The 64019-nt window shown below is 44.6% G+C and overlaps 2 protein-coding genes across 8 annotated transcripts; one reads left to right on the top strand and one right to left on the bottom strand.

The window, feature by feature from the left end:
* Positions 1-7222: 7222 nt before the first annotated feature.
* Positions 7223-19740, bottom strand: CHMP7 (charged multivesicular body protein 7). Of its 2 annotated transcripts, none has more exons than XM_019714707.3 (10): positions 19239-19740; positions 16621-16792; positions 12258-12443; positions 11987-12120; positions 11106-11154; positions 10733-10852; positions 10349-10447; positions 10052-10112; positions 8909-9088; positions 7223-8681 (listed from the first exon to the last, which is right to left on the bottom strand). In XM_019714707.3, exons 1-10 carry the CDS (start codon positions 19535-19537, stop codon positions 8629-8631), a joined length of 1353 nt encoding a protein of 450 aa, XP_019570266.1. In that variant the 5' UTR covers positions 19538-19740; the 3' UTR covers positions 7223-8628. The 2 variants fall into 2 exon arrangements, with proteins under 2 accessions (XP_019570266.1, XP_088648596.1); XM_088792470.1 differs by having other exon boundaries at positions 19409-19627.
* A 7841-nt stretch (positions 19741-27581) lies between these two features.
* LOC109436247 (tumor necrosis factor receptor superfamily member 10A-like) lies at positions 27582-58608 on the top strand. Of its 6 annotated transcripts, none has more exons than XM_088792469.1 (12): positions 27584-27751; positions 34716-34843; positions 43087-43569; positions 47408-47513; positions 48804-48917; positions 49613-49724; positions 50700-50773; positions 50858-50959; positions 51545-51576; positions 52038-52220; positions 55100-55174; positions 56681-58608. In XM_088792469.1, exons 3-12 carry the CDS (start codon positions 43387-43389, stop codon positions 56780-56782), a joined length of 1083 nt encoding a protein of 360 aa, XP_088648595.1. In that variant the 5' UTR covers positions 27584-27751; positions 34716-34843; positions 43087-43386; the 3' UTR covers positions 56783-58608. The 6 variants fall into 6 exon arrangements, with proteins under 6 accessions (XP_074194331.2, XP_088648594.1, XP_074194332.2 ...); XM_074338229.2 differs by lacking the exon at positions 56681-58608 and adding an exon at positions 56351-56520 and having other exon boundaries at positions 27588-27751; XM_088792468.1 differs by having other exon boundaries at positions 27583-27751; positions 50700-50959.
* Positions 58609-64019: the final 5411 nt, after the last annotated feature.

The following is a 64019-nucleotide window of genomic DNA, read 5'->3' as shown; positions in this document are numbered from 1 at the left end:
TTCAATCTTAGTTGCAGGGAGCACTGCCCACCATCCCTTGCGGGACTCGAGGAGTTGAACCGACAACCTTATGGTTGAGAGCCCACTGGGCCATGTGGGAATCGAACTGGCAGCCTTTGGAGTTAGGAGCACGGAGCTCTAACCGCCTGAGCCACCATGCCGGCCTCTTGGTTTGTTCTTTAGCTTAACAATAATTCAGTTTTTAAAAAGAATACATTTCAATTTAAAGTTATTCAAATTCAGTAAATTATTGCATGCGTGAATTAAATTTGCACTTACCAAACAAAAATATTATACCACATACTTTATACTCTTTCACTGTTAAAATTTTAAGCACAAGTAAAACTCTAGTGGTCACATCAAATGACTTAATTCCTGTAACTCATGCTCTGTTTCTTCTGTATTTATAATTGCTACATTACCAGCACATGGAGATAATAAAAAGCAGACTGGGTATTATTGTTGTTTTTTCCGTTACTAGCCAACAATGCATCCCTTTGTGCTTGCACCTGGGACAGAGGACTCCCTCTGTGGTTTTCACTGAACCAGGGTGGAAGTCAAGTTTAGAGTGGGACTCTGGGTGAGTTTGAGAGATGTGAAATGGTAGAATCAACAGAACTCGTTGCTGGCTCTACTCTTTCCATTTCTAAGATAGCAGGTCTCTGGCTTCCTGTTTCCTCACTAGCCACTTTCAGCTTTCTTTGGGGCTCCATTGCTCCTACTCAATCTCTAAAGGCTGGCAGGTCTCAGGGCTCCATCCTGGGTCAAGGTTCACGTTTATTCTTCCCCTGGTTTTCACCATCTCAGTGAATGGCAGCAGCGTCCGCGTACTTGTTCAAGGCCACAGCGATCTATCATTCTTTATTCCTCCCCTTGCGACCTTACCCTAAGCTTTTGTGAACCTGTTGGGTCCATCTCCAATGTTGTGGGGACAGAGCCAGGAGTGCAGTTTCCAGGCTCTCGGCCTCACGTGGAAAGGTGCTGGCTTGGGTAGCAAATGGCCATCAAGTGTGATTGGGTGGCCATCAGCTGTAGCTAGTTGGCCGTCAGCTGTAACCAGTGAGCCATTGGCCACTAATATCACTGCCAGGGCTATGCTAGCCGCGGATGGGGGCTGAGCTAACAAGTGCAGATTGCAGTTAGCACGGTGGATTACAGCTAGCAAGTGGGGTTGGTTGGTTGGCAGAGAAGCGGATGGCAGGTTGCAGATCGTATGGAGCCTGTTTCCTGTGTCTCCAGCCCAGTCACCAGCGAGAATATAGTGGTATGACTCCCCCATCTATGGCTCCGTGGGTGTTCCTTTTTGACCTCACCATATCCTGCATTCTTTTGCGGGGAGGGGGACCAGAGACCCTGCATGACACCCTGCATGACAAATGTACATCTGGAAACTGGCCTTCACTGTCACCCCCTTCTATCTCTATACGTAGTCAAACCCTCTGTTATGGGCTACGTAGTATTCCTCCAAACGTTGAAGCCTTCACCCCCAAGACCTCGGAATGTGACAGTATTTAAAGAGAGGGCCTTTAAAACAGGGATTAAGTTAAAATGAAGTCAGTAGAGTGGGCCTTAATCCAATTTGGCTGGTGTCCTTTTAAAAAGAGAAAATTTGGACACAGACACACATTTTATTAGGTTATGAAATTTCCTTGTAATCCTACTTTATTAATTTTATTAAATCATAAATGAGTGTTGAATTTTATCACATGTCTTTTCTGAATCTGTTGAAGACTTTGTAAGATACTATGGTTTAATCTGTTAACGTGGGCAGGGCCGTCAGTAGTCCATATGGCACCTTGGTGTGAAAGAGAAAAGGTGTTCCTTCCTCCAGGTGGACACAGCTCCATGCTAGTAAAGCTTGAACTGAATTTCAGCCCCATTCAACCCTTCAGCAAGATGCCCACCTATTGGTTATCCCCTGTGAGGAGCCTGACTCCCGGCCAAAATCCTATGTGTGATCTTTCAGGCCTGACCATAGGCAATTACAAAGGCTTTGCCTGGCAGCCCTCAGGGGGGAAGCTGCCCTCCACACAGGATGTTTGGTGCACAGCCTGTGCATTGCAGTATCGAGGGAGTTGCCATCAAATACCCCTTGTCCCCCTCCACTGGCCATGTCTTACACATGTTGGCAATGTCTGCATTTCTAGCCTAGGCCCCTCCATTGGGGAGGAGAGAGGTCAGCTAGACCCTGCTCACACGCCTCTGCATGTAGCCCTTCCCTTTCCTACCTCTGGCCCCCAAGTCCAAAAACAGCAGGAGCCTTTTATTCAGGGTTTGGTGGGCAGAGACAATTCCCTTCCCTACTTCACTGATTCACCTGACCCTCACTCAGTGTGGGTCCACGAGGATGGGGGGAAATGGAACACTGGGGAGCCGGCACCCTTTCTTGTGTGGCCTGTTGCTAATCGCAGTAGGTTTGGCTCCTTGTCTTAACTGACCACCTTGACACCGGGCAGCTCAGCCCTGTGACAAACTGCATAGCCATATCTGGTGGCTTGGTGGCAAATGATGTCAGGAAATTTTCTGATATGAAACCACTCCTGGAAAAGGAGGAATACCTAAACCTGATCACGGAGGAATTTTCTAAAAGATGCTTTGCTAGTAGGTTTGCTAAGGTTTTTAATGGCTCATTGATGTTCAATATTTTTCTCTTCTTTTCCTTTTCCAATAACAGCATGTAAAGATATAAATTCCCCCTTAGTATCCCTTTAGCTCCACTGTATGAATTTTAATATGCAGAGAAATCATTGTGGACAAAGACGCCGATGTGGGGGCATTCCTGGGGATGCAGGGTCAACAATGAGCTTATGTGGCTCCGTAGTTTCTCGTTTTCAATATAATTTGTTCTCTGATGCTGAGTTATTTAGAAGTGTTTTTATAATTCCCAAATGTCTGTTTTATTTAAGTTATCCCACTGTAAAACGTTTCTAACTTAGTTGCGTCATGTTCAGAAAATATGAACAATATGGTACCAGTCGTTTTGTATTTGTTGAGACTTGTTTTGTGCCCTACTACATGGCCCACTTTTGTAAATATTCTATGCATAGTTTTCAAAATGAATAGTCTCTAATCCATAGATCTGGAGTTGAAGATATTCCTATTGGGCCAATATTGGGCTATTGTGAATATTACATTTCAAGACACTTTTACTGTTCTCATCACTTAGGAAATTCCAAGGGTTTAGGAGCTCTGTGCCAGCAATGGGGGTGAAGACCAAATATAGATTTATTATAAATCACAATATCACAATCATCCACTGGTAACAATGGACAAATTACTTACCATTTCTAAGCCTCCGTTAACTCATTTGTGAAATAATAGTACTCATCTCATTGGAAAGATAAAACACCTTCAAAGAGCTTAGCACACAGCATGGAAGTCATGGAGATGTACTGCCCAAGCCTCCCTTCAAGGATTTGCTGCCCAGCTTCAGAGAGCCACCCCAGCTGAGGCTACCCCCTTTCCAGGGCTATCTGATGACCGAGGGAGAAGGGTGGCAATGGATAAAGGCCTGGCCTTTTCTGCCTGACGTGGACACTAGTGGACAATACTCACACTGGAATTCTCTGCCAGAGTGGCCAAGAGCTTTGGGGGCCTGCGTCGTAGATTGACTTCCTCTCCCCAGTCCTGTTTCTTCTCCTCTCCCTTCATAGGTGGTGATCCCTGATACCCCAAAATCTGTCTCCAGGTCTGCTTCTGGAGAACCTAACCTGCAACACATAGTAGCCTGCAGACAGTAAGCACCCAATAAGTGTTAGCTATTGTTCATTTCTGTTGTTCTTGCACTAAAATAAGAGCTGGAATCTAAAATTGGGCATTTTGTTCCTAACCCATCAACCCCTGCCCTGCAAATGCTTACTGCTGTACTAGTCTTTCATTGTGCTAATATCTTGGAAATACCCTTTGTTATGATCTGAATGTTTGTATCCCCTCAAAATTCAGACGCTGGAATCCCAACTCCCAATATAGTAGTATTAAGAGGTGGGGCCTTTGGGGGATAATCAGGCCATGAGGGTGTGGCCCTCATGAATGGGATTAGTGCCCTTATAAAAGAGGCTCCAGAGAGTTCCCTTGCTCTCTTTCCACCATGTGAGGATATGAAAAGGGGACCATTTGCAACCCAGAAGAGGGCTAGCCCTCACCAGAACCCAACCAGGCTGGCACTCGGACCTCAGACTTCCAGCCTTCAGAACTGTGAGAAGTACATTTCTGTTGTTTAAAGCAACCCAGTCTATGGCCTTTTGTTGTAGCAGCACCAATCTAAGACCCCTTCCTCTGACTTTAAGTTCCTGGAGGGCCGGGACCCTATCTCAAACTTCCTTCCTTCCTCTCCTGATTTGTTAGCTCACACGTGATAGGCTTGGATTTGTTGATTTTTAATTTCCCTGAGTTGAGAACTCCAGCACGGTATTTTCAATAGCTGAATTCTCTTCCAATGTGTATAATCTAAATATGTTTCTATTATCCTGGGCGAATTCATTGTGCGATACTCCAGTAAGTCAGCCAACATTCATTACACCATGCAGAGGGCTAGACATCCACTAGCTGAGGTATGATCCCCAACACAGTTCAGGAGGGGCTTTGGGGGGTACCATGTCACCTCATCACAGCATTGGATATCTCACGAGGGCCCTAACTCTCCTCTTTCAGGAAGTGCTGTGCAGTCCACATCTGCATGTTTTTCCTCCTTCACAATTGATGTGCTTGCTACAAGTCAAAAAAGTTACCTTCATGGTGCATATCAGCAAAGGAACAGTGTGACGACTATCCTTGGTTCCCCTGAAAACTGGAAACTGACCAGCTAGTAGAGAGGTAATTTTCAATCCATAGTCTGTGTAATTGCTCCCCTCAGGAAGCTATCTGCCAACTCAAAGCAGTGACACCCACCAACCACCCACCGCTCACCCACCAGACCCCAACCACCAACCACTGACCACCAATCACAAGAAGTCCTTTTGGAGTCACGTGGTTTTTGAGAGTCTGTGTGAAGAAGAGCCTGGGGTAACAGAATACGTAACTGGAAACCAACAAACCTAAGTTCTCTGGTGAGTTCTGTGACTTGGGGCAAGTCACTTAGGCTTCGGGGTTCTCACCTGTGACATGGATATTTCTGTTTCAAAACCGCAGTATCTGCCCCTGGTTCATCTGGGCCTGATCACCCGGCACCTGCTGAAGCTCCTTCCAATTCTCATGTTCAAGCGTCTGTGACCGCGTATGGTTTGTGTGCAGAACCACACTTTCCCTCAGGAGTAACTGCAACTTCAGTAAAAATGAGATGAAACAGCGAAACACTTCAAAAGAAGAGTTGCCAAGGTCACCCATGAACCTCAAAGCAAGCGTCACTTGGGTTTCTCATCAGTCAGCAGCACCCTCAGTGGTCTCATCTTTCTGAACAGCTTTGGTGGTTTTCTCTTTCTGGATTACCTTGATTACATTTCCCGCAGATTGAACCAGAATATCTAGACATCTTGGGGAGGCGGGGTGGGGTCTGCTCAACCTTGGACTCTGCCCTCTAGGCAGGCAGTGATGAATGGCTGCAGTTTAACCCTTACACATCCCTCTCCCAGCAGGGTGTCTGACTCAGAGCCCACCCAGGTCCCAGGGCTCTGGCTAAGACCTTTCGGGGAGACCCAGGAGGTTCTGAGGCTGCACCTTCTCCCCTTCCTCCCACCTCCCCAAATGTCCCTTTTCCCCTCTCCCCACACCTGCTCTCCCCACCGCATCACTGTTCCCCAGCCAGCAGTGACTGGGGACTTTCGAGCCACTTTTCTAGGCTTGGCATTGCTGTGGCACTGTCTCGTCACGAGACAGCAGGGATTCAAAGGGAGAAGTGGACCACACAGGGGGACACTAAGACAATCAGAACTTCTGGAGTCATCTTGCAGATGGGAAATGAAGGGCCTGTGTCTTCAAAGCCATATAACCAGCAGAGTGGCTGCGGTGAGACCTGGAATCACACTTCCTGATTCCCAGCCAGGACATTATCTCCCTACTTGATCTCAGCGGAATCACGCATAGATGATGTTTTGATTTGCAGATTGCTTTTCAGGGTTCTGAAGGAAAGAGTCAAGGGACATGAGAGCGTGGATGTCCTCTCTCAATGAAACCATCTCTGAGCCCCCCAACTTGAGGTGTTTATTCTCCGAACTTCCTTACCACAGGATATTTTTTTCTTTTCCTAGTTCATATTGTTAGTTTTTAAAATCTTAATTTATTGGGATGACACTGGTCAGTAAAATTATATAGGTTTCAAGTGTACATTTCTACACTACGTCATCTATATACTGCATTGTGCTCGCACCACAGAATGTTTCAAAAAGGCTGAACCTAGTTCATCCGCACCTGATCTCTCTCCACGTATAAGAAAACTTACCAGCTCCCGTAATAAATCAAGTCTATTCCTTCAAGAGGAGAGTCCTGTTTAAGACTCAGGTTCCCCAAGGGAATCCCATGCTGAAAACACAGCCACCACCAGACAGGCTCATTTTCCACTGATCAGTCCCAGACTCGACATCTTTCCATTTCCTGCTGCACAGCAAAGAACTAGGCCAAGACATGTAAACCAGGCCCTCAGCAGCGCAAGTCCGCGAGGGTAAGAGTAACACGAGGGCAGGTACGAGGCTCAGAAAGTGCAGGTCCCTTGCTTTCAGCGGGGGTTGGGGGGCAGGTGTATGGTGGGGGTATGGCTGATGGAGGTTGGGGGGCGTTTCCTACATCCTGCCTCCCTGAGAACCTGTCCTCACTCTTCTCTGTTCAAACTGTTACTGCTCTGGGCCTTGCTCCCAATGCCTTTTCCTGGTTGGTTCAGCTGCTGTGAACCCCGCACTGTGGCAGACCTTCCAGCCTGTTCGTAGCCCTGCACTCAGCCTCAAAGCCCAGCCCCACTCCCCACCCCGGGGCAGGACAAACACCAAGCATGTAGCAGGGGCTGAGTTAAGTATTGATGCCAGACTAAAGTATGGCATGGTGACATGGGCAGGGGAAATTGGGTCATTTAAACAAACAGGCAAAGGAAAAGGAAATGGTGGCACACTCCTGAAACCAAGGCCACCCAAAGGACGGGGCTCCCCCAGAACAGCGCTGAGTGTGAGAGCCATCAGTGACATTGACCAGCTTTCACTGCAGCTCGGCGCTTGTGAAAGCACCGAGGTGTAAATGTTGGAGGTGGAGGTGGGGAGGCATGAAGGAACAAGAAACTAGACAACTTAAAGAAGAGACCAGGGCAAGTACTCAGGGTTTTTATTTTTAATTATTTACCAGATAAAAAAGAAAAAATAGTGATTGTTTCTCTTCACCCCCAATATTTCGGTTTACCAAGGTCGACTGGGAGAGAGATTTGTTGAAAGGTGATTGATTCGTGCTGCTGGCCTGGAGCAAATTCTTCCCCTCTGCTCCACTGCCACCTCAGCTGGAGGGCCAGGAAAGGGCTCCAGGCAGAAGCACTGGCACTGTGGCAGCAGAGTGGCAGTGTGGCTGCCATCTTCTCTTCTCCTTGCTGCCACAGCATTCAGACCCTCTCCTGTCTGTCCCCCTGCACCACCCTCCCCCATTCATGAAAGGAAGTGGGACGATGGGGCTTGAGGAGGCAGGGACAGGTGAGAGCTGGACCGGGAAGCACGCAGATTGGCAGAAGGCTTCGGGCTTCTGCCTCCGGTGCCCAGCCTGGCTCAGATCCCCCGCCCTGAGCAGTGGGCACAAAGCAAATGCTCTGAAATCCAAAGAACCTGTTGTTGTGTGCCAGGCTCAAGAAGGGGAGGTGTGTTGTTGTGTGGCTTGTTCTGATACAAATCAAGTTACGTTTACATGATTCCATGACGGGGCAAGGCAAAGGTGCTGCCTCTTTAAAAAAAGCACGTGGGGGGGACTGGACACTTGGGGCCCTGCTGTCACCTGGGCTCCCCCCCACCAAGTTCAAAGTCCAATGACAACACTTGCTCCAGTCAGATCTTCTGCATAAGAGAAAAGAGGCAGGAACATTCACCACCCACAGGAGCCCCCTCTCCAAATGTGTGACTCTGAGCCACTGAGGGGTGACCTCTCTTGCTAAACACCTGGAGAACGTGACAAACGACCCTAGAGAAAAAAATCCTTTACACTGTTTGTTTCTCCATAAAGTGGCAGCTGTTTGATTCTCATTCTTCTCGTTACCAATGAAAATAGAATGGGACCGGAACAAGTTTAACTGACCTTACAGACAATACATTCCTCTAAGAAACAGTGGGGGGTGGGGAGGAAAGAGGACTGATTTTGATTTAGCAAAGCCGCAAATCTTTCACCTTCATTGGCTGGAACAAAGCTGGTGGGTGAAGACAAACCTAACTGAGCCAATGGCAAGAACTGCAGGCTATGAGAGACGACAGGTCAAACACAGAACTGTATAAATTGTGGCACTATAAAGATGAGAAGGCAGGTCCATGATACCAGCTGGGAGCAAGCCTTTGGAGCACGCTTCCAGAAACTGTATCTGTCCTGTAGTAAGTGGTAGCATCCAGATAAATCAGTGTGTTTCTCCTTCCTCCTCTTCCCAACCAATTCTGAGAGTTTTTCATTTAAATAACTATGTACACACATACAAGCCTGGTCTCTCTTTTACATGAGGGTCCTTCACGTGCGGGTCCTACAATGGCTTTAGAGAGTCGGTTCCAATTGCCTTTTTGGAGATTTACTGCTTGGGACCAAACCTGCAAAGAGAAAACATGAAGAATACTATACCAGGCAGATCTTTAAGACAGAAATCATCCCCGTATTTAAGGGATTGAGTCTTCATATAAATCAATGATGGCCCACCGCTCCCTCACTGGTTCCCTGGCAAATTGAGGACTTGGGCTGGGACTCCTCAGTCCTCTGTGGCTGCTATCAGACAGAGGGCCACGTGCCCACCAGCAACCCTGGGAATACAGCTCCATACCTCCCTCTGATAAGGACAGTTTCTCAAGCTCGGCTTCAAGTTCAGCATCCGAGATCCTAGGGTTAGGCACACTGTTGGTATAAAACGTCTCCTGGGGGTTGTCAGGCAGATCCAAGGGTTCTTTGGTGGTATCTTGAAGAAGGATGTCCAATTCCTTCTCCAGTTCCTCGCTGTCAAAATCTAGAAAGGAAAGACAATGTCAGGACACATTAAGTCCAGGGAGGAGTTGCATTTATGAGTCAAGGGCTTTGAAGCAAAACTCCGCTCAGCTTTACAAAAGATGTTCAGGCCTCCTTGCAGGTCAAAAAGAATCATGTGATGTGCTGTATACCTGAAACTCATGTAATATTGAATGTCAACTATAACTAAAGTACAGCACAGGGAATATAATCAATGGTATTGTAATAACTATGTACGGTGTCAGAGGGGTAGTAGACTTGGGGGGGTTATCACTTTGTGAGGGGTGTAAATGTCTATTCATTATCTTGTATTGTACACCTGAAACTGGTAAAAATAAATAAATAAAAGAAAAAAAAGATCCTGTGCGTTGGGAGGCAGAGGATATCTTCAAGCAAATACTCTTCTTCCATACACAGAGCTAAGTCATCAAGGAGGTACATTCTGCTAACCCCATGAGACTGACCTTGCTTCCTCTTACCCTTGAAGAAGCATCTTCCAGTCAGAAGCCTAATCAGCAAGGAACACTGGAGCACAAAGGGGGCATTAGTACAGACTGTCAAGGAGGAAATGACAAGTCCTCCAATTATTCCTATGGATAAGCCCCAGGTAGAGGGGAGGGGAGGAGAGCCCTGCCTGCACCAAGAAAGTCAGATCCATGACCAAACCTACCACAGCACATGGAAGTGGAGTCCTCGAAGGAAGGAAGGAAGGAAGGAAGGAAGGAAGGAAGGAAGGAAGGAAGGAAGGAAGGAAGGAGGGAAAGATGGAAGGAAGGAGAGATGGAAGGAAGGAAGGACGGAAGAAAGAAAGGACGGAAGAAAGGAAGGAAGGAAGGAAGGAAGGAAGGAAGGAGGGAAAGATGGAAGGAAGGAGAGATGGAAGGAAGGAAGGACGGAAGAAAGAAAGGACGGAAGAAAGGAAGGAAGGAAGGAAGGAAGAAGGAAGGGTCACCTTGTAACTCACCTAAGCCATTGGTCACCCCGCCAGCCAGAGTCTGAGAAAGTTCATCCTGGGTGTCACACAGCTGTAAGGGGAGAAGTACAAGGCCTTGAACTCTGAGTGGGGTCTCTGAGGACCTCAGTCTTTGGGTCTCAGTGTTCACGGTGACAAAGTAACACTGCCCCATGAGAATCAAAGAATGCTTCCTCAAGTTCACAAGCTAAAGAGTCAAGGTTGGGAAAAGAGGAAATGCAACAAAGTCCCATCTGTTCTCAGTAATGTCCTCTGGAGTGTCCCTTCCTCCCCGGCCCCATCCCGTACCTCTTGGATCTGATCTACGAGGCTCTCTGCCTTCTCCACTGTGACATCCTTCATGGAGAGTTTCAGGGCTCCTACCCCAGCCTGATAGGCATTGAAAACCTAAAGAGAAAGCCGCTGTCAGTGCAAATGAAGAACACCAGGCAAAATACATATAGTATTGTTTCGTCTCCAAAAGATAGCTTTGGGTTTTTGTTTTTCTGTCACCCACACTTGATGCACCCCATATGCACTGAGGCCAAAACTTCCCAACAGAAGAGGCAAACGCAATCCCAACCATATCCTGAAAGAACCCAGGCCTCCTCCAAATAGCAGCGCCACAGTGGAGGGGACGAGGAGCAGATGCAGGAGGCCGGCCAAGCTCTGGAGCACAGGGGCAGTGGCTACCATCTGATCTGTCTGGGAGGCATAGATCCGGTCCAGGATGCCTTGCACGGTGTCCAGCTTGGCATGCAGGGCCTCGATGCGCTTTTCCGTCCGCTGTTTGGCCTTGAGAGACCTCAGTGCCTAGAGGGGCATGGAGACTTGGTCAGGGTCAGACTGGGCAGGCCAAAGGGCTGGAGAAAGGTAGCCTTTCCCAGATGCTCAGACCAGACCATTCCAGGCCTTCTTCCCTCTCATTTATAAAATGAGCCGTGGTGCCTGGGACACCCGCACACTGTTCCCCTCAAGCCCCAAGTTCCTTTCTGAACTATTGGGGCACCTCTCCCTGCCGGGCCAGGGCCCAGGCACACTGCTAGAGGGGAGGGAGAAAACTCACCAGCTGTTTCTTCCCTGCTCGGCATGCCCGGCGGGCTTCCTCTTTACACCTATGAAACAAAGAGGCAGATCGAGACGATAGTGCCATAGGAGGGGGTGGTAGGGTCCTGAAGAGTCCCCAAGAGTAGCACTTAGGTGAGGTACTTTCAGATCTGAAGATCAAATCCACTCCACCCAATGGCGAGAAAAAGGAGGCCCAATAGCCCACGGTCACTCTTGCAAGCACATTTAGATATGCACACAAGTTTGAGCTCCTGCACGTGGGGAAGACAGACTAAGTTTAACCCACAGGTAGAGAGAGCATGCCAACAAGGCACCTTGAAAACAGATTCCCATTTTGGGAGCCAGGAGATCGGGAATCGATTCTTAACACCAACAATGACTGTGGGCGTATTCCTTGCATTTCTTCCACTGCAAACATGCACACTTTAATTCAGCGCCTAACAGTCTACTTTTCAGAGAAGTGTTCACATGCCTGTGGCAGGGACAACTGGTAAGGTCACCCCAGGGGAAGGGTGGGAGTCCCTCAGAGACCTCCGGAAGGCAGAGACGTGTCTTGTTCACTACTGTATCCCCAAGTCCCCAAGACAAGGCCTCGCTTAGTAAACACTGGTTAAATGGGCACCGGCATGGAAGAGCGTAAACATAATGTTAACAGTCGTACTCTTTGGCGGAATTAAAATCCATTATTTTCTCCTTTGTGATATTCTGTGCTTTCCACGATGACTGTATTGAGCAGTTACTAATTCTGTAATTAGTAAAAATAATAATAATAATAACCTTTTTTTTTTTTTTAAAGAGCCTACGGACACCAATGCTTGGCCAGCCCTGAGGGCCAGCCAGGGTGGGGTCGGGGGGTGTTCAGCTGGGGGAGGGGGTTACCTCTCTGCTTCCTGGGATAAGGACTCCACTTTGCGTGAGAGCAGCTGTTCACTCTGCATGAGCTGGTACACCCCAACATCTACGTCGTTGACAGGGGAGACCTTGGCATGCGGCCCGCGGGCAAACTTCACAATCTGAGGGACAGGGACAAATTACTGCTGCCCCTGCCACAAGTGCTGAGACATCCCCAGGCAGGCATGCTGGCAGGCACGTCAGGAAATGCTTAGTGAGTCATCAGGGAGTCGGGGAGTGAAGGGCTGGATGCGTGTACCTTCTCCCCATTCTGCTCGAGGACTGTGACTCTCTTCTCCTTCTGTAGCTGCAGCAACACCAAGTAGAAGGTCCTCTCGTCTGGACAGGAGCCCGCACAGAGGGTGCTCAGCTCCGACAGGGCCACCACAGGGTGGGAGGACAGAGGGGAGTTCTGATACAGACGATACACCTCCTCAGCCTTCTCCTGCAGGGAAGGCAAAACATGCTCACAGGCCCTGACTGCCGCACACGGATCCAGTGCCCTGACCCCGTGCTTCCAAACCATCGTCACACCCAGCAGGAACAGGGGGCACCGACCATGTTTTCCCTAAAGTGGCAGCTTTGGAAAAGAAAAAGGATTTGTGGTTTTGAAAGCTTGGAGGACAGCGTGATGAACGTGGATGAAAGGACGTGCCTGATATACTGGGAGCCAGCTCTGTGCCTGCACTTCCATCTGGGATTTTACTACGATGTTTACGGCTCTCCCTGGCCCAGGGCTCCCCAAGGGAAGAACGAGGTGGTGTGCTGTGTGGAATGGTCACGGACGAAAGCTGGAGCAGGTTTTCTGCCCAGCATGTGCGACCCTGGACCAGTCAGTCTTACTGGTGCTCAGCATCCCACAAACTGAAGGTGGATGAAATGATATCGAAATTCCCTTCCATTCCAGGTCTCTCCATTTTTTATGCCAAATGGCAATACTGCAAACGAGAACATTCCTGAGTCTATAAAGCATCTCAGGAGAAAAGTATGTGACAAACAGGTGGAATAGGGTTTTGTGAGAAGTCTAAGACGTAAAGGTTCCAAGGAACAAAGCCTCTGTGTTCCTCCTACATGGAAATTATTCTCTCAGTCTTCTGCAAATAAATATTTACAGAGGTCGGCACAGAACACTACGAAAATACAGGGAAGGGATACCCAGGAGGTCAGAGCTTGTCTGGAAACAAACAGTTTCCAGAGCAGAATTCTGAAGAGTAAGTTTCTAGGTGAAGCAGGTGGGAAGGGCATCTCAGGAAGAGCGGCAATCGTGAGCAATGGCATGGAGTATGACGGATGCGGACGGAAGGGAGGGAGAAGCACTTCTCTCTTGTACCTAGTGGACTATCTTCTATGCTGGCCTTCATTCGGCAGATGGTGGGAAGTCACTGAAGGGAAACGGTTAGATGAACAGATATCTAGCTGACAACTGGGAAAGGATGGATTGTAGGTTAGGCTTAGAGGCAGGGAGACCATTTATGCAAGAGGATATGAGGGTGTGAACAGGGCAATGGTCATAGGGACGGCTTCACACAGATAAGGGATGGATTCACACGCACTTAGAAGATAACGCTGGCAGTAACTGGGTTGGTGGTGGAAAGAGAACATAAATAGGCAATTCATAGAAGGAGACGTGTATGTGGCCAGTGGATGCTCTGAAAGCAAACAGGAAATATCATTTTTGTTCATCAAATTGTCAAAACTGAAAAGACTGATTTTATCCAGTGCTGACAAGGCTGGACTCCTCAATGTAGTCTTGACGAAAGCGTAAATTGGTATAAACTTCTGAAAAGTCATTTTGGTAATTTGGTAAAAGTCATTTGGTAATAGTCATTTGGCAAAATGAACATATGCGTTTCTAGAAATCAATTCCATAAAAATAAAAGTAGAAGTACATAGAAGTACACACAAGGCTATCAGAGAAGTATTTGTTTGTAACAAGAGTAATTGGAATGACTTATCTGTCCATCTGAGTGCTAACTATTGCATATACTGTGCTGTATCTATAGATTATTACGCAGCTATCCAAAAGAATGAAGTAGATAAACCTATATTGTGTAGGGGCTTGGAAACATGCTCATGATATATTAAAGTAGAGTGCATATGTTTACATATATATGTATACATGTATATTCCTTTATTTATTCAACAAATATTTATTGATCTACTCTGTACCAGGCACTGTTCCCAGGGTTCCAAGACCCGTGGGACTTCTCCCTTTTGGTAGAAGAGAGAGATAATAAATAAGTAAACAAGTAAATAAGATTTTAAAGAAGTACTGAATGTTAACAAGAAAATAAATTGGAATAGTATAATAGTGTGGGACAGGGTCAAAAGAAATGTCTGTAAACACACACACACACACACACACACACATACGCACGCACACAAATGGGAAGGGAAGATACCTGAAGAGATGAAAATGGGATGAACAGAAAGAAAACTTTCATTTTGTTGTATAATTGTTTTAAATAGCAAAATCTATGGGCAATTTTTCCTTTTCTGTATTTTTTCAAATAGAATATAAAGTTACTGGCTGCTTTCTGTGTCTAGACTTGGGCAAATCAATTTACCTTAGAAGTAGGCTTTCTCTGTTTTATAAGATATCCAGATAAGACCTGTTAGTCTCACACATGTAAACAAGTCTCTATCCCAGGAGAAAACAGTGAAGTCACCATATATTTGAAAGCAGATGTCACTGAATGAAATTAAGTGTTACATGTTCTGGTTAGTGATGTAAACTGAGTACGTATTTAACAGTCCCATGCCCCTGCAAAGCTAAAAGATTTATTTTTCTACCTAAATAGGGTTAGACTACATTGCTGCCAAATATTACGTACTGTTGGTTCTTGGAAGATCTATGTAATTCCACTCCTACCCTCATCTCTGCCGTTGCTCTCAAAAGACTGTGAGTCCAAAACCACATCTGTGGAGATAAATATATCGGCCCCCCTTTTGCTCCAGGTTAGAGAACACATGAGGTAAAAGACGGCACAGAGAAATGAGGTTTGGCCCAGAACCACCCAGACTATCCTGTAGTTTCTGTGGAGACTTGGCTGAGCCCTAGAGGTCAGGGCACTAAGTGGGGGGATAACCATCTAGGTAGGGAGGAGGTGGAGAGGGGTGTTCCCCTGAAGCAAACATGTACTCCTCAGTCAAAAATCCTGGGAGGCTGGGAGAGGTGGGAGATTCTGGAGACCTCCTTCTCAGTCTGAGGCAGAGAGGGTTGGGGGTCTGTTGAGGTGAGGAGAAACTGGAGCCTCTCTTGGGGTGGGGGATGGGGATTCTGAGCTGGCTCTAGCTGTGTGGAAGCCTCCAGGGCCATGCAAGGGCCCTGAGGTTGGCTTTGGTCTGGAAATTTCAAAAACTACTGCCTGCAGTACACTTCCACTACCTCGTATTCAGTCAACTTTGTTCTTTCTCTCTCTCTCTCTCTCTCTCATTACTATAACCTTGACCACAGAAGTTTTGAAGCAGGTTTGAACTGAGTTAAAGAGAGGGTGGGAGGTGAGAAAATGGTGACAACAAAGCTTGGTTGAGGACAGAGACAGAGCAGAAACTAGGCAAGAGCCCAAGGCCCACACAGGAGTTGAGTGGGTTTAGAAGTTGAAGCAGGAGAGCACCAAAAGAGGGAGATGGAAAATACAGATCAAGAAGCTAACTGATGGGACAAGGGGACAAGAAGGGTAAGGAACAGACTCAAGAGGACATGTGGAAGAGGAGACAGACATTTCATCCTCTGAGCTTGGCAGGAAGAAGGGCTCAGAGGAGGTTTAACTGAGGGTAGAAAAACAGAAAACTGAAGGTGCTGACTCAGGAGATTTCTACCTTCTCCATGAAGTGTCTGCAGACAGTAGAGATGGCAGCGAATGGAAGGGGTGTGTGGAGGGCTGGGAGAGGACAGGAAAACGGGGCTGTGGAGTGGCTCTGAGGGCCCTCCTCCAGCTGGGGGCTGTGAAACGGGCCCCAGTCTTGGTGATAGGGCAACTTTCTCCAACAAGGATGGAGACAGTGGGGCTGACCTACGGCGGTGTATTTGCTGGTGTCTCTGGTGTAGGGAGAGCTGAAAAGACGCTGAGAGTACTGAGGAGGGAACCAGTCAGGCATCGGTTACACACTCTAGGCTGAGTGGGAAAGGCATGCCAGGAGGAAGCTGAGTGACCAGAAAAGCAGGAAGGGATCAAGGGCCTGGTGGCTTCCTGATGGACGTAAGGCCGTCAGTAAGCTGGAATTGGAAAGGGTGATAGCCAGAGAGGAGGAACTCTGATCCTAGTTTGCTGATATAGGGGACGGCAAAGCTGAAAGTCACAAGGTCCTCAGGAATCCCGAAAAATTCATGTCAGTGAACTACAGAAGGCAGAGCATTTTATAAACATTACCTTATCATGAATCCCTACAAATAAGGAAAATAAGCAACGGTCAATTCCTAGGCAAAAGATCACCTTTGAAATGTAAACGTCCAACTAACAAGTAAATACTGCTACAAAGTACAGAATAAGGGAGGTCAGGTAACTTCAGGTATCATGTCACCATGTAAAAAGATACACCCTTTTCTAATGATACACAAGGTAGAGGAGCCTATTGTCACACCAGATGACACCAGACCTGTCTCTCTTCTGATCACCCACCTTCAGCAGCTCCACAGCCACAAGCACCTCCTCGGCAGGAACCTTATTATCCCCTAGCATGTTGGAAAGAGTCCACTTGAGAGGCTTCAGCAGGAAGACTCCGACCCCCCAGGAGATCCAGCTGCTGTCTACACTGGCCATGAAGTCTGACTCCCGCTGCAGCTCCCCTCGACTGCAAAGAAAGAAAAGGGCATACAGTAGGCATAATACAATGTCCCATTCGAGTCCCCACATCCCCGTTACCCCAAAAGAGGATTCTGATCAGCAGCAACAAAAACATTCATTAGGCACCTACTCTGTGCTGGTTATTATGAGCAGCACTGTTTACGCTCCAGCTGTATGCCTCACAACTCTGCAAGATAGATGGTGTTACTTGGCATTTTAGTTAATGAGAAAACTGAGGGACTGAGAAGGTAAAAGAGGCCAAATCTAAATTATAATTTGGCTCCAAAACACCAGGTCACCACTAGGACTTCAGAGGCACAGGGGGCTGCAGGGTCTATGATGAGACTTCCTTGACAAATGGAGCTCAAAATGATAAAATGAAAATTAGAAGAACGGATCGTTGTCAAGTGCAAGGCATGAGGAAGACTACCAAGAATTCAGAGGAAGGATTTTCTGCTATGCCCAAGCCAGGGTGCAGAGAAGGCATTTCATGGCACTGGTAATAAGTAGCTACCTTTACATAGGCTAGTCCCTACGTTACACGCTATGCGAGGAATAGCTCTTCAAATCCCCACCATAAACCTAGGCACAATTATCATCACCAGTTTATAATTGGTCAAACTGAGGCTAAAAGAGGGCACATAATTTGTCCACAGTCACAGAATTTAGCCAGTCACACAGGTAGCACCTACAGGACTTTCTCGGGGCACCAAGATACTCAGTAAAGCCCTCACCCTCCTTCATATCCTCTGCTTCCAACAGCCTGGCAGAGCCAGGATTTGAGCCCAGGCCATTTGGCCCTCAAGCAAAGATGTTCATTACTATGCTATGCTGCTTCCATGGACCATATCTTCCTCAGAAATTCTTCTGGTGCCAGATGCCATCAAACACCAGGCAGCGTCAGGAGAGTGCCAGCAAACAGGAGAGCAGAAATTGAGGTACAGGCGTACCTCCGAGATAGGGGTTTGGCTCCAGAACACTGCGCCAAAGTGAATATTATAATAAAGTGAATCGCACAAATGTTTTAGTTTCCAGTGCATATAAAAGTTATGTTTACACTACACTGTAGTCTATTAAGCTTGCAATACTATTATGTCTAAAAAAACAATGTACGTTCCTTAATTACAAAATACTTTATTGCTAAAAAATGCTAATCGTCATCTGAACCTGTTGGGGAAATGGTGCTGATCAACTTGCTTGACACAAGGTTATCACAAATCTTCAATTTGTAAAAAATGCAGTATCTGTGAAGCATGATAAAATGAGGTCGGTCTGTAATGGGAGGTCTCTGGATCAGGAGTCATAGAGGATGGGCCTGCTGTAATGAGGAAGCCCAGACTCTTCCTGTCCCTTACGGACCTCTTCAGCTACTGTCTCCCCTGAGTCCCACTTCACGCATGAACTAAAACTTTGTCCACAGGACACTTGCTCAGAAAAGAGAAGTTTCAGAAATGGGCCTGTCTCATCAATGTCAGCCAGTGGAAAGGTACTAGGGAGAAGGGAGAATTTCTAATCCAGAAGAGCAGCAAGCTAAAACAATATCTCCAAGTTGACGTTCTCTTTCATTCACTGAGGGAGGCACAGGCGAACTAGGCTGCTCTTGGTACGATATATACAATGTGAAGGACAACTGACTTCGACTCAGAAGACCATGGTCCAGTCCCGGCATTACCTCTAACCAGCTGTGTCACACCAAGTAAGTCATTTCATCTCTCTGAGGCTCAGTTTCCTCTCCTGTCTGCTGAGGATAATTCTACATCTGGACTGCTGAGGGGATCAGATGAAATGGTGTGGGCAAAGTATCTGCACACAGTAAAGTTCTGTAAATCTATTAGCTATCCATGTGATTACTGCCTCAGGTACCCCCAAAACACTGCACCTGTCGCACAGGTAGCACCTACAGGACCTTCTCAAGGCATCAATATACTCAGGAAAGCCCTCACCCTCCTTCACATCCTGGGCTCCAAACAGTCTGTCAAGGACAAGCCACGATAGGCCAGACACATGACCTGTGCTGGGGGCTGTAGGCAAGAGTCCTAGGACTTGGCCTCTTCTCCATGACTGCCATCTTCTTAGCTCTGACTCTCCTTAGTTCAACAAATCTTATCTCGTACACCTTCTGTTCCAGGGTAATTCAAATGTGGAAGGCCCTATGAAATAGCACCGTAACAGGATTCCAGTCCATTCATACAAATGACTGTCACCTCTGCTAGGCTGGCTTCTCTTCCCATCTGGATCCCATCTGATCGGCCTGTTCTGGCCCTCCAGTTTCCCCCATACCCCATCGCCTTCTCCCTCCACACACCCTTACCCCAGCCTCCTCCGTCGCCCACTGAACACACACAGAGGCCACTCGGGGCCAAACCCTGGGCTGGGCGCGGTGCGCAGTCAAAGAACCCAAGGGGTCCCTGCCCGCAGGGAGCCCCCCCGCCCCGGCCGGGGCCCGCCCTCACCGCAGCAGGTCCTGCAGCACCGTGGCCAGCCCCAGCGGGACGCTGCCCTTGCGCTGAAAGGCCTCCTGCAAGTCCCGCAGACGAAGGCGCACCACCCCCTGCCGGCGGCTGTGGCTCAGCACCAACGGCGCCCAGAAGCCCATCTTGCTGTCCCAGTCGGTGCTGTTCACCTCGCGACTCCTTTTGAAGGCAGAGAACAGGAAGGACATGCGCTCCTCATCCTCCTCCCACTCGGGGGGCAGAAGGCCCGCCGAGTCTCCCCCGGCCGGGGCCTCGGCCTCCCGCTCTGGGGACCACATCAGAACCCCAGCCCCGCCAAGGATCCGAACACAAGCCTGGCCCTGGTCCCCCTTCCGCCCTAGTTCCTTCCCGGCTTCCGTTCCTTGACCACCGCCTCCTCTGTCCTTACGTCACCGCCACCCCTAGCGTGAAATAAGTCCCGCCCGTCCTCACGGCGTTTGCGCCGATCTCTCTCTTTAGCCGTCTTTGTGCGTAAAGAAGCGCTTCGCGCGTGCGCGCCGGCCCGCCGCGCCCTCCAGCGCCCTGTCAGGAATGACTGGCGAGAGCGAAGCAAAGGGTTGTGTCTCCAACGTGTGGTTTCAGATCGTTCACGCTAGGGGGCGCCAGAGGCGCTAGGATCGCCCGCCTGGATCTCCGTTTACCGCTCCTCGACAAGCCGTTCTGACTTCGGACATTTAAACTTCCTAGATAGCTTCCTTCTACGATTATGGTAACGGATAAATACAGCTGTCGGTCCCTCAAGCTCCCTGACAGTGTATACACTGATTTTTGAAAGTTACTACTCATACGCCCCTCCATCTGCCCTGGAATGTCCGTCTGTTCCTTCTCAGTATGACTTTGTGTCCTTTTCCCTAGTTCCCTGAGGGCAGGTGCAATGACTTAAATATCTTGCTATGATATAGTGATGCTAAAGAAATACTTCATAACCTGAAAGGTGCATAACTTGACCCTCGCCCTTCTAAATAGCTTAGAATCTTGTTAGAATGAGAGCTCATATATGATTCTCATTAAAATTTTTATGAACACGTCCAGTGTTTTACGGATAAATTGTTTTGTTTTTTTCTCCTTAAGTGTGTTTTTCCCGGAGCACGGCGCCCTAACCAACTGAGCTAAGTGGCCACCCCTGGTATTCTTTTCAATTGATCGACTTAAAAGGTGAAAGGATTTTCTTGTTTATTGGAACCAGGTAACAATCAGAGGTGAATATGAATCTGGCTTCTGCCACTCACTGGCTGTGCGACCTTAGCCAATACTTACCTATCGTTTCTGAGAAATGTTATGATGTCTGTAAAGTATCTAGCACATAGTATAGTAGGTGTTATCACTGAGTGGCAGAAGTGGGAACTCAGTGTAAGGAAGAATTTTAATAAGCATTTTAAAGGAGGGGAAGGGATATGATTGGTTTTATATGAATGAATGTTGTGGGGACAGAGCCAGGAGTGCAGTTTCCAGGCTCTCACCCTCACGTGGAAAGGTGCTGGCTCAGGTAGTAAATGGCCATCAACTGTGATCAAATGGCCATCAGCTGTGGCTAGTTGGCCGTCAGCTGTAACCGGTGAGCCATTGGCCACTAATATAACTGCCGCAGCTACCGAGGAGAGTTGAGGAGAGTCGGTCAGTTGGCAGCAAAGCGGACAGCAGGTCGCACGTCGTGTGAACCCAGCCTCCAGTGAGACCATAGTGGTATGACTTCCCTACCTATGGCTCCGTGGTGTTCCTTTTGGGCCTAACCATATCCTGCGTTCTTATGTGGGGAGCGGGAGCAGAGACCCTGCAGGCCGCCCCACACGGCAGTAACATAGTTTCTAACAGCTCAAGGCCTCATCCCTAGTATTACCCTAGCACCTCTTAAAGCGCCTGTTCCAGCCAACATCTGAAGATAGGGCCCCTGTCTTTTATACTAATTTTTGCTCCAAAAGACGCATTAGAGCTGATTGCCGGGCTAGGTTGTGGGGGCAGAGCCCCAGAAAGTAGTTTCCAGGCTCTTGGCCTCACATAGACAGGTGCTGGCTCAGGTAGTAAATGGCCAACTGTGATTGCATGGCCATCAGCTGTGGCTAGTTGGCCGTCAGCTGTAACCAGTGAGCCATTAGCCACTAATATAACTGCTGTGGCTATGCTAGCAGAGAGAAGGAGAGGAGAGGAGAGAAGAACGGGGGCTAGCAAGAAGATGGTGGCTGGGCTGGCAAGTGTGGATGGCGGTTTGCGGACAGTGTGGATCCAGCCTCCAGTGAGAGTATAGTATAGTGCCGCCAGAGAGAATATAGTGGTATGACTCCCCTACCTATGGCTCCGTGGGTGTTCCTTTTTGGCCTCACCATATCCTGCATTCTTGTATGGGGAGCGGGAGCAGAGACCCCGCAGGCCTCCCTGCATGACAAATGGCGCAGCGAGCAGGGTATGGTGCCGGCCAAAGTTCTCCGAAGAGTGGTGGAGCAGTTTGTGTGTGTGAACACCCAGTCTGAGGAAGACCAGGAGGAGCAGCTGCCGGAGAGCTGGACCCCCGTGGAGGGGTGGGAGGACGTGGACGGTTCTCCCACTAGCACAGGAAAAGCCATGCAGCTGCTGGAGAGATGGAGCCCCGTGGAGAGGTGGAAAGATGTGGACGGTTCCCCAACCAGCACAGGCCGGAGAAAGCAAAGGTCGTTGTGGCCCTGTGGGCCGGGAAGTTCCTGCTCAGGCAGCCCGGATGCGGGACTTGTCCCAGGAGGAAAGGCTTGCTGAGTCCTCCATGGGAGATGAGGGTGAGGTCAAGGTCGTCCCTCACCCCCAGGACAGCCCTGGCAAATGACTATGGACTATGGGGAATTGCGTTCCATTCCTAATTTAATGGACAGCTTGACTGTTTGTTTGGGAACATACCACCATGTAGTGGAACTGGGGGATATTTGCTTTTGTGTCTTGACTGGCCGCCATTGAGAATATGTAAGCACCTTGATTGTGAGTCGCTGTTGTTCCAGCAGGGTACCCTGAGAGGCCCAGAGAGAGTGGCAGTGCCCTGATAGCCCTGGCCGAGCCCAGGAAGTGTGGCTGTGCCCACAGAGAGTGGCAGTGCCCTGAAAGCCCTGGCTGAGTCCAGGAAGTCTGGCTGAGCCCTGAAGATACCCTGGCTTTGCCCAGGAAGTCGGGCTGTTCCCAGAGAGAGTGGCAGTGCCCTGAGAGCCCTGGCTGTGTCCAGGAAGTGTGGCTGTGCCCACAGAGAATGGCAGTGCCCTGAGAAATCCTAGCTGTGCCCGGGGAAACTAGTGGTACCCTAAGAAGTCCAGGAAGTCTGGCCGTGCCCAGAAGTACTGGTGGTGCCCTGAGAAATCCTGGCTGTGTCCGGGAAGACAGGTGGTACCCTAAGAAGTCCAGGAAGTCTGGCCGTGCCCAGAAGCACTGGTGGTGCCCTGAGAAACCTTGGCTGTGCCCAGAGAGCCTGGCTGTGTCCAGGATGTTGCATTCACCTCCAGGCTCCTCGCACAGGGCCCCTCGCGGAAGACGCTTGTCGCATAGATTGTGAGGCGAGAGCCTGTAGGGGTGGAGTGTGGGGGCAGAGCCCCAGGGGGTAGTTTCCAGGCTCTCGGCCTCACATAGACAGGTGCTGGCTCAGGTAGTAAATGGCCAACTGTGATTGCATAGCCATCAGCTGTGGCTAGTTGGCCGTCAGCTGTAACCAGTGAGCCATTGGCCACTAATATAACTGCTGTGGCTACACTAGCAGAGGAGAGGGAGAGAGGAAAGAGAGAAAGAACGGGGGCTAGCAAGAAGATGGCGGCTGGGCTGGCAAGTGTGGATGGCGGTTTGCGGACAGTGTGGATCCAGCCTCCAGTGAGAGTATAGTGCCGCCAGAGAGAATATAGTGGTATGACTCCCCTACCTATGGCTCCGTGGGTGTTCCTTTTTGGCCTCACCATATCCTGCGTTCTTGTATGGGGAGCGGGAGCAGAGACCCCGCAGGCCTCCCTACACGACAAATGGCGCAGCGAGCAGGGTCTCCCGCATGACATAGGTCTTATTTTCAGGGAAACAGGGTAGCATCTGTGGGAGGGTTGGAATCTAACTTAGATAAATGCCAGTTAGCAAACCTAGATGGGTTTCACAGGGACAAACCATCCCCTTCCCGCTTTTTGTAATTTTTTCACTTCCCTGACTTTACTGAGACCTCCTCACCCTCTCTATTACCTTATTTTCCCTTTAAAAGTCCTAGTTACCTCTGCAGAAATGGAACTTGAGTTCAGTTCACCCTGAACTCTTTTCTATTGTGGTATTATATTACTGATTAAAATCTGTCTTTCCCTCTTTAACTAGTGTCCGGCTTTGTAAACAAAGATAAATCTTTGCCTATGAGATAAGTTTAGATATTTTCTCTATTTTACAGAAGAGGAAGTTGAACTACAACTCTATGTTAAGTATAGTGAACATTTTGGAGAATAATAGTATTTGAGCAATTAAGTTTTACCCTAAGAAGCACATTTCTGCCATGTCATCATGCCCAATAAAATGGCTGGTGGGTTTGTGTCATGACACAGAGCAGATTGCTTTCTCACCAAGGTCTCTGAATCTAAGTCAAAATAGTCCCACTCCTAAGTATTTTCAGGAGATCAAAGTTCCGTATATGGGGCCATTTGCACCTGAAAATGCCTCTGGGTTCCTGACACCTCTGGGAGAGGGTTCTTGGCTTTCGCCTTTTGGAGATTGGAAAAGCTCTGCTGATCCTGAGAGGGGCGATTGGGAATATGGCAAGCTCTTTCTCACCTCAGGGCTTCTACCTGCTGCATTCTTCTTGTACTCTGCATGAGTGGCTCTTTTTCATCCTTTAGGCCACAGCTTGAAACTCACTTCCTCGGAAAGGCGTTGTCTGAACACCCTATCTCACCTAGCATGCTTGGTGTTTTAAAATGGGTGGATGAGTCAGCTAGACAACACCTGCTGATTAATCTTAATGTCACAAAAAGAAAGACAACCAGACATGACGTGCTTCCTAAAGTAACGTGATAGGAAGTACACAGAGTCACCTGTGAAGTATTTTTGTCAAAAAATTGAACCTGAATCTGATCAAGCCACTACTAGGTCTAAGTACTAGTTTTTGGAGAAAATCAATCAATCAATCAATCAATCAATCAATCAATCAATCAGAGGTAGGGGAATATGTTAAGTGAAACCTGAGATTGCAACCAGCAAAACCCAGACTGGGGAATTCTAGATAATTACCTTGTTTCCTCAACAAATAATGGCAACAAAGAGACTTTTTTTTATTAGTTTCAGGTATACAAAACAACATAGTGATTAGATATTTATACCTCTCACAAATTGATAACCCTACCAAGTTACCCATCTGACACCGTACGTACCTATTACAATACCATTGACTATGTTTCCTATGCTGTACATTACATCCTGCAACTATATGTGTGTATGTATTTAATTATAGTTGACATTCAATATTATTTTATAATAATATCAGGTATATAGTGCAGTGGTTAGGCATTTATATAATCTATGACATGATCCCCGATAAGTCCAGTACCCATCTGACACCCTACATAGTCTTTACCACATTATTGATTATATTTCCCATACTGTATTTCACATCCCCGTAACAATTTTGTGACTACCAATTTGTACTTCCTAATCCCTTCATCTTTCTCACCTATCCTGCACCCCCCTCCCATCTAGCAATTATCAGTTTGTTCTCTGTATCTATGAGTCTATTTCTGTTTTGTTTGCTCATTTATTCTTTTCTTTAGATTCCACATATAAGTGAGATCATATGGTATTTGTCTTTCTCAGTCTGACTTATTTCACTTTGCATAATATCCTCTAGGTCCATCCATGTTATTGCAAATGGTAAGATTTCATTCTTTTTTTTTATGGCAGAATAATAGTCCATTGTACAAATGTACCACACTCTCTTTATTCAGTCTCTATTGATGGGCATCTTGGTTGTTTCCATATCTTGGCTGTTGTGAATAGTGCTGCAGTAAACATAGGGGTGCATCTATTTTTTCAAATTAGTGTTCTTGATTTCTTTGGATAAATACCCAGGAGTACAATTGCTGGGTCATAAGGTAGTTCTATGTTCAGTTTTTGAGGAACTTCCATACTGATTTCCATAGTGGCTGCACCAATCTGCAATCCCACCAACAGTGCACGAGGGTTCCCTTTTCAGCACATCTGCGCCAGCACTTGTTCTTTGTTGATTTATTGATGACAGCCATTCTGACAGGAGTGAGGTGTTTTCTCATTGTGGTTTTTATTTGCATTTTTCTGATGATTAGTGATATTGAGCACTTTTTCATATGTCTATTGGCCATCTGTATGTCCTGAATAGAAATGTCTATTCAGGTCCTCTGCCCATTTTTTAATTGTATTGTTTGGTTTTTTTGGGTGAGTTGTATGAGTTTTTTAATAAATTTTGGATACTAACCCCTTATCAGATGTATCATTGGCAAATACATTCTCCCATTCAGTAGGATGTCTTTTTGCAACAAAGAGACTTTTAATGGGCAATTGTTATTGCATCCAATTTGGATCTAATTTGCACAGTCATGAAAATTCATCTATGATAATTAAATATTTTCAATATCAACTAGCTATTTGATGATATTAGTAAATTATGTTGAGCACAATGATATGGTAGTTATGTTTTATTTTAGTATATTTTGAAGATGCATCTAGAGTGTTTTTTCATAAAACTGTATGATGTTTGTGGCCGGCAGTTGTGTGGGGGACAGTGAGGCATCAATGAGTACAAATTTCATACTCTGTAGCCAGAACATAGCCTCTCACTTAGATATCATTCAATTTTTTTTAATGAGTAAGTAAATGACCTAGAACTGCATTCTGGTTTCACCTCGCTTGTTAAATAGTTGCATGACCTCAGGCAGGCAGATTTTCTCTCAGATTCCTCCTCTGTGAATTAAAAGTTTCCATACTATGATCTTGAGGTTTTGTCCTAGCGCCCACATTCTGATTCTAAATGTAATCCCTACTGTAGATGTGTGATTGATTACAGAATCTCTTTAGTTCTGGAGAGTCTGAAGAACAAAATGTCACCTAAAATCATCTTGTGGCAGGGATATTTATTTGCTGACGCTCCAATATGTTTTTGTCAGACACCTAAGCAGCCTCACTCCAGCCATAATGCACAGACATCACAGAGGTTTCAAACACTGCAACACTTCTATCATGTTGCATGATAGATACTCCATGTCATCTCTCCGGCTTGCTGGGGACACCTCAGCATTTTTATAGAAATATGCATTCCCTGTGACATTACCCAGTTATTCCTAGTTCTTACCTCTGAGATTCACAGCCTTGAAGAGTTGGCTAAAAGAAGAAACAAACAACCAAAAACACATTCATTGTCTATGAGATTTATAGGGGAAGAAGCCAGACTTGTTAATATTCTGTTCAAGCGCCACTATGTTCTGGAAGCCTTTCCTGATCTCTGTCATTCCTCTTTCTGCTCCAGGTTGGATTGGGTGTCCCTCCTTATCTTTCTGTAGTCTTGTCTACCTCACGATCATTTTATGTGCCACCTTATTTTCTAAGTTTCCATTTACGTGCCTATCTCTCTGACTAACTTGCTGGCTTGAAAGAGTGTCCTTAATTTTGTTTCTAGCATCGCACCTGGCACATCCTAGGGACTCAGTTTGTTAAACGAATAAATGAATGAATTTAATCAATCAGACCATGAGTAAAGAAGCAATTCCATCAAGACCTATCCTGTCTCATAAGAATATTTATCCAAATATAGTGTACTAACACTAGAGTCAAACCTTTTATTTATTTGAATTTCTTGTTTCTTAGCCTCTACATTTTCCATTGTCTACTGAGTGGTTGAACTGAAATGACTCTAAATTTTCCTTTGTCTGCTGAGTGGTTAGAGCAATCATAGATGTGGTAAAACCTCTTGTTTCTTGCTAAAAAGTGTTTAAACCACAGTGTTGCAATCTATCCATTCATGACCATGATCTGTTTAGAATGCCTCAGAGGCTGTTTGTGAATTGTCTGATTCCACTCCCAAAGAATTGACCCCTTTTTAATCTCACTGTCTTCTCTTCTGTTCTTCCCTTTTCAATTGCTCAATATTTTCAGTCCAACATATAAGTAGCTTGGAAGTCATCACTCTGTCGTCACAGCAAGTAAAAAGTTGAGCAAACTAAAAATCAATAACACTTTTTAGATCCATCAGAGAATTGAGGTCAAAGTGCAGATTGCTTCCACAAACATCAGAGAGACAGACAGATAGGCAGAGTTGAGGTCAAAGGGCAGATTGCTTCCACAAACATTGGAGAGACAGACAGGCAGATTCAATTTAGTGGAGCAGGGCCCTACACGCAGAAACCTCCTGGAGAACCAGTACCAAAATAGGACATTTGAGTACAGTTGCTCTTCTCTTCTATTGCTCTCTAAAGTACTCCTTTCTCAGCAAGCTGTTTCAAGACCTCAGCCTCAGAGGATTGGTGTCTTTCTACTGCAGTTTCTAAATTCTGAATTTCCTCCAGGTAAAGTTGCTTCTTCTTCAGAGGAAAAGGGAAATTCTGGGATAAATTATTCTGATTGAGGGCTGAGAACCAGCTCAAAAGCCTGACCTGAGGCACACTTCTTCAATACTTTCACCTGGGTATCAGAAGTCATGGTGAATAGAAGAGCCTGGTAGTTAGTGTATTCTACAAAATCCATTGGCAAGGAAATCCCCCTGCTTTGTCTTTGTCTACCATAGTAGAAAACAAAATGCCCAAGCAATAATGCTGAACTGCATGCAAGAAGAGAGTAGAGTAAAAAATTTAACATTTTAAGAGGAAAAAACCTACCAATTCTATATCTAACAAAATTATCCTGTAAAAGTGAAAGAGAATAAAGACTTTCTCAGATAAGCAAAAATTGAGAGAATTTGTTGCTAGTGGACCTGCCTTGTAAGAAATGTTAAAAGAAGTTCTTCAGAAGGAAGGAAAATGACAGAGGTCAAAAACTCAGATCTACATAAAGAAAGGAAAATTATTAGAGAAGGAATAAGTGAAGGTAAAATAAAACTTCTATTTTTTTCTTATTTTTAACTGATCTAACAGGTAAAGATTTGTTCAAAATTTTTTTCAAAGCATGGGTCCAAAGAATTTATGGACATACGGTTTTTCATAGTAGTCACTTATTATGTAAATGGCACTGTGTTTTTCATTTCAAAATCCATTTGTTCATTACTGATATATATGAAAGCAATTGACTCATATTAACCTTTGTATCTTGCAAACTTGCTATAGTTGCTCATTAGTCTCAGGAGGTTTGGTTTGTTTTTGGGTTTTTTTCCCCCAAATCTTTTGGATTTTCTACACAATCGTGTATCTACAAACAAAGACTGCTTTATTTCTTTCTTTCCAAACTACATATCTTTTATCTCATGTTGCATTAGCTATGACTTCCAGCCTGATGTTGGAAAAGAGTGGCGAGAGGGGAGGTGCTTGTCTTGTTTCTGGTCTTAGGGCGAAAGCTTCTAGTTTCTCACCTTTAAGTATGATGTCAACGGTAGGTTGTTGGTTGCTATTCTTTATCAAGTTGAGGACGTTCCTCTCTATTCTTAGTTTGCTGAGATTTTATCATGAATGGGTGCTGGATCCTGTCAAATGTTTTTTCTGAATCTTTTGATATGATTATATGATTTTTCTTCTTTAGCTTGCTGAGATAGTAAATTACATTGAGTGATTTTAAAATACTGAACCAGGCTTGTATCCTGGGATAAATCCCATATGGTCTTAGTGTACAATTCTTTTTATGTATTGTTTGATTAGATTTGCCAACTTTATGTTAAGCATATTTGCATTTATGTTTGAGAGAGATTGGTCTGTAATTGTGTTCTTTCTTGTAATGTCTTTGTTTGGTTTTGATATTAAGGTAATGATAGCCTCATAGAATGTGTTAGGAAGTATTTTTTCTGCTTCTATCTTCTGAAGGCTATTGTAGAGAATTGGTGTAATTTCTTCCTTTAATGTTTCAGAACTCAGCAGTGAAGCTTTCTGTGCTTGGTGTTTTTTACTTTGGGAGGTTATTAATTACTAATAAAATTATTTAATAGATGTAGGCCTATTCAGATTGTCTATTTTATGTCTTTGGCACCACATATATGTGCGCGCGCACAAAGTGACATTTAAGTTTGCGAACTTACTGCAATGATGTTGCTAACTATTTTTGATATCAGAGGGATTATTCATTATGAATTTGTGCCAACTGGACAAACAGTTAACCAAGTTTACTGTTTCAAAGTGCTGAAAGTTTACTGTTTCAAAGTGCTCTTGCATCACGACAATGCACCAGCTCACACGGCACTGCTTGTGAGGGAGTTGTTAGCCAGTAAACAAATAACTATATTGGAACACCCTCCATACTCACCTGATCTGGCCCCCAATGACTTCTTTCTTTACCCAAAGATAAAGGAAATATTGAAAGAAACACATTTTGATGACATTCAGGACATCAAGGGTAATATGACGATGGCTCTGATGGCCATTCCAGAAAAAGAGTTCCAAAATTGCTTTGAAGGGTGGTCTAGGCACTGGTGTCAGTGCATAGCTTCTCAAGAGGAGTACTTTGAAGATGATATTCAGCAATGAGGTATGTAGCACTTTGTCTAGGATGAGTTCGCAAACTTAATTGTCCAACCTCATATAGCTGTTACAATACCATTGACTATATTTCCTATGCTAAAGTCCACATCATACACACACACACACACACACACACACACATATATAATTATAGTTGACATTCAATATTATTCAACTTCAGCTTCAGGTGTATAGCACAGTGGTGAGGCATCTATACAGTCTATGACGTGATCTCCCTGATAAGTCCATTGCCCATCTGACACCCTACATAATCTTTACAGCACTATTGATTATATTCCTCAAACTGTATTTCATACCCCCGTGACTATATTGTGACTACTAATTTGTACTTTCTAATCCTTTTGCCTTCTCCCCCATCCCCACCCCTCTCCCATCTAGCAACCATCAGGTTTCTTTCCCCCTGTATCTCTGAGTCCATTTCTGTTTTGTATGTTTGTTTATTCTATTCTTTAGAGTCCACATATAAGTGAGATCATAATTTAAGAGGATTGAAATTGGACCATGTTCTTTGGTTGCAACAGAATTTAATTAGAAACCAATAACACTAAGATATAAAGAAAAGATTTACATATTTGGAATTTAAAGAGCATACTTCTAAATAATGCATGGGCCAGAGAAGAAACTACATGGAACTTAGAAAATATTTCAAACTGAATGATAATGCAACATATCAAGTTTATGGGAAGCAGCTGGAGTAAAACTTATTAGTAATGAAGAAACAGTGAAAAATCAATGATCTAGTTTGCTACTTAAGAAGCTAGAAAAAGAAGAGCAAATAGACCCAAAATAACTAGAAGAAGGGTAATAATAAAGAAGAAATCTATGAAATAGATGACAGAATAAAACTGAAAAACAAAGAGATTTAACATAGCATAGCTATTTGAAAAGAGCAAAATTCACCAAGAAAAAGAGAGAAAACACAAAGTACCAAAACCAGAATAAAAGAGATCACTATGATCATTAAGGATAATAAGGGAATAGTGTGAGCAACTCTACACCAGTGTATTTTACAGCTTACATAAAAGAGAAAAATGCCTTACCAAAACAAACACACAAAGAAATAGGAAATCTCAATAAGCACCATGTCTATTAAAGGGTTTGAATTTGTTACCAATAACCCTCACACACACCACCATCACCACCACCACCACCACCACCAACAACAACAACAAATAATAATACTATTTGGGTCCAGATGGTGTTATTAATGAATGCTATCAAATATTTGAGGAAGAAATAAGACCAATTTTATACAACTCTCAAGAAAATTGAGCTTATTTTACGAGGCCAGCATAACCCTCATCCCTAAGCCATACAAAGACATTACAGAAAGAGAAAAATCATAGACCAATATCCCTAATGAATACAGACACAAAAAATCCGGAAGAAAATGTTAGCAAACCAAATCTAGCAATATGTAAAAAAGATAATACAACATGACAAGTGAAATTCAGCCCAGGAATTCAAGGTTTAACATGGTAAAGTCCATCAATTTGACTCATTTTAATAAAGGAGAAAAGCCATATTATCATCTCAATAGACGCAGAAAAATGTTATTTGACAAAATTCAACACTCATCCCTGATAAAAAAAAAAAAAATCATACCAAACTTGGAATAGAAAGAAACTTAATCTCATAAATCTAAGAAAAAAGTACAACTTCATATCTAATAGTGATATATTGGATACTTGCCCTCTAAGATTGAAAGTAACACAAACATGTCTGCTTTCACCATTTCTATTTAACACTGTACTGGAAATCCCAGCCAGGGTGATTAAGCAAAAAATAAATAAATAAATAAATAAAATAAAGAGTGGAAAAGAAGTAAGACTGCTTTTAGTTACAGACAATATGATTGCTTATGTAGAAAATTCTAAGTTATGTACAAAATAGCAACTAGAAATACATAAATTTAACAATATAATTGGATACAAGATCAATGCACAAAAATCAATTGTGTTTCCATATAGCAGCAACAAACAATTTGAAAATAAAATTATCTAAACCAATTTCACTGACAATAGCATCAAAAATATTTGGGAATGCATTTACAAAAGATGTGTACAACCTGTACACAGAAAGCTTACAAACTATTGTCAAGGTGAAATAAGGAAGAGCTAAAATAAAACCATCTCATGTATAGGACGACTCATTTTGTTACGATGTCAATTCTTCTCATTGATCTCTACATTCAATGCAATGCCAATTATATCCCAGCAGAATTTTTTAATTGAAAATTTTATTTTATAAAAAATTCATATGTAAATACAAACAGGTTTTTTTAGGGAAGAAAAAAAGAACTGTTGAAGGACCTAAAATACCTGATTTCAAGACTGGCTATAAAGCTACAGTAATCAAAACAAGGTATGAGAGTAGACAAATAATAGATCAATGGAACAGAATATAGAGCCCAGAAGTGGACCATATATAGGGTCAATGGAATTTCACCAAAGGTATTAAGGCTATTCAAAGGGAAAAGAAAGTCTTTTCAATAAATGATGTTGGAACAACTGGATAAATGTATGGAGAAAAATGAAAAAATGCCAAACTGATACAAGTGTGGAGCTGGAAGCTCACTCAGGTGTCCTTCTCTCCTACCTACTCTCCAACCCAGGGGTGTCCAAACTTTTTTCAACGGTTTTCACCAAGGGCCATATGTGGTAAAATATACAAACAGCTGGGCCACTCACTCGAGGTGAAGTACATATTGCCTCACCTGGTTTATTTAAGTAAACTGAATATATTTTTGGAATTTGCTGCGGGCCAATTAACAATGGATTGCGGGCCATAGTTGGCCCGTGGGCCGCAGTTTGGACACCCCTGCTCCAACCCTTAAAATCACCCTGTAAGCACTGCAAAAGCAGGCCATAGTTGTATGAGGCGAGCTGCTCCCAGCCATGCTGTAAAACCTCAATAAGGCCCATGTCCGCAGGCTTTTAACATAATTTACATTTAAAAGGATTACAGTAAATAGACTTATTAGGGTGATCATTTTGCAGTATATACAAATATTGAACAGTTATGCTGTACACATGAAACTAATATAATGTTCTATGTCATTTATACTTCAATAAAAAAATGAAAGACTGAAAAGATTACATCAGATGTAAGCCGAACACTACCCTTCAACTGAAGGCTTTAGCTCAGGCTGCTAACTGTCCCTCTGGTGCGCACCTTGCACAGGTGCATTTGCAGATGGCTGGTCACCCCAACCTCCCCCTGACCCCCGCCCCCAAGAAGGCCTCACTCCCTGTTCTCTGCACTACCTCATCTGCTGTTAATCCTATTCAGTGTATTTTTTATTTTCGCTATTGTATTTTGTGTGTTTTTTTTCAATTTCTAGAAGTTCTTTTTGGATCTCTAGTATCTTCCATCTCTTCACTCACATTCGTATTTTCTTTTACACCTCTGAGAATTTTTATAAGATGTGTAACAGTTGTTTAAGGTCTTTGTTTATTCATTTCATTCTTGGTCACTTCCTACCCTGTTTCCTTTGATTGGATTTCCTCCGGTGGTGGAGATATTTTTCTTCTTCTTTTCATGCCAAGTCATTTACTACTGTTGCAAGATAGACATTGTGAATTTTACTTTCATTGTCGTCATGGTCCCTCGCTAGTGGGTTGTGAAAGATTCATGAGGTGCAATGAAAAGAAGTTACAAAGTTTATTTAAGAAAAGACACACGGCAGAGGTGTTCCCCTGGGGCAGGGAAAGGAAGGTGCCATTAAACTTGTTGTCACAGCCTTTGTATACGTTATGTAAATTTAAGTTGGAGCCAACCACCCTGCCCCAGTCAAATGGTTTTCTCCCTCTGAGGCTCCTTTCTGTTTATCCATAGCTGTCATCATTTGGTACTGGATTATGTTGTGGTTTTCTAAAGAGTGTTGGCTATTGTTCCAGTCACATTTAAGAAAATTAATATTCAGTTTGCTCCTCTAAGTCTAACTTTTAACTTTATGTATTATCTACATTCACCTTATTTGGGGGCTAAACCGATTAACTACCAAGAGTTTAGTAATTCACTTCTGATAACTAGCCAGCACCCCTTTTATGCAGTCAGCCCACGAGGGTGAAAGGGAACATGAACGATTCCCAGCCCTGGAGGTCCTCCATCCTTGTCCAGCCTGCTGATTTCCCACGGTCTCTTCTCAGCCTGGGCTGGCCCCTCTCACGTACACAGACCAGCACTCATCCAGACACTGGATGGGCCCTCTGTACATCTCCAGAGTGCCCTCCAGTCTGTGCAGTGCCTTCTTCTCCAGTCCTCTGTCCTGCATTCGGCCTCTGGGAACTCCGATGTGTGTCTGCACAACAAAGGCCAGCAGCCTCCCTGGGTCCCTTCCCAGAACTGCAGCCTGTAGCCGTCCTTAGGCATCTACTGAGGCCCTCCCTAGGCTCACCTCCTTTGGGTCCTGGGGAAGGGAGCCGTTAACCACTAAGCAGTTGATGAGCCCTTCATTCTGAGAAAGTCTGGGCCCTGGGGGGAGAGAAACAAATGGCCCCGAGTTTATCCTGCTCCTGGGAGCTCACAGTCTGGTGGAGATGAGACCAGGAACTCAAATAACAGAAAACTCCATGAGATCCCACCACTCTGGATTCAACCAGAGAGGCTGTGATGGCAGCAGTGAATGTCATTCTTGTCATTTTGTCTGACAAAGATGAGGCCATGCAGTTGTAAGACCCCAGGTTATGTTATTTTTGGCCTGGAGGATGTGGTTTTAAGTAAAATCAGCATTGTTGGTAAAGATTTTACTAACTACTGCTTTTGCTCAAATACAGTGCTAACCATTTACCAAGCTCTCTTCAAAGCACTGTATGTGCATATTAACTCATTTTATTTTCACAACAACCAGGCTGTGTGGGAACCTTTATTGTCCTTATTTCCAGATGAGCTGTTTGAAACCTGAAAAATTCACTTGGTAGAGGGGCTGGTCAGGTGTGACGAGCAGCCTCTCTGAGTCTTCTGCTGTTGAATTATCAGGTAAGAGCTCGACCAAGAGGCCTGCACTCACCTCACACAGGGTCACCGCTGGAGGGATTCCCCCTGTGAGATCATCTAATACAACCTCCTTATTGCAAGAATGAGAAACATGTTTAGAGAGGAAGAGCAGTGGCTTGCTCAGAATCACAAAGCTAATTGACGGCTGGTCTGAACCAGAAGCCAGGTGGCTTAATGGTAACTAGCTATCTTTGTACACCTAAAAACAACAACAAACCCCCCCCCAAAATTCACAAACCTGGGCTGCCATGAGCTGCTGTGTGCTGCCGCGGGATATCATGTGCTGCCAGGAGCAACCGGTGGCCAGCATGAGTGGCCAGCAACCATCGTGAGCGGCTGGCAGCCAGAGAGAGGGGCTGTGAGTGTAAGAGACTGTTAGCATGAGAACTGCTACTTTAAGGTTAAAATAGGGTTAACAACCCTGAGTTTAAAATAACCTAATGGCCTAATTGAGTTAAACTCAAAGATCATTACTTAATGTTTGATCCTGTATCCTACTTTTTTAAAAGTTTGCTCATTGTGCAATTCTTATTTGTAAAAGTGTGAGAGAGAGAGCGTGTGTGTGTATGTATGTGTATGAACATTCCACCCAATAGAAGAATACACATTTTACTCAGGGGCACATGAAACATTCTCCAGAATGTACCGTATGTTAGGTCACAAAACAAGTCTTAATAAATTTTAAAAGACCAAAATCACAGAAAGTATCCTTTCCAATCACAGTGAAATGAAACTAGAAATCAGTAACACAAGGAAAACTGGAAAACGTGGAAATCAAACACTGCACCCTAGCATGTAGCTATCCGGTCGCTGTTGCCCCAGGACAATTTGTTGAGAAGACTATTCTCTCCCATGGGATGGTCTCAGTACAATTGTTGAAAAATCAATTGAATATAAATGTATAAGTTTATTATCTGACTCTCAATTCTAATCCATTGATCGGTGTTTGTCCTTTTGTCAATGCCACACTGTCACAAATACCGTTTGTTGCTTGTAGCAAGGTTTGAAATCAAGAAGTCTGACTCTTCTTACTTTGTTTCTTATTCTAGGATTATTTGGGTTATACTTGGCCCCTTACAATTCCACATGAATTTTAGAATTAATTTCTTAATCTCTACAAAGAAGTCAGCTGGGATTCTGATAGGGATTGTATTGAATCTGAAGGTCAGTTTGAGGAGTATTCTTCACAATGTTAAGACTTCTGATCCATGAACATGGAATGTTTTTCCTATTATTTAGATCATCGTTGATTTATTTCAACAAAGTTTTGAGTTTAGAGATTAAGTTTTGCCCTTATTTTTGTAAAGTTTTTTCCTATATATTTAATAATTTTTTTAATGCTATTGTGAATGAAATTGTTTTCTTAATTTTATTTTTGGATTGTTCATTGCAAGTGTATAAAAATACAATTGATTTTTGTGTGTTGATCTTGTATCCTACAGCCTTGCTATACTTGTTTATTATTTTTAATGCCTTTCAGCAAATTCCTTAGGATTTTCTATGTATAAGATCATGTCATTTGCAGATAGAGGTAGTTTTATTTTTTCCTTTCCAATATGGATTTTTTTTTTTTTTTTTTTTTTTTTTTTTTTTTTTTTTTTTTTTTTTGACTAATTGCCCTGGCTAGAACTTCCAGTACAATGTTGAATTGTTGGGAACAGACATCATTAAGTATGATGTTAGTTGTGGTTTTTGTAGATGCCCTTAATCAGGTAGAGTAAATTAATTTCCATTATTTGTTTGGTCAGTGACTTTATCATGAAAGGATGTTGGATTTGGTCAAATGTTTTCTCTGCATCATTTGAGATGATCATGTGACTTTTGGACATGATTTGTTATAGTAAGTTATTTTGGGAGTTATACCAACGATGAATTCCTAGGCTAAAACTCACTTGGTCATGGTGTATAATTCTTTTTATATGTTGCTAAATTCTATTTTGTGGATTTTTGCACCGTATTTGTAAGAATTATTGGTCCGTAGTTTTCTTCTGATGTCCTTTTCTGGTTTTAAAATTAGATTAACACTGGCCTCATAAAATGAATTGGGAAATGTTCCCTTCTCTGCTATTTTTTAGAAGAATTTGTAAATAAGTAGTATTAATTCTTCTTGAAATGTTTGGTACAATTCAATGGTGAAGCCACTTGGGCCTAGTCTTTTCTCTGAGGATAGTTTTTTATTATTATTACTAGTTCAATCTCTTTACTTGTTTCAGGTTTATTCAGGTTGTCTATTTCATCTTGAGTCAGTTTCAGTAATTTGTGTCTTTTACGAATTTTTTCATTTCATCTAAGTTTTCTAATTTGTTGGCATACAGAAGTACGTAGCATTCTTTTATAATCCTTTTTACTTCTGTGAAGTGGGTACTAATAATCCCCTCTCATTTCTGACTCTAATAATTGGAGTCTTCTCTTTTTCATAGTCAGTAAGCTGTTGTCAATTTTGCTGATCTTCTCAAAGAATCAGCTTTGGATTTCATTGATTTTCTCTGTTGTTTTTCTAGTTTTCATTTCTGCTCTAATCTCGTGTTTTCTAGGTCTAGTTGGTTTATAGTGTTGTTCAAGTCTACTATTTCCTTGATCATTTTTCTAGTTTATCATGAATTCTTATAGATTAAGGAAATTATACTTTTAAGTGTGATATGTGGTCCAAGTATTTTCTTCTTGTTTGTTTTTATCTTTGTCGTAATTTCTTCCATGCAGAGTTCTCTTTTTGATTTTTATATAGTTGATTTTATTCAAGATTTATAGGTTCTTGTCACACTGAAGAAGTCTACACTTGTAAGAAAATTTTCTCATATTTTCGTAGTACTTTTATGGTTTCTTATATTACAATTAACTCATTGATCTACCTAGTCTTAATTTTCTATTAAGAGCATAAGGAAGAAACTATATTATTTTCCAGGGGTCATCTTAGTTGCTCCAGCACTGTTATTGAATAGTCACATTTTTATCACTGACAGGAGTCTCTATTGATCTTGACTCCCCGCAATGCCATGGGTGTAGGTGAGACCCAGACAGGGGTGGCCCACTGCACTTTTGATTGGAAGCAGGTAAGGGCGCAGAGACACAGGTTACCAGCAGGGGGCGCTGGGTTCTAGGCCTGATTGAGGATCCTGTGCCCTTTCTAAAGAGTTTCCCACCTCGCCTGTCTCTATGGCTTTCCCCCACCTAGGCCTGAGGCTGTTCTTTGATTACTTCACAAATATCGTGCCCTTCAATTCCTGGAACCCGCTCATGAGGCTGTTGGGCCTCAAGACCATGATATCTGTGTGGCTAGAGCTCAGGTCACGAACCCCAGGGGCTTTGTATGAAATGCTAGTGACCTGGCTCAGCCACAAGGGGCGGGCTGGGCTGCCTCAGTCAACACCCTGCTGGACGCCTTGGAAACACTTGTGGAAAGACAAGCAAAGGAGTTGATTCAGGACCACATGGTGGGCTCTGGGAAGTGTGTCTATGAAGAAGGTGGGGCAGGCTCTGCTCTGTCCTGAGTGAAAGGAATCTCTTTAGGAAACCAGAGCTTTCCTAGTTACCTTTTCTCCTGGAAGAAGAAGCACAATTGGACACCAGTCTGGAAGACGCAGCCGGTACTTGAAGAAACCCTACCATTGAAAAGCCTACAGCTCTTGGAATGTTCTAGAACTTTTTCAATGCACTTAAAGTAATTTTTATTCATAGAAATGTTTGTTGGTATAAAGAAACTGTGGAAATGTGTATAAGAATCAATGAGGAGTATAGTTTTATGTTGATGTGTGTACTGACAGTTGTTTTAGGATGTTATCTTTTCAGTTCATGGCAGTTTTTCATCTAATAGACTTGCACTGTTACCTGTATTTAGTATATTGTAAGATCCATCCATGTTGCTAGATGTCCGTTTACTTCTGTCTAACTTTGTGATCTGAATCTTTCTATTTTTATATTTTTGTGTTTATACGAGCATAGAAATTTTGTGGAAATGTATTTAGTTTTTACATGGATTATCATGGTAGAAATATGCAAAAATGTAAAAGTGGAAGAAAGGAGGAAAAAGTCCCCCCTGTAGGCACTGGTGAGTCCCAGTTCTCCTTCACATGTAGTTTGAGCTTGTCCAGGATTAGATGACCGGCACATTCCACGGGACCACTCTTTCCCACTTGATACTTGTATAGGTGCATGAATATAATATCTATAGACAAAAGTTTAAAACTGACCAGAGATGTGGTATCCACGTGCAGCCCTGTGTCCCTGGGTGTCCCTGACACCCAGTTGTGCCTAAGCCTCATTCGCATCTATGGACATGGGTGAGGAGTGTGGGAATTGGGTGAGATCTAAGGTACTAAATGCATTCTATGTCCTGTGCCATTCGGGACATGTTAATGAATCTTCAGCCTCATTTGGGCTCAGAGGAGACAGGACAGGGATCTGGTCTCAGGGAGGAAGAGTGGACGGTGCTCATGATTTGTGTTAAATGTTTACTAACTCAGTATTAAATAGACCCTCTTTCTTCTGGTGGTTTGTGAATCTGAGCCCCAGAACTGCCTTTTTGGGTCCAGATTGGCTATTTAAGGATGTAAGCACCTGCTTTCTGCATACACAACTCAACGCATAATACCAATTCTTAAATACTGTGAGTTATAGGCCTAGTATGACTGAGATCTTAAGGTTTGCCCTTGTATCATTTTTTTTTTTTTTTAAATCCTCAGAAACTCTCTCAGTCCTTCTTTCCCAAAACCCTTCTCCATCGTATTCTAGACTCATGAGGATAATTTTAAGGAGGAAGCAATTCTCAGGGCTTTTGTTCTTTTCCATCTCAAGACTGTGTGTGGTCTTGTTCCAGGCCTGGTGTGACTGGGCCAAAACTGGAATTGGTTAAACGTTTGGGCGTGTTCAGGGAATGGTGTCCATGGAGGTTTCAGGAAAGGGTGACTCTGTGGCCTTGGTACTTATATTCCTATTACTTTTTGACATCACTCCCTGGCCCTCCCTTTCCTGAAAGACATAGGTATTTCCTGCTTTTGCTGTTCCTTCTGTGCAAGAGGCTCTGCCTTTGTACATTCAGATGGAGATGTGAAGGAATTTTTGTCAGTCAAGTTTCAGCTCAGCTGTCGCTTTCTCGGAGAACTTGAGTGTGCCTCTAAAGTGTTACTCTTGTCAGTGTTTGTCAGCTTTATTCATTTGTTCACATGTCTATTGTGTGTCTTCACCAGAAAGAAGTTTCATGAGCCCATGAAATTGTCTTCTTTATAGCTGTATACCCAGTGCAAATATGATACTTTTAAAATTGTATTTAATGGTTGGGTATCCTTTTATGCTTCTCTCTAGTGGAAGGGACCACTTTTGAAGAGTTTGTTGGAAATATCACCATATATAAGGAAGGCCATTATGTATAAAATACTCCTGTACTTATGGATTCATGACCAAATTAATATGGATCCTTATATAAAAAGACGTGTGGATTGTTTTTTCCTTCCCCATCATCTCCTTCTTCGATGAGTAAATGAAGAGTGCAAGGCTGTGTCTTGCTGTGAGGCTCCCTCCTTCCTTTCCCCCTTGTTGCCTTCAGCTTGCCCTGCATGGATGGGTCTCCTGCCCTGACTCTGGATTTCTAGGTGCGGTTCTTGGGGAACTGGAATTTCAGCCTTTCCTCCCTCCCTTTCTTTCCCCCAGGGAGAGGGACCCCAGCAATGACTGGCTCCCCCACAGCCTCCCCAGCTGGTGTCTGGGTTGCACCTGGGCCTGTGGGGCTCCTGCATGGTGTGGACCAGCTCTGACAGAGCCGTTGGGAAGGGGCCTTGGGTCCATGAGGGGTGAGCTGGCCCTGGTTGCTGGGGTTGATTGGCCCCTCTCCTGTGGGCTTCCCGCACCTCCTGGCCCACCTTCACTCTCTCTCCCTACAGGCCTTTCTGCATGCTCATCAGTGGGCAGATGTCTCAGGCCTGCAAGCTCATGGACACACATTTCCCCTTCCTTGGACTTTAGGCCTCTGCTCTCCCTCTCAGCTAGAGTTCCTGAGAGACCCCATGGTCCCACCCGTGTCTCTGTCATTTTCCCGTGTCTCTACACACACACACACACACACACACACACACACACACACACACAGTTTCGGTTTGAACCAATAGTTCAATAGTTTTGATTTGACATCACCACTGTTTTTTCATTTTTACTAACTGGAAGAAAAATTACGTGGCCATTTCTCTGTTTTATTCTCATAATCATTTCTGTTTACTGACTTGTGTTTCACACGTTTTATTTGTTTGAATCTAGTCAAATGAACTTTTTATGATTTTTGTCTTGTTTGTGAAGACATGTCATTCATTTTCTCAAATGAGGACAACAGATTCCTAGTATGTTTCCATTTTTATTTCCATAAGTTTAAATTTTTAAGGAGTTAAATCTATACTTTTTTTTTTTCATTGATCATAAGCTTAGAAAGTCTTCCATCCAACATTAGAGAGATGAACTTCTCTAATTTCCTAGGAGGCCTCTAAAATGATTTGGTTTATGGCATATAGCTATATATCCACTTAGAAAATGTGTTTGTTGTGATATGAAGTGTGGATTTACTCTGATTGTGCTGAGTCAGTCTCCTTTAACTCCATGTAGCAACTGATTCTCCCACTTCCCTCTGCTTTTAGTCCCTTTGTCACGGTCAAATATTCGTGTGGACCTCGGTCTCTATCCACCCAGACTATTGTGTTTCCTTCCTTTCTTGCATCAACACCACATGTTTGTTTGTTTTTTTAAAGTAAAGAGAAGGTATAAAACCGAAAGGAAGTATCCAATAATTTCCCCCATCGGGGTTAACCACTGTTGATCTTTATAAAAGACATTAAAACATTAAATAAGAGAAAATTGAAACAATACAGAATGATTGCAGTGAGTAGTGAAAACTTCCTCGGGCTCCTCTCCCCTTCCTTCTGTCACAGCCCCCCCACCCACAACTGCCCACACAGAGTGAGGTGCTGCCTGCCATCTGTGGGGACTCTGCTTGGCAGTTCGTTCCAGACTAGGAGAGCCTGTGTGCTTTTCAGGGGCAGGAAAGTTTGCAGAGGCCACTTCTGCCATCAGGAATAAGAACGACAGATGAGAGCCCCCTATCACCCAGGCTCACCTACCGTGTTTCCCAGAAAATAAGACCTAACCAGACCATCAGCTTTAATGCATCTTTTGGAGCAAAAATTAATATAAGACCCCGTCTTATTTTACTGTAAGATCTGGTCTTATCTAACATAATATGAGACCAGGTCTTATATTAATTTTTGCTCCAAAAGACGCATTAGAGTTGCTTGTCTGCTTCGGTCTTATTTTCGGGGAAACACGATAGTTAGAACATCAGCTGTCCCTCACTCGGCTCTCCTCCACGCTTCCCACTAGAGTCTAACCCAGGGCTTGATAAGTCTCGGAATCGTCCACCCCTCAGACAGACAGAGGACACACACACGATAATGCAAGTCACACAGCGAGGTTTATTTCCGGCTAGCTGGGGTCCCCGTCTCTGCCCGAGGCAGCGGGTTTTAACAAGGACCCCCAGCCTTTAAGCTAAGGGTTTTTATATCGTTTCTAAGGCACTCAGTAATTTTCCATAGTTTTAGGGAGTACAAGTTAAACTACAATTTTCACATAGCTAAGGCATTTAGTAATTTTTTATAGTTTTAGGGAGTACAGGTTGAGCTATGTTTAGGGAGTACAAGTTGAGCTATGCTTCAGAGTTTACAGATAAGCTACAAAAACCTCCATAGCTTCAGAGAGCAGGAGATAAGCTACTAAACATCTGGTCTCTATGCCCACATCCTGGAATTAACAATTAGGCCATTAGGTTATTTTAAGCTCAGGGCTGTTAGCCCTATCTTAACCTTAAAGTAGCAGTTCTTATGCTGACAGTCTCTTACAGGCCAACGCAGGAAATCTGTGCAATTTGTTAAACATTGTGAGGGAGATTTCAAAGGACATGTATGGAAAAATATTCAAGATATATTGTTAAGTGAAAAAGCAAAGACTTAAAGAAAAGGTTGGAAGAGAGTTGAAGCCATTCTTTTTTGTATATTCCTTCCTGGAAGTTCACGTTCTCGCACATCCATGGAAGCTGGTTAGGGAGGACATGGTGGGGCAGCATCGGAGTTGGCACAAGGCTGTAGTCAGACGACAGGAGGGTAGTTCAATGTTTATGAACAGAATGGGCATCTGCCCGGGAAAGGGGACAGGACCTGGGAGCTTTCCAACGCCTCCCTTCCTATTGGTGCTGGCAGGCTCCTGCATGAATCACACCTCCAGGGTAGCCGCCTCCGGGAAGTTTGGGTCGCAGTCTTTCTGCCTTCCCGTGAAATCATGAAGTTTTTCTTCTGAGCCAGAAGTTGATTTCACTAGAGAAATAAATAATTACGTAGACCTGAGAAAGTCTACCCTGCCTCACATTCGCCGCGGACTGAAGTTCAGCGGTGCCAGGGTGTAACAGTGGAGCAGGGCTGGGGGCGTATAGACGCCGGGCATCCGTGCATCCGCAGGCTGCGGGGTCTTCCGCGCCCCACGAAATACACAGACGACTCCTGATGAAGACTCTATCCGGACCAGGAGCGCCCCGCAACAGCACGGGGCAGCGGGGACACAGAGCACATGCCGCCTCCGGAGCCCCGGCACCGCGGTCTCCAGCCCCCGTGCGGGCGCGGGGAGCCAGGCTTCCGCTTTGGGACCCCGGGACCCTGATTTTCGTCGTCTCCGCTGTCCTGTGGCCGGTAAGTCTCCCCGCCGGCGTTCCTGGCTCGGGGAGGCGCGCATGGTGATTGAGAGGGGACTGGGGAGTGGGGACGGTGGGTGCCTGCTCCGGAGACCCTGTGCCCGGGGCTTTCGGGCAGAGTCAGGGGAGGAGCGGGTTCCCAGGACCCAGCCCGCCCGACCACTCCGGGTCCTTCGCGCACAAGCCTCAGAGAATGACAGACGGATTCATTTTTCTTTCTTTTCTCTCTCGCTCCCCTTCCTATCTCTCTCACTCTCTTTATTTGCCGCGTATTTAAATCCTAAAGCCTGTTACAAATGGGTTAAACCTGCCGTCATCGTTACGGTATATTCTATGGATGTTTAGCATGTGCTGAGAAAATACTCCGAAAGGGTTAAGTTGTGCTGGGAGTGAGATTATGGGCACTCAACAGCCGTGTTCTGTGTTATTAAAGAAGTTTATAGCAAACACGTACACATTTATGAACGGAATACTCTATGGTAAGAAAAACGGCTCAACCAGATCCCCGGCGTTATCCTCACCCTCCCAGGCACTGGCTCTTGGGGCCCCGAAAGCGCGTCGCCCTGACCTAAGTGGGATGACCTGACCGTCGATCCCGCCATCGACACCGTGCCAGGCAGGGCTCGCTGGGCTTTGCAACCAAGTGTGATCTCATTCCCTGGGGTTCACGGTCTCTCACTTCCCTTCCGGTGCTTGGCCCTGGTCAGGAAGGAAGGGGTGGGACCGGAGCTGAGAGCTTGACCAAAGGAAGTAACCAGGAGGAACGGAAATCAGTGAACTAGAATACTCTGACAGTAACTACCCACAGGTTAAGGGTTCAGTCGGAAATCAGTGAACTAGAATACTCTGACAGTAACTACCCACAGGTTAAGGGTTCAGTCCCACAACACTGCCCCCACTTCAGACATAAGTCCCAAGCAGTGGGCTCCCACGTTGCCCACACTTTTGTCAGGCTTGCCTATAACTCAAGGGTTCCCACCACCCTGTCCTCATGTTTGATAACTTGCTGTAACAGCTCACAGAACTCAGGGAAACACGTTTATAGATTTATTATGAAAGATACAGATGAACAGCCACGTGAAGAGGTACATAGGGTGAGGTGTGAGAGGATCTCAAGTGCAGGAGCTTCTGTTTCTGTGGAGTTGGGGTACAGCACCCTCCTAGCACCAACATGTGTTCACCAACCTGGACTCTCTCTGAACCCCATAATTTAGGGATTTTCATGGAGGCTTTATCACATAGGCATCATCAATTATTAACTCAATCCCCACCTCCTTTCCCTTCTTGAAGGATGGGGGTGGGCTGAACAAGCCAAGCTTGGTCTTTCTGGTGACCAGTCCAGACCCTGAAACTGTTAAGGAGACCACCTGGAGCAGTCTCATTAGGACTAAAGATGCTCCTATCGCCTGCATGGATGAGGAATTAGAGGGATTTAGGAGCTGTTTCAAGAACTGGGGGCAGAGACTAAATATACATACATATATATGTCTTGTTATGTCACAAATACAAAAAATAAAAAGAGAATGGTTTTGTGAAAGGGTCAACAAAATTAATAAACCTCTAACTAGACTAACAAAGAAAAAAAGATAGAATGTAAAATCCCAGTGTCAGGAACTAATGATGGATGTCAGAACAAAGTCTGCATCCAATAAAAGCATATAAAGTGGATCTTATGAATAGCTTTATGACAATAAATTAAACAACTTGGGTGAAATGGACAGTTCCTTGAAAACTACTACCTACAAAATGGACACGAAATGAAAATATAACTCGATTACCCTGTACCTATTTATGAATTGGAATTCATTATCTAGAAGCTTACCACAAAGAAAACCGTAGGCCTGAGTTGTTTCAATGGTAAATTCTAGAAATATTTATGGAAGCAATAACACCAATCTTAGTCAAACTCTATCAGAAAACATAGTTCTTCAGTGGTTTATGAGGCTAGCGTAACCTAAACCCAAAACCTGACAAAAACATTTCAAAAGAAGGAAAATACTGATCAATGACCTTTTTAAAAATAGATGCAACAATCCTTAAAAAATAGTGAACCAAATTCAGCAATATTTAAATATGATAAATATCATGACATAGTGAGATTAATTTCCAGAATAAGTGTTGGATTAACATAAGAACATTAATCAGTGTTTTTCACTATATTAACAGTGTTTAGGAGAAAAACTATGAACAGCCGAATAGATGCAGAAAAGGCATGTGAGAACACTTACCCCTCTTTCAAAATCAAAGCTCTGACTATATTAGGACAGAGAAGAACTTCCTGCATCTGTTAAAGGCCATTTCCCCTTGGGGGGCTGATGCAGACAAGAATTACCTGAGCAGGGGCATGATGGAAATCTCTGGGATAATGCTAATGTTCCATGATCTAGATGGCGGATTTGAGTTATACAAGTGTATGCAGTTTTCAAAACTCTTGAGTGGTACCCTTAAGAATTGTGCAGTTCATTCTTTGCATATTTTACCATTTTAAAAAAAACTGTAAACAATATTGAATGCTTGTTAATGAAATACATGCTGAAGTATTAAGAGAAATGTACCAAATCTGCAACAGAATTTCATCATTAAAATAAAACAGATGAATGGACAGAGGATGGATAGAGAAAGAAATAGGTGATAAAGCAAATATAGCAAAATATTAGTTATAGAGTTCAGGAGGTGAGTATATGGGAGTTCATTGTACAGGTCTTTAAACTTATTAAGTGCTTGAACATGGTGATAATTAAATGTTGAGGCAAAGAATCCATGAGAGGAGAACCAGGGACGACAGGAGGGAACAGCACTGTGCGAGCAGAGAAAAGAGACACAGACATTGCCTGACCACTGAGGCCCAGCCTGGAAAAGGGAGGACTCAGGGAAACGGAGCTTAGCTGCCACCAAATACTGGACAGGTTTTTATGTGGGAGAGGACTGCTTTTATCTTGTATCCATTCTCTCAGCTGGACTGGGCTCAGTGTAGACTGTTTTTGTTTTGACTTTTTCTTTTTCGTTTACTTTCACTTTCTACACTGCTCTGTTAAAGTTGCAAAAGCTAAACAAAATACCAGTCACGCAGGTAGAGGAAATACCTTTTTTTCTGAACCAGTTGAAAAATCAGTGCTGACATGACAAATAATATGCCTGAATACTTCAGTGTTTATTTTCTACAAATGAGGACATTCACGCCCGTAAACAACAGTACCTTCAAAATCAGAACATAACCACATTAATGTCCTCGGACCCCACTCAATTTCATGTCATTTTTAACACAGAGATCCTGACCCAAATCCCTATGTAGCTATTCCCTCTACCTGTGTGACTGGTATTTTGTGGTATGTTGACAGCCTCATTTTGGAGACAGCGTGTCAGGTTAAAACCAGAGTTTATTTTGTAATGTGTGATATTGTATCCTGATTTTTTAAAAATGTGCACCTAGTATTAACCCTCATTATTAAAAATACTTGTGAGAGAGAGAGAAAATAAAAGAACTAAAAGACACAAAATAATGGATGCTATCTCTAAATGAAGGGGTGACACATAGTTTTTGTATTCTTATAAAAACTTCCCTTGCCCATATTTTCTGGAATAAATATATTGTTTTACTGTAAGAGAAATATATGTTTTTGTTTTAGTGTAAGAGAAAAGAATACAGAAAACTTTTTCAAGTGTAAGTTACTTGCTATCAAAGACCAAGGGACAAACATGAAAGCAAAAGAAGGAGAGTTTAGAGCTAGAGGAAAGGTGCCAGTTCTGTTTGCTTTTGGCAGGTGAACGTGAGAGGGAACCTGGGAGGGAGGAAAGTCTGGAAGCTACTCATGCCCATCCCTGCTTTGTCTGAACAGGTTCCCACTGCCTCAGCCATGACCACAGGGGAGGACAGAGTTCACCAGCAACGAGCTGCCCCACAGGAATGGAAGCACAGCCTCTCGGACAGGGAGTGTTCTCCAGGTACATTCTAAGTGTGATCTCCAACCCTTGCCCCTCCCTTGTCTCCAGGTCCTCCAGCTCTCTGACTGCCCCAGTTCCTGGTTCTGTACCCATAGTTATTAGATGCCTTCTGTGTCCCAGGCACTGTGCTAGTGGAGGACACGAGGCCCATGCCCTATTGGAGGTCTCCTTCTAGGATGGCATCTAGTGAGGCTGATGATTGTGACAGAGAGATGAGATTGGAACTGTGAAGATACTTCTGTGGTGGGAGGAACAGAGGCCAGGTTGGTGAGGCTTCTGGGGATGCTGACTTTGGTGCAGACAGCCACTGTCTTTGGTGCTGAGAGCCAGGTAGAATGGTCCTGAGAGAGCCTCCCAGCAACCATGGCCACAGGGGGCAAGGGGTAGGCTTGATTAGGCAAACCGATGGGGCAACTGGGGTGAGTGGGGGGGTGAAGGGGTGTCGTGCAGGGAGGCCTACGGGGTCTCATCTCCTGCTCCCCACATAAGAACACAGGATACAGTGAGGCCAAAAAGGAACACCCACGGAGCCATAGGTAGGGGAGTCATACCACTATATTCTCCCTGGCGGCACTATAGTCTCACTGGAGGCTGAATCCACACCGTCCACAATCCACCATCCTAACTGCAATCCGCGCTTGCCAGCCCAGCCGCCATCTTCTTGCTAGCCCCCATTCTCTTCTCTCTCTCCTAGCATAGCCACAGCAGTTATATTAGTGGCCAATGGCTCACTGGTTACAGCTGACGGCCAACTAGCCACAGCTGATGGCCATGCAATCACAGCCGATGGCCAACTACTACCTGAGCCAGCACCTGTCTATGTGAGGCCGAGAGCCTGGAAACTACTTTCTGGGGCTCTGTCCCCACAAGGGGTCACAAGGACAGGTGGAAGCAAATCTCACACCCTCAATACTGTGGAGGGAGCATGGGTTTCATTTTTTGAGTAAGGTATTAAAGTAAAATATCTCAATGTTTTATATTAATTACATGTTGAAATTATATTATCTTAGGTATTTTAGGTTAAAAATACATAGTTCAAATTAATTGGACCTTTTTCATCTTACTCTTTTAACATGGCAACTATGAATATGTGTGGTAATACATTTCTGTTGGCAGTGCTGGTCTAAGGTATGTGGTAGATATACAAATGGAGAAAAAACTAAGGACAGGTAGAGTGGATTTTTCTGTTCCGATACCTTTGATGGCCGAAAATGGTTTCCACTAGCCACCACTGCCAGCCTCTGGTAGTCCTGTGGGGGTTCACTCACCAGCTTTCCTCTCTGTTCCCAGGATTCTATCTATCAGAATTCAGTGGAGACTGTACACCATGCACACATGGGATGGATTTCACCAGTTATTCAAACAAACTCCCTTCTTGCCAAGTCTGTTCCAGTTGCCGTCCAGGTAGAGACCCTGTCGACCCCATGGGTCCAGTTAGGGTGCCAGGTGATGTGATGGGAATTGTATCGAATGGGGAGTCAGCAACCTGATTTCCAGCCCTACTTGGTCTTCACCATCCCCATTTTCATGATATGTCTTAGGTCAAGAAAATCAAATGGAAACAGAAATTATTTTTATAACGCATGGCTCACAGTAGGGAAATCTTTTAGACCATCAGTTGGAAGCAGGATGATATTCTGTCCCTTGATGGGGGGACTCTAGTTACAGCATAGAAGGTGTGGCTGAGTGGAAAAGTGCTGGTTAGAGCTGGCACATGGCTCTTAGCCCTGTGCTCCGTGCTCCAGGCCAGTGCTCCACCTCCCTCAGCCTTCCCGGCCCAAGGCTCCTCAGCCTCTCCAGCAGAGCTAGGTTTTGGGAAGTCACCCAAGGGTTCCTGTCCACCCAGAGTCTCTCAGATTATACCCCGCCCTGCTTAATGAAACATGAGCTAAATATATTTCTTCCCAATCTGGATGTAATAAATAATGAATCATGGTCCATGCCTCTATTGGTGACAGGCGGAGGGTGGCTATCCTTTGTGTGCAGGAAATGGCCCCCCACATTACTTGGTTAACAGTGAATGGGAATGTGGGTGGTGAAAAAGGATAGAGGGACATGTGAGGGAAACATATCCCCCAAATATTATCCTTTATCTCCAGGTGAAGAGGAGATAAGTTCATGCACCCTGACCAAAGACAGGGAGTGTCAATGCAAACCTGGCACGTACCTCGAAGAAAATTCCCCTGAGTTATGCCAGCCGTGCAGCACTCGGTGAGACATGGGAGACAAAGGGTCCCCCAAGAACTCAAGGGAACCACCAGAGAGATGCCCCCACACCCCCTCATGGCTTCCCTGCTCCTTTGGTGTCTTCTGAGCCTACAGTGGCCCCTCTTCTGCCATCTGCACGTCCTCACACTGCCCCCTGCAGCGCCCCCTTCCCACACCTCCTCAGCACATTTCCCCTTTGCAGGTTGAGTTTTCCATTTGCACAGTAGGCTGCTTCTTAGGGCCCATGGTACTTTTAGGAGCCCTCAGAAATGATTGAATTGTTTGTTTTGGAAATCTGAAGGAAATAACATGGACCAACCTGGGTTATATCAACCTTTATTCCAATTAAGTCAGAAAATGTATTCTTAAATACTTCGTTATTCAGGGAAGGTCCCTGCAGAGAAAAGTGCCCACAACCTACAAAGTCAGAACAAGACTGACCTTGTATGTCCTTCAAGATTCCCTAATCCTAGGCCCCTACGATCTCAATGAGATGCATCATTTCCCTAGTTTTTGGATTTAGGGGCCAGTAGTGATTCACTCTCCCCTGACCTCCAGTTTGGCTGTGATTGGTAGGGGCAGTCAACAGGTGGAGGACGAGAGGTTCCTTGTATTAAAGGCGGACTGGAGGGTGAGGCTCAGCTTGTGCCCACCGGGCTCCTGACTGTTGACCTAGAGTGAGGTACGTCCTCCTGGGGGCTCCCCCTGCAGCCCGGGCAGCTCAGTGCAGGCCTCACAGAGAAGGCCCAGCTCCTGTAGAAGGTGCAGCTCTGAACACTTAGCAGGAGCCCTACAGGCTAAAGTGCCATGCTCAGCTCGGTCTTCAACCCAGCAAGGGGGTGAGGGGACTCATAGTGCAGACAGAAGACTGTTCTTCCTCCACTCTCTGGTCAGGGGATACGGGGTGGGAGGCTGCTCCCTCTTTCTCTTTCTCTTTCCTCACAGAACCCCTTCACAACTCCCTATGTCTGTGCCTAGGTGCCCTGATGGCATGGTTGAAGCTGAGCCCTGTACCCCCTGGAGCGACCTCAAGTGTGACAAACAAGAATCAGGTACCCAGGCCATTGGGGAGGCACCGATTCCTGGAGAGTCAGCGACCAGCCCGGGGCCGCCCACCACTCTCTCTCCCTCCTCAGGCAGTTCAGAGCTGGTGCTTAGAATTGTACTGGTGACGGTGTGTGCCGTGCTGCTGCTGCTGAGTGCATGTGCATGTTATCACTGGAAACGCATCTGTCAAGGTGAGGTTGGCGGGATGACGGGGAGGCGCTGCCACTCTCTGCTGCCCCCCTCACTTCCCGCTGTTTCTCAGACAGAAAGACCCTCCCTCCATATGTCAAATCCCTGTTGTTCTCTGGCCTGGCTTTAGTCTCCTTCTCTGGGACCACCCTCCACCTCCCCCCTCACCTGCACCTCGTCAGGGTCGGGATCATCAGTCCCCCTGTTTCAGGGCTGACAGTCACTTCATCTCCCTGGCCATGTCTGGGAAGGCAGGACCTGTTCTTCAGGGCCCCCAGCAGGGCAGACAGGTGTCAATTGGATGACGAAAGTCAGGAGGAGAGAGTCAGGTGCGTTTATACAGCTTTGGTCAGAGCAGAACCCAGCAGATATTAGATTCATGTTTAGTTTTACGTCTTTCCCCTTCTCTCCCCCTCCTGAGAGTGTTCCAGAGTTGGACGGTCCCTTCCTTGTCACCAGGCCCCAGAGCTGCTCGTTCAGTGTCTGAGCCCCCAGCCCACGCCCTGTCCCCAGCACTGTCCTTATGGAGGGAGGTGCTGCTGAGAGGGCCCTCCCCACTGCTAAGGCAGACACCCCTTCTCTTCCAGCTTGTGGAGTGGACTCCAACTGCGTGAACACAGTGAGTTGGTTTCTCCAGGACCTGGTGGCATCAGCCCTCAGGAACTGCTTCCTGCCCACAGCAAGGCCCTGGGTGGGCATGGTCCCAGTTTGCCCTGTACTTCTGCCCCTGGCTGTCTCAAGTGGCCGGGGGGCCTGGGCTGACTGTAAGAGGGCAACTGGTCCTTTGGGAGCGGCCCACGGGTCTGGGGGCAAGCCAAGCGCTGTCCTTCCTGCTGCTTGTGACACCCTCACCCATAGCCCTGCACCCTGGGGTGTGAGGGTGTCAGGCAGAGGTGCTGAACCCTCTTAGCACAGCACCAGGGTTCTGGTGCCAGCAGCAGAGTTCTGGATGTGCTGAGCCTGTGCCATCCTGAGGGGACAGCCTTGGGTGGACGTGGGGCAGCAGAACCCACGGTGTCCCCTGAGACCCTGCATGGAACCTGGGTGTAGACTCCTGAGTCAGCTCTTTGCCTTCCCAAGGTCATTTTCTGGCGCTCGTGTCCCCCAAGAGGGCCTGGGGCTGTGGACAATTTCCACAACGAGATCATCAGCAACAGAAACTCACTGTCCATGCTGGCCTCTGAGCAGGAACTGGGACACCAGGAGACTGCAGAGCTGGAAGGTGTCCTCATACAGTCCCCAGTGGAAGCCGAGCATCTGCTGGTGAGTGGGTGACAGCTATGAGGGGCCCTGGCCTTCTGCTTGTCCAGGACTGTGGTAGAAACAGGGGAAGGCCGATGCTGGTCTGGTCCCCTGTCTCCTGGGGACGTGGTGATGGAGGGAGACCAGGCCCTGCAGGGGGAGGGGCTGCATGCACAGGGAGCCCGCCACCCGATATGTGGACTGTCAGCTCTACAGATTGTTCTGTTTATTATCTGTAGTGTGTTCCTCATATCCCTAGAGTATAGAACAGGCAGCCACAGAGTGAGCTATTCCCATGAAGGTTGAATGATGGCATTAGAGCTACATAACATTCCACTGTGTGATTGTCACATAATGTTAAGCCATTCCTTATAATGTTCAGAATTTCAAATTTATTTCAAAATTAAGTTGAATCAATTTAAAAATAAATATTTGTCCCTATTTCTGACCATGCTTGTAGATTCACTTCCTGAAAGAAGTAAAATTTCTTTGTCAGTAGCTTGAACTACTTTTTACTGTATACACACATAAACACACTCACACACACACACACACACACACACATAGACACACACAGTCTGGGATCATATCAGTTCAACAGGTTTAATATGACATTAGTTGTCATCTTTTTTGGTAACTAGAAAAAAATTGACTAATGCTTGCTTTTCTGTAAGTATTTTGCAAGTCATTGGTGTCTTGTCTGTGAAAGTTTTTCTACGACAAGCTCTCGTGAGCTTCCATTCATGAAGGTTTATTCTTTCATTTGGTCTAAAATTTTAATTTTAGTATGCAGTATTTTGTATGTTAAGTAATTAAGCTATTGGTATATTTATGTTTTCATTGCTCACAAGCTTTGAAAGTTCTTCATGCAGCAAAAGATAAGATAAATTTCTCTGATCTTAGGTAGGCTTTTAAAAATGATTTGACTCGCAGTAGATAGCTATATAATATGAATGAAATTTATTTTGTGATACAACATGTCATGAGGTGTTCCCTGACTTGTTCTGAGTCCCTGTCTCATTCCAGATACTTCAGTTAAGGTCTGACTCTCCCATATTCATCTGCCTATCTCCCTCCTTTATTGCCTGTGAATGGCTATCTGGCAGTTACCTCTTTTCACCTCCACATTTCTTTCCTGTTCTTTTCTTGTATTGATACACCTCACCTAAAAATCATAAAAAGAGCTATAAACAGGAAACCAACCAACAAAAATGGTCAATAATCTCTCCATCTAATTTAATCACTTTGACACATTTTCAAAGTAGTTAATACATATCCACGATAAGAAAATTTACTTAGTACAGAAAGGTTCTCAGTGAGTAGCGAAACTTGGCACACTCTTCTCCAGTCTCTGGCTTTTTTATTTCAGTTAACAACAAGAGACAATTTCTTGTGATTCTTTCCCAATATCTTTGTATATATGCCGTCTGAGTGTGTGTGTGTGTGTGTGTGTGTGTGTGTGTGTGTGTTCATACATATGTACACCAGCATATTTTATTTACACAAAAGGGATTCTATTATTTATAATATTCTGCCATGAAACTTTCTAATATGTTTTACTATCTGATAGAAAAAATTTCATGTCCCTGTTTTCAAAATTGATTATTTTTACCCAAATGAAATTTAGAATTATACATCAGCTTTCCTCTTATTTCTAAACATTCATTGACATTATGTTATGTTACGTTAAATTCATAATCTACGAGGAATCTTTTCAATATTCTATATTTTTCTTATGAAGGGAGATAACCTGTCAAATCAAGTGTTTGCTAACAGCTCAACTAGGTATGTGTTTTTCTTTAGATGAAGTCCTTCTATTTCTTGTCGAGGCTGTGGCTTTGTATTTCCTCTGTTCTATAACCTTATGAGCTGGATAGTCTTGTGATTCTCTTTTCTCCTTTATTGTCGCCTGCAATTTTAACATTCATCCATATATATGTTCATATTTAAGTATTGTTGTTTAATCCTTAGAGTTTTATAAGAACACAATCATACAGAAACAATGACTATTTTCTCCACTCCCCTCAGAGCTCCCACCTCATGCTTTTGTTCTGTTTCTTGCTGTAAGGGTCGGAATGCCCAGAACAATGTTCAGGGATGCTGACAGCAGGCAGGTGTTTTAGTCTCGATTGAACTTTGCTGGGGAGGCCTCCATTGTCACTGCTGAGAAGGACATTGGTCTTTGTTTAATACGGGAAATCTCATCATTGTGGATGCAGCCCTTATTTCTGAGGTCTTTTTTAAAACACAAAATTGGAGTTTAAATTTACCAAATGCTTTTTCAGTGTCCTGGAAAATATATAAGGCTTTCATTTCCCTTAGACTACTATTTTGGACCATTATTATTGATCAAGGCACATTCACTATCGTGGAATAAACACTTATTTAGATTTGCCCAAATGCCCCATTATGTATTCATTTGAGTCATATAAGTGCCTGTGAGGGAGTGACTGTCTCCTGCCCCTGTGAACTGGGGCACCTACCTCCCCTCCCGGTCTCTATGGAGACAGAGAGGAACCTCCTACCCTGCACCTCTGACAGGCTGTGGCTTGTGTGACTGATGGGGTGATGGGAATGGACCAGAAGGGGCAGAAGGGAGCGTGTGGGGTGGTGGGGATGTTTCATGTCTTGACTGGGTGATGGTTACTCAGCTGTGTACAGCTGTCGGAGCTTGAACAGACACTTAAGGAGTGAGCATTACCACGAAGAATGTGGGCCTCCATGGGCACACAAGCCACAGCCTGTCAGAGGTGCAGGGTAGGAGGTTCCTCTCCATCTCCATAGAGACCCGGGAGGGGAGATAGGTGCCCCAGTTCACACAGCTGGCTGATTGTCAGGCTCACTTCTGGAATCCAGGACTCCTTTCTGGGACCAATGGAACTCTCCGCTGTTTTTTACAGGAACCAGCAGGAGCTGAAGGGTCTCAGATGAGAAAGGAGCCGTCGGTTCCAGCAAACGATGCAGACCTCATTGAAGTGAGTGTTTTATTGGGTGGAATGGAGCAAGAGTGGAGGGAAGAGGGATATATCCTAACTGCCATCCCCATAGCTGTTAGAGCAGTACAGCTGCGGATGCTGGAAGCAGGGGGCCCTTGCTGATTGTCACTGGGACGCTGGGACCTAAATCCTCCCATCTCCCCACTTCTCCCTCACTACACCCCATCCCATCCCTTCATCACATCAGTGTTCTGTACCTCCCTGTCCTTCTCTCCTCCCTTGTGGTTCAGGGCCAGGTTTACCCACAATGAGGGCACCTAAGGGGCTGTGCTGTCCAGCAGGGCACCCACTGGCCCCGGGAGGCTACCGAGCACCTGACCTGTGATTAGACAAATCTGAAGAGTTGACAGTATACTAGATACAATATTTCAAAGAATTTTAGAAAAAAGAATGTAAAATGTCTCATTAATAACTTTGTGTATATTGATTACGTGTTGAATTGTTAATATTTAGGATACACTGAGTTAGTCCCATATAGTATTACAATTAATATCACCTGTTTCTTTTTATTTTCTTCAATGCAGCTATTGGAAAAATACGAACGAGTATTCCTGACTCTCCTTATATTTCTCTGGGTCAATAGTGTGCAGTGCATTCCACACACATCTCATGTAATCCCCAGTGAGATGAGTGGGGTTTGTACCATTGTAGCTTACATTCTTGCCCAGCGTTGTCCCCATCCAGCCCTGCCAGTTTGTGGGTGAGGCTGCACTGGGTGTGAAGCTAGAGATCTTGCCATGTCCAGGCCCTTGTTCTGTGCACAGGTACAGGTGTGGCAGCCCTGGGACCTTACTCTCAGGACAAGCTCAGGTTCCCTCCTCTGAGGGACCATTGCACCACAGTCTGTCCCAGCCTCTGTCTCCTATCTCACACTGCTCTCATTCTCCATGATATCCGTCTACCCTCCCAGGTGGGCTAATCACCCTCCATTAGGGCAGGAGTCTTTATTGATCTTGACTCCCCACAGTGCCATGGGTGTAGGTGAGACCCAGACAGGGGTGGCCCAATGCACTTTTGATTGGAAGCAGGTAAGGGGCGCAGAGACACAGGTTACCGGCAGGGGGCGCTCGGTTCTAGGCCTGATTGAGGAACCTGTGCCCTTTCTAAAGGGTGTCCCACCTCGCCTGACTGTCTCTGTGGTTTTCCCTCACCTAGGCCTGAGGCTGTTCTTTGATTACTTCACAAATATCGTGCCCTTCAATTCCTGGAACCCGCTCATGAGACTGTTGGGCCTCAAGACCATGATATCTGTGTGGCTAGAGCTCAGGTCACGAACCCCAAGGGCTTTGTATGAAACGCTAGTGACCTGGCTCAGCCACAAGGGGCAGGCTGCCTCAGTCAACACCCTGCTGGACGCCTTGGAAACACTTGTGGAAAGACAAGCAAACGAGTTGATTCAGGACCACATGGTGGGCTCTGGGAAGTGTGTCTATGAAGAAGGTGGGGCAGGCTCTGCTCTGTCCTGAGTGAAAGGAATCTCTTTAGGAAACCAGAGCTTTCCTAGTTACCTTTTCTCCTGGAAGACGAAGCACAATTGGACACCAGTCTGGAAGACGCAGCCGGTACTTGAAGATACACTACCATTGAAAAGCCTACAGCTCTTGGAATGTTCTAGAACTTTTTCAATGCACTTAAAGTAACTTTTATTCATAGAAATGTTTGTTGGTATAAAGAAACTCTGGAAATGTGTATAAGAATCAATGAGGAGTATAGTTTTATGTTGATGTGTGTACTGACAGTTGTTTTAGGATGTTATTCTTTTCAGTTCATGGCAGTTTTTCATCTAATAGACTTGCATTGCTACCTGTATTTAGTATATTGTAAGATCCATCAATGTTGCTAGATGTCCATTTACTTCTGTCTAACTTTGTGATCTGAATCTTTCTATTTTTATATTTTTGTGTTTATACGAGCATAGAAATTTTGTGGAAATGTATTTATTTTTTACATGGATTATCATGGTAGAAATATGCAAAAATATAAAAGTGGAAGATAGGAGGAAAAAGTCCCCCCTGTAGGCACTGGTGATTCCCAGTTCTCCTTCACATGTAGTTTGAGCTTGTCCAGGATTAGATGACCGGCACATTCCACGGGGACCACTCTTTCCCACTTGATGCTTGTATAGGTGCATGAATATAATATCTATAGACAAAAGTTTAAAACTGACCAGAGATGTGGTATCCACGTGCAGCCCTGGGGTGTCTCTGACCTGGAAAGTTGTGCATAAGCCTCATTCGCATCTATGGACGTGGGTGAGGAGTGTGGGAATTGGGTGAGATCTAAGGTACTAAATGCATTCTATGTCCTGTGCCATTCGGGACATGTTAATGAATCTTCAGCCTCATTTGGGCTCAGAGGAGACAGGACAGGGATCTGGTCTCAGGGAGGAAGAGTGGACGGTGCTCATGATTTGTGTTAAATGTTTACTAACTCAGTATTAAATGGACCCTCTTTCTTCTGGTGGTTTGTGAATCTGAGCCCCAGAACTGCCTTTTTGGGTCCAGATTGGCTATTTAAGGATGTAAGCACCTGCTTTCTGCATACACAACTCAACGCATAATACCAATTCTTAAATACTGTGAGTTATAGGCCTAGTATGACTGAGATCTTAAGGTTTGCCCTTGTATCATTTTTTTTTTTTTAAATCCTTAGAAACTCTCTCAGTCCTTCTTTCCCAAAACCCTTCTCCATCGTATTCCAGACTCATGAGGATAATTTTATGGGGGAAGCAATTCTCAGGGCTTTTGTTCTTTTCCATCTCAAGACTGTGTGTGGTCTTATTCCAGGCCTGGTGTGACTGGGCCAAAACTGGAATTGGTTAAACGTTTGGGCGTGTTCAGGAAATGGTGTCCATGGAGGTTTCAGGAAAGGGTGACTCTGTCGCCTTGGTACTTACATTCCTATTACTTTCTGATGTCACTCCCTGGCCCCTCCCTTTCCTGAAAGACACAGGTATTTGCTGCTTTTGCTGTTCCTTCTGTGCAAGAGGCTCTGCCTTTGTACATTCAGATGGAGATGTGAAGGAATTTTTGTCAGTCAGGTTTCAGCTCAGCTGTCCCTTTCTCAGAGAACTTGAGTGTGCCTCTAAAGTGTTACTCTTGTCAGTGTTTGTCAGCTTTATTCATTTGTTCACATGTCTATTGTGTGTCTTCACCAGAAAGAAGTTTCATGAGCCCATGAAATTGTCTTCTTTATAGCTGTATACCCAGTGCAAATGTGATACTTTTAAAATTGTATTTAATGGTTGGGTATCCTTTTATGCTTCTCTCTAGTGGAGGGGCCCACTTTTGAAGAGTTTGTTGGAAATATTAAACCATATAAAGAAGGGCATTATGTATAAAACACTCATCATGTACTTATGGATTCGTGACCAAATTAAATAAGGAACCTTATATAAAAAGAGGTGTGGATTGTTTTTTCCTTCCCCATCATCGCCTTCTCCGCTGAGTAAATGAAGAGTGCAAGGCTGTGTCTCGCTGTGAGGCTCCCTCCTTCCTTTCCCCCTTGTTGCCTTCAGCTTGCCACGCGTTGGTGGGTTTCCTGCCCTGACTCTGGATTTCAGGGGAGGTTCATGGGGGACTGGTTTTTCAGCTCCTCCTCCCTCCCTCTCTTTCCCCAGGGAGAGGGACCCCAGCCCTGGCTGGCTCCCCCACAGCCTCCCCAGCTGGTGTCTGGGTTGCACCTGGGCCTGTGGGGCTCCTGCATGGTGCGGACCAGCTCTGACAGAGCCATTTGGAAGGGGCCTTGGGTCCCTGAGGGGTGAGCTGGCCCTGGTTGCTGGGGTTGATCTGTGACCCCTCTGTCCCAATCCTCCACAACCCTGTTTGCCATCCTTCCTCATCTCAGGCCTAACCTTTCTTTGTTCCTGCTCACTTGTTCCCCTTTCTCCTCCCTTTTTCCTATACCAGCAGTAGGTGGGGTACTTTGCAGAGGACTCCTCTTCTCCAGCTCCAAGTCTTTTATCTTGACCTTTGATCCCTATCTTATCCTTCCAACACGCACACAAACCTTCTGTGGGTCCCTTGTGAACATGAGGAGGACAATCTGCATTTTCAGGACGGACCGAGTCAGCAGCCCAATGCCGTGTTGGAGCCCTGGGACCACCTTCCTGAGAAAGCTCAATACCAGCGGATTGATAACTATATAATCAAAATGGAATTTTTTTAAAAGGATTTTATTGGGGAAGGGGAACAGGACTTTATTGGGGAACAGTGTGTACGTCCAGGCCTTTTTTATCCAAGTCAAGTTGTTGTCCTTCAATCTTAGTTGTGGAGGTGCTGTTCAGCTTCAAGTTGTTGTCCTTTCAGTCTTAGTGGTAGAGGGTGCAGCTCAGCTCCAGGTCCAGTTGCCGTTGCTAGTTGCAGGGGGCACAGCCCACCATCCCTTGGAGCCATCTGGGAGCTCAGCGGCAGCTCAGCTCAAGGTGCCGTGTTCAATCTTAGTTGCAGGGGGTGCTGCCCACCATCCCTTGCGGGACTCGAGGAATTGAACTGGCAACCTTGTGGTTGAGAGTCCACTGGGCCATGTGGGAATCGAACTGGCAGCCTTTGGAGTTGGGAGCATAAAGCTCTAACTGCCTGAGCCACCAGGCTGGCCCCCAAAATAGAATTTTTTCGGGACATCATATGACATGGGGAGCTTCTGAATTGTTCTGAGTCGCTGTCTCATTCCTCCAACTCCACTTAGCAACTGAATCTCCCATTGCCTTCTACTCTTGGTCCCTCCTTTATCGCTTGATAATGTGTAACTGGAAGGTTCTTTCCTCTACCCTCAAGGTTCTTTTGGCTGGTCTAATAATCAAATCAACATGAGACAGATTAAAAAGAGAGAATAACTAAATTTAGTTACATACATACATATGGGAACCCCGCATGAGGGGGGAGGGGGAGGGACCCCACATACATGAGAGGTTCAGAGACAGAAAGTGAAAATGAGGTATGTGTGTGGCATTCTGAGCTAAGGATCACCTTGGGGCTTCAAAGGTGAGGAAGGCTGGAGTATAAGAAGAGCAGATGTTCGGTAATTAGTAGTTTGCCCTGTAGATAGGTCAAAAACGTTATCTCTGGTCATCTCTTATGGACACAGCCCCGAATTTAAATTCTAGTCTGCAGGGTCTCAGTTGCCTTTGGCTCAAAATAATCCACATACCACAGAGGCACATATTGGGGTCACTTATTCTGAACCCCTACAGTGTTCACATAGGCAAAGATTTCTTTCCACCTAGATGATTCATTACCATTATATTTCTTGCATCATTCACACCATGGACTGAATTGTGTCCTCCCACCCCAAATTTATATGTTGAAGCTCTAACCACCAGTGTAATGGTATTTGGAAGTGGGACCTTAAATGTACATTCTTGAAAAGGCAAAACTGTGAAGACGGTAAAAAGATGGGTGGTCATCAGGGTTTAGGGGAGAAGTAAAAATGAATAAGTAACAATAGATGAAAATCACAGAGGATTTTTAGGGCAATGAAAGTATTGTGCAGTATAGTGTAATTAAATATGTATAAATAAGTATATAAATATATACTTGTAAGTATATAAGTATATAAATATAGTGTAATTAATAACATGTCATTTTACATTTGTCCAGACTCATACTAGGTATTACACCAAGAGTGAACTCTAATGTAATGTGTGGACTCTGGGCAATAAAAACATTCATTATTTTACAATAGTTTGTATAGTTTAACTTAGGTTAAACTATAATACTTAAAAGTGAATGTATGCTTGGATGAATGTTTTCAACAGAGCAAAAACAATAAATTAGAAAATGAAATTACAAGAGATCCAATGCATCATGATTACAAAACACATCAAATACAATGAAACACTCCTGACAAGAAACAGGAATAATTTATCTGAAGAAAAAACAACTTTTTACTGGGTTATAAAATATTTTTTTCTTTTAAATGAACTCTATAGAGCAATTTCAGTTTCACAGTAAAATGAACAGAAAGGACAGAGGTTTCCCATATACTCTCTGCCCCCACAAATGCGCAGCCTCCCTCATTGTCAACATCCGTACCAGACCGGCACGTTTCTTACAATTGATGAGCCTACGTTGACTCATCATAATTACCCAGAGTCCATACATTACATTAGAGTTTGCTCTTGGTGTTGTACATAGTATGGGTTTTGGACAAATGTAGAATGACATTTATCTTTAATCACACTATACTACAGAATAGTTTCATTGCCCTAATAATCCTCTGTGATATTCATCTATTTTCACCTATTCATCTTTATCTCTCTCCTAAACCCTGGAGACCACTCATCTTTTTTTTTTTTAATTTTTTTTTTTTTTTTTTTTTTTTAATGGGGTAAATGTGTTTTTTCCAGGATCCATCAGCTTCAAGTCAAGTCATTGTCCTGCAATCTAGTTGTGGAGGGCGCAGCTCAGCTCCAAGTCCAGTCCCCATTTTCAATCTTAGTTGCAGGGGGCGCAGCCCACTATCCCATGCTGGAATCGAACTGGCAACCTTGTTGTTAAGAGCTCATGCTCTAAACAACTGAGCTGTCCGGCCGCCCCCACTCATCTTTTTACTGTGTTTGTAGTTTGCCTTTCTAAGATTTTAATTTAAGTTTCCTCCATGTCTTTTCATGATTTGATAGCTCATTTCTTTTTACGGCTGAATAATATTCCATTGTCTGGATATACAACAGTTTATTAATCCATTCACCTACTGAAGGACAGGACATCTTGGTTGCAAGTTTTGTAATTGTAAATAAAGTTGCTATAAACATACACGTACAGGTTTTTATGTGGGCATAAGTTTTCAACTCATTTGGGTAAATACCAAGAAATGATTATAATATCTCTGATAATAATAGCTCCTCTTGAACTCTCTTTTGGCTACTAGTTACATAGAATATCTTTGTTCATTCTCTGATTTTACCTCCTTGAGTCTTTGTATCACTACAGGGGTTCAACTTCAGATGAGATGGGAGAAGAAAGAATTAGTAACATGAAGGTTAGGATATTGAAGTTAGCAAGTCTGAGGAACTGAAGAAAAAAGGGAATGAAGAAAAATAAACAGAACCTCAGGGAGCTGTGGGACACAAACATGTGTATTAAATACTGATGATGGGAATCCCAGAAGAAGAAAAGAGAAAGGGTCAGAAAACAATTATTTGAAGAAACTTCCCAAATTTGATAACAGCCATGTCTACACACTCAGGAAACTAAAAAAACTCAAGATAAACTCAAGATAAACTCAAGATAAACTCAAGAAGCTCCATACTGAGACAGATTATAGTAAAACTGACAGACAGAAAAGATTGAAAATAAGAAACAAGAAGATGGCCACAAATTTGCCGCCTCTTTACATGGTCACCCCTCTTTGCAAGTGTGCCACTGGTGTCTCTCTGTGTGTCCAAATTTCTTCCTGTTATAAAAACACCAATCGCATTGGAACAGGGCCTACTCTCATGGCCTTATTTTCGCTTAATCATCTCTTTTAAAGCCCTATATTCAAACACTGTCACATTCTAAGGAATTAGGTGTTAAGACTTCAACATATAGGCCGGCCCGGTGGCTCAGGCGGTTAGAGCTCCGTGCTCCTAACTCCGAAGGCTGTGGTTCGATTCCCACATGGGCCAGTGGGCTCTCAACCACAAGGTTGCCAGTTCAATTCCTCGAGTCCTGCAAGGGATGGTGGGCTCTGCCCCCTGCAACTAAGATTGAACACGGCACCTTAAGCTGAGCTGCCTCCCGGATGGCTCAGTTGTTGGTTGGAGCGCAGACTCTCAACCACAAGGTTGCCAGTTCAATTCTTCGAGTCCCCTGCAACTAAGATTGAACACGGCACCTTGAGTTGAGCTGCCGTTGAGCTCCCGGATGGCTCAGTTGGTTGGAATGCATCCTCTCAACCACAAGGTTGCCGGTTCGACCCCTGCAAGGGATGGTGGGCTGTGCCCCCTGCAGCTAGAAAACGGCAACTGGACCTGGAGCTGAGCTGTGCCCTCCACAACTAAGACTGAAAGGACAACAACTTGAAGCTGAATGGCACCCTCCACAACTAAGATTGAAAGGACAACAACTTGACTTGGAAAAAAGAAATCCTGGAAGTGCACACTGTTCCCCAATAAAGTCCTGTTCCCCTTCCCCAATAAAATCTTTTTTAAAAAAAAGACTTCAACATATAGAGTAAGGGGCAAAATTCAGTCCATAATAGTTCCTATCTCGTCTCTCTGGCTGTCACGTTTATCTGTCTGTCTGGATACCATCTCCAAGACGACAGGGGCCTTGTGCCCTTCACTAGCATAATGCCTGGCACACAGAAGGCATCAAATAAATACCTGTGGATAAAGAACCAGGAATTGTGGGAATCAGAGGACTGAAAGGACCTGGAGACACGGGAGAAGTAAGGGCTGGAAATCACTCTTGGAACGTACCTGCTGGATAGCACTTGTCCACGAGGCAGCAATTCCATCCCTGTGGGGCAGCTCGTTGCTGGTGAACTCTGTCCTGCCCTGTGGTCACGGCTGAGGCAGTGGGAACCCTTGCAGACAAAGCAGGGATGGGCATGAGTGGCTTCCAGATTCTTACCTTTCCTAGGATTTTTCCACTTCATCTAGGTTATCTAATTTGTTGCTATATAATATTTCATAGTATCCTCTTACTTTTATTTCTGTAAAATTGTTCATCATCTACTCTCTTTCATTTCAGATTTTAGTTATTTGAGTCCTTTTTTAGTTTTTAAATTTTACCTAGGAGGTTTGCCAGTTTTGTTTCATCTTTTTGAGGAATGAATTCTTAGTTTCATTGATTTTCACTATTATTTTTCTATTCCTTTATTTGTTCATCTCTGCTCTAAT

The sequence above is a fragment of the Rhinolophus sinicus genome, chromosome 15 (assembly GCF_057876585.1).
Source record: "Rhinolophus sinicus isolate RSI-liver-muscle chromosome 15, RSI-T2T, whole genome shotgun sequence".
Classification (NCBI taxonomy): domain Eukaryota; kingdom Metazoa; phylum Chordata; class Mammalia; order Chiroptera; family Rhinolophidae; genus Rhinolophus; species Rhinolophus sinicus.
Note: the sequence above shows the minus strand (reverse complement) of the source record. Positions and strands in the feature narration are given on the sequence as shown.

What these genes read in the sequence shown, in the direction of transcription:
- CHMP7 (XM_019714707.3), bottom strand. Translation starts at nt 19,537, where the DNA reads ATGTGGTCCCCAGAGCGGGAGGCCGAGGCCCCGGCCGGGGGAGACTCG. An exon ending in GTGCTGCAGGACCTGCTGCG is followed by an intron (nt 16,793 to 19,238) that starts GTGAGGGCGGGC and finishes CTTTCTTTGCAG; the next exon opens with TCGAGGGGAGCTGCAGCGGG. An exon ending in CGGGGTGACCAATGGCTTAG is followed by an intron (nt 9,089 to 10,051) that starts GTGAGTTACAAG and finishes TTTCCTTTCTAG; the next exon opens with ATTTTGACAGCGAGGAACTG.
- LOC109436247 (XM_088792468.1), top strand. Translation starts at nt 43,387, where the DNA reads ATGAAGACTCTATCCGGACCAGGAGCGCCCCGCAACAGCACGGGGCAG. An exon ending in GGACAGGGAGTGTTCTCCAG is followed by an intron (nt 47,514 to 48,803) that starts GTACATTCTAAG and finishes CTCTGTTCCCAG; the next exon opens with GATTCTATCTATCAGAATTC. An exon ending in TGGAAGCCGAGCATCTGCTG is followed by an intron (nt 52,221 to 55,099) that starts GTGAGTGGGTGA and finishes TGTTTTTTACAG; the next exon opens with GAACCAGCAGGAGCTGAAGG.